Below are 70,273 nucleotides of genomic sequence, written 5' to 3'. Positions count from 1 at the left end.
GTATGTGTGCTCAGGGAGATTTTGACCTTGGGAGACATAGTTAAGGAAGCTAGTGGGACAATCTGAAGTAGAAGTGGGACATGAGAAATTTTGTATAGCCTTTTACAGAAAAGGGCTCCGGGCAGCGATGGCATCCGATATTGTCAGCCATGGCCCAGCGAGAACTTTCCATTAGACCACAGATATTCGAAGCCCCTCCAAGATCTGCCTCCTATGTGGCTTGACGCACTTTTCCATTTTGCATCACGTGGCAGTACTTGGGCCAGGGAGGATGCTGCCTCCTTGAGTCTCCCTTCTGGGTTAATAGATAATATTCTAGTTCAGCGGTTCCTTTTAATGATGTTCACATGGTGTGATTTTCAGATTTCCTCCAATTCATTTGCGATTCTCTTGCTCCAAGTGAGGGTATCAGAAGAAGATGGCCTCTTTGGACTGCAACCTTTGACCCTCTGATGGGTAGGTACAAGGCTTCTCCGTGAAAATGCCATACTTGGCACTTGCAGCTTCCAGAGAGAACCCTGAACAACAATGACAGTGGCTTCTGTGAGATGGGTATCTTGGATGCTCAACATTACATCCCAACTGGAGTCAACTTCCATCTTAGAGAATCACAGAATGGGAAAGGGGAAAAGGGCTCGCCAAGAGAGCCCCGAACAGCTTGGGATCCAAGTCACGTGGTGAAAAAAGCCAAAGCACAAGGTACCAGGTAAGGTGAACTGTGCCTAGGCCTCCTCATCTGAGAGGTTCTGTGTCCCAAGGTGTGCACCATGCTCGAGAGTTGCAGACCCAGCCGCTGCTTGCCCAGGAGACAGATGGCAACCTGCAGAATATGGTTCATACTCCACAATAATATCTATCATGCCTCAGTTTTTCAATTTGCCCATTTCCCCTGAAGTCCTTTTCACCCCATCTCAGCTACATACAAAGAGGTCATGCCCCTGACCTTGCCATCACCCACCAACGATCCACTTCTGAAATTCCCTTAGCTGATCACAATTGGTTCCATTGCTCATCATCCTTTGCCTTGCAACCCCAACCCTGTGCTTCCTCCTCACCAGGACCTCCAATACCTGCAGCCCTCAGTTCTCTCCTAGGCTGTTGCCCCTGGACTAGTTGAATTCTCCTCCCTACCCCATCTTGACTCCTTGGTGAACCAGTTCAGGGATGTACTTTCCAACCCTTGCCCTGAGGTCTCTGCCCATTCCACAGTATCTTCACCAGTCTTGCTCTGCCAGAGCTTACTTCTTTTTTTTTCTTTTTCTTTTTAATTTTTATTTGGTCATTTCCAAACATTATTCATTGGAAACAAAGATCATTTTCTTTTCCTGCCCCCCTCTCCCACCACCTTTCCCTCTCCCATAGCCCACGCGCAATTCCACTGGGTATCACATGTGTTCTTGATTCAAACCCATTTCCCTGTTGTTGGTATTTGCATTAGAGTGTTCATTTAGAGTCTCTCCTCAGTCATGTCCCCTCCACCCATGTAGTCAAGCAGTTGCTTTTCATCAGTATTTTTACTCCCACAGTTTATCTTCTGCTTGTGGATAGTGTTTTTTAGATCCCTGCAGATTGTTCAGAGACATTGTGTTGTCCCTAATGGAGAAGTCCATTACCTTCAATTGTACCACAGTGTATTAGTCTCTGTGTACAATGTTCTCCTGGTTCTGCTCCTCTCACTCTGCATCACTTCCTGGAGGTTGTTCCAGTCTCCATGGAATTCCTCCACTTTATTATTCCTTTTAGCACAATAGTATTCCATCACCAACATATACCACAGTTTGTTCAGCCATTCCCCAACTGAAGGGCATCCCCTCATCTTCCAATTTTTGGCCACCACAAAGAGTGCAGCTATGAATATTCTTGTACAAGTCTTTTTCCTTATTATCTCTTTGGGGTACAAGCCCAGTAGTGCTATGGCTGGATCAAAGGGCAGACAGTCTTTTTTTTTATTTCTTTGGCTGAGAACTGCCCCTTGCCCATTTATCAATTGGAGAATGGCTTGATTTTTTGTACACTTGATTTAGCTCTTTATAAATTTGAGTAATTAAACCTTTGTCAGAGGTTTTTATGAAGATTTTTTCCCAATTGGTTGTTTCCCTTCTGATTTTAGTTACATTGGTTTTGTTTGTACAAAAACTTTTTAATTTGATGTAGTCAAAATTATTTATTTTACATTTTGTGCAGAGCTTACTTCTAATAGCCTTTGATCCTACTCATGTGCTGCTGAACAAAGCTGGAGAAAATCCTGAAACCATTCTGACGGGCTCCATGACAAATGTAGAATTCTTAACAATCTCAACTGGGCCCTTGCTGTGGCAAAGCCATCCTTTTATGGCTCCCTAATCCCTCACTAGCCCACTCAGCACTGTGGATTTTCCAGATCTTTTCCAAAACCTTGCCCCTCCCTCCACCTGGCCCACTCAGATAAAGTCCAGTGTGGACACCCCACTTCCTAGGCTTTAGGACTGCTTTCTTTCATGCCCTCTCACCTCTGGGATCAAAACCCAAATCCTCTGCCTGGCCTTCAAAGACCTGCTGTGTCTCCTCTCCTCCATTCTAGGCTTCTTAAAATGTACTGTGCAATGTGGTGACACTGGCCTCTTTGTCTTTCAAACAAGACACTCCATCTCCTGACTGGAGGCGTTTTCTCTGGCTGTCCCCATGTCTGCAATGCTTCTGGCTTCCTCCGAGACTCCCACTGGAAGTAAGAAAACCATTGACTTAACAAATCAGACAACAAGACAAAACAATAGATTAGATCAACTGTTGGTGAATCCAATCTTAGAAAAAAAGAAGAAAACCAAGTGAGCAACACCCAAAATGACAAGGGTGAATTTACCAGCAACGAAGAGGCAATTAATGGAAGCTATTTTGCCCACTTCTATGCCAATAAAGCAGACAATCCAAGTGAAATGGATAAATAGTTACAAAAATCTAAATTGTCCAAATTAACAAGAGGAAATAGAATCCTTAAATAGTCCTGTCTCGGCAAAAGAAATTGGACAAGCCATCAAGGAACTCCCCCAGGAAAAAAAATCCCCTGTCAATAAAAGTTAAGGTTTGGGGCAGAACTGGGGAGACCTACGAGAGAAAGAGGGAGATGGAAGAGAAGACAGACCATGGGAGAAGCATGAGGAGAAGAGAGTGCAGGAGGTGAGGGGAAATGAGAAAGGAACTGGCAGGCTAGGCTCTATGCAGTCAGGTTACTTAGGAATGATTGTCTACCCTTCCTAATAAAAATTTATAAAATATATACCTCTGGGTAGCAAGAAATATTATTATAATTTTTAACTATAACAGTAGCGAATTCAACCAGTTAAAGAACAATTCATTCCAATACTATGTAAAATTATCTAGAAAAATTGACAAAGAAGACATAGTTCTACCAGATTCCTTCTAGGACTTAATGCGCTGCACATACTTAAACCAGGAAGAGGGAAAACAAAGAAAGCTAGGGACTAATTTCCCCAATGAATATTGTTGCAGAGATTTTTAATGAAATGCCAGGAAAGAGTTTACACCGATGTATCACACGGATCCTACACTATGACCAGGCGGGCTTCAACTATCGGCATGAGTGACCATGTCAACAACAAGCCCAACAAATATTGTCAACACAATTGGCAAAAGGTTGATACTATCAAAGTAATTTGAATAAATGCAGAAAACGCTTTTGAAAAACTCTAACACCTATCTCTAAGAATAACACTGGAAAGCACAAGAATAAATGGAGCTTTCCTTATAGCCATCAGCAAGCATGATCTGCAATGGGGAGAGGCTAGAAGCCTTCCCAATAAGATGAAAAGTGAAGCAAGGATGCTCATCTCTACTATTCTCCAATGTCGTGTGAAAAATGCTAGCTATAGCAATAAGAGAAGAAGACAAAGAAATAGAAGGAATTGGAATAGGCAAAGAGGAAAGCAAACTATCACACTCTTTGCAGATGCTGTGATAGTCTACTTAGAGAATCAACTAAAAAACTAGTTGAAAGAATGAGCAAAGTTAGAGTATATAAAATAAGCTGGCATAAACTGTCAGCATTTCTAGATAGTTTTTCTATCTATATTTCTTTCTCTGTCTATAACAAAGTCCAATATTAAGAGCTAGAGAAATTCCATTTAAAATAACTGTGGACAATATAAAATTCTTGGGAGTCTAACTGCCAAGACAAACCCCAGAACCATATAAACACATGTGCTTCCGGTACAGTGTCCATGTCTCGCAACCGTACAGGAGCGAGCTGAGGACCACTGCGTTATACACTTTGAGCTTCGTCGCAGTGCTTACACCACTGTGTTGGAGGACTTTGGAGCGCAGCCGCCCGAGTACCTGGCTGGCTTTTTGGATCCTGGCATTAATCTCGTGGTCTAGGGACCCGTCGTTGGCGATGGTGCTGCCCAGGTACTTGAAAGTGTTGATGTTAGAAAGCTGCATGCCGTCGATTGTAATGCACGGCTGGTTCATTGGCCTCCCTGGTGCAGGTTGGAACAGCACCTCTGTTTTGCTGAGGCTGATAGTCAGGCCAAACAATTTTGTTGTGGTGGAGAACCTGTCCACAATGGTTTGGAGATGATTTTCTTGGTGGGCCATGAGAGCGCAGTCATCTGCAAAGAGAGCTTCCAGGATGAGTCTCTCTGTTGTCTTTGTTTTTGCAGTCAGGTGGCGACGGTCGAATAGTGAGCCATCCAGTCGGTATTTGATGTAGGCTGAACCAATGTATTAAAAAAGACAATTCTACCCAAATTAATTTCCTGGCCATGCCAATCAGACTACCAAAAAATATTTTATTAAGCTAGAAAAAAAACAATAAAATGCACCTGGAAGAAAAAGAGCTCCATACTATCAAAGGAATGAATATAAAAAGTGTAAAGAAGGTAGCCAGCAATAGCAGAGCTCAAATTGTATTGTAAAGTGGTAATCATCAAAACAGTTTGGTACTGGCTAAGAAATAGGATGGTAGATCAACAGAATTGATGAGGTTCACAATATAGAGCAGTAAATAACCATAGTAATCTCTTATTTGATGCTTTGGGGGAAAGAACTCACTATTTGACAAAAATCAAATATTGAGAGATGGTAAAAAAAAAAAGCATGGGTAGGACAAGCTAACATAATAAAAATGACCATCCTACCCAAATTAATTTACTTATTTAGTGCCATGACCATTGAACTACCAAAAAACTTTTTTACTGAATTAGGAAAAACCATAACGTTCATTTGGAAGAAGAAAAGATCAACGATATCCAGGGAAATCATGAAAAAAATGCAAAGGAAGGAGGACTTGCAGTCCCAGATCTCAAACTATACTATAAAGCAGTGGTTATCAAAACAATTTGGTACTGGCTAAGAGACAGAAAGGAGGATCAGTGGAATAGACTTGGGGTAAATGACCTCAGCAAGACATTCTATGAAAAAAGCCCAAAGAGCTCAGCTTTTGGGACCAAAATCCATGATTTGATTAAAAAAAAAACTGCTGGGAAAATTGGAAGACAGTGTGGGAGAGATTAGGTTTGGATCAACACCTCACACCCTACACCAGGATAAACTCAGAATGGGTGAATGACTTGAACGTAAAGAAGGAATCTATAAGTAAATTATGTGAACACAGAATAGTATACATGTCAGACCTTTGGGAAGGGAAAGACTTTAAAACCAAGCAAGACTTAGAAAGAGTCACAAAATGTAAAATAAATTATTTTGACTACATCAAATTAAAAAGGTTTTGTACAGACAAAACCAATGTAACTAAAATCAGAAGGGTAGCAACAAATTGGGAAACAATCTTCATAAAAACCTCTGACAAAGGTTTAATGACTCAAATTTATAAAGAACTAAATCAAGTGTACAAAAAATCAAGCCATTCTCCAATTGATAAATGGGCAAGGGACATGGATTGGCAGTTCTCAGCCAAAGAAATCAAAACTATCAATAATAAGCACATGAAAAAGTGCTCTACATCTCTTATAATCAGAGAGATGCAAATCAAAACAACTCTGAGGTATCACCTCACACCTAGCAGATTGGCTAACATGACAGTTATGGAAAGTAATGAATGGCGGAGGGGATGTGGCAAAGTAGGGACATTAATTCATTGCTGGTGGAGTTGTGAACTGATCCAGCCATTCTGGAGGGCAATTTGGAACTATGCCCAAAGGGTGCTAGAAGACTGTCTGCCCTTTGATCCAGCCATAGCACTGCTGGGTTTGTACCCTGAAGAGATCATAAGGAAAAAGACTTGTACAAGAATATTCATAGCTGCGCTCTTTGTGGTGGCAAAAAACTGGAAAATGAGGGGATGCCCTTCGATTGGGGAATGTCTGAACAAACTGTGGTATATGTTGGTGATGGAATACTATTGTGCTCAAAGGAATAATAAAGTGGAGGAATTCCATGGAGACTGGAACAACCTCCAGGAATTGATACAGAGTGAGAGGAGCAGAACCAGGAGAACATTGTACACAGAGACCAATACACTGTGGTACAATCCAATGTAATGGACTTCTCCATTATTGCAGTGCAGTGTTCATGAACAACAATTAAATCAAAAATAAGTGGTTGCCATGGGAAAAATTCCCAAATATGAAATACCCAAGTCAACTGGGTTTTATGGAGATTTTAATTAATATAAATCAAGGAATTAAGGAAAGGGAAAGAGACAGAGTAAGAGGAAAGTGTAGGAAAAGGCTAGGGCCTAGGCCATGGCCTTTTCTCTTTAAGAGAGAAACTAAGTCAGTCTTTAATCACTCACCACAAGATCTTTCCAAGCAAAACTCTAGTGTTCAGAGACCCAGCAGCCTCCTCTGACTCCTGACCTCCAATTCAGCTACCAAAGCTGAACTAATTACCAGAGCCCTCCAGCTCCCCCTTTTAAAGAAAATTTTCTCTTGTCTCACCTCCCCTAAATTTTTATGTCTACCAATCACAGTAGACGCTTTTCCTAGGACAGCCCATTCTTAGTTTTTAGTTCTCACCTTCTCTGGGTAGATTATATCTTCTGAGTACTTCTCACCTCTTTGTTAAGCTTGCCCCTTACAAGTTGCCTGACCTTTTAGCGATTAGATTAATTTGACCTTCATAGGTACTTAGCACCCTTTTGTATTAGATCTAAAAATAGACCCAGCTTAAGGGCTTTTGCCTCACTATAAGTATGGGTTAAGTGCTTTTTCATTGTTCAGTAAGGCTTTACAACTTAATCTTCCCCTAAAGTGTGCCTAAGTATGGGTGGAGTAATGTTAGAGTTCCCAATACATTCCTGATCAAGTACCTCCATTGTTTAAAGGGGGAATAACCTTAACCATAACCTTAAGATAATGTTCCAAGGTAGAGTCTGAGAAATTTTAAGATTCACAGCAAAGAACAAGTTATAGAAATGTAGTTATGTGACTCTGATCTCAGGAGCAGAATAGTGACACAGTTCTAGCCTTTCGCCCAATACAGTAGGCCTGCACTGAGCTGACCAGGATAGGAATCTTAGAACAAAGGGGAGCTAGAAGTTCAGAACCTGTAGAGCCTCCCAGCTGGCTGACAGCAATTGGGTCCTACAGCTGTCCACTGAGATTCTCAACCAGGGACAAGTGAACAGACCTCATCTAGGATCTCACCACTTTGGGAGTATCAAAAGCCAGAGCTGTGAAAGCAGTGGGAGAATGTGAGGACAGAAGTCCAAGCCAGACATCCCCCAACCCCTGCAGAAGTTAGCTGAGCCCAGCACTAATATCCAGTAACAAGTCAAGAAGTAAGTTAGAACAATGAGCAATAGAAACAATTGAACCTGATCCTAAAGAGCCACTGTGCTGACAAAGAAGCTCAAGATGCAAACACAGGTGTTACTCTCTTGAATAACACCTTCAAGCAAAACTTCCAAGAAAAACTTAGAGTGGACATGAGTCCACCAAGAATTCCTAGAAGAGCTAAAAAAGGAATTTGTAGAAAGAGGTAGACTATGATTTAGAAAAAGAAAACTAAGTGAGGGATAAAGTTTAAAAGGAGGGAAAATGCTCTCTTTTGCTGCTGAACTTTGTTGGACATAGAAATGCTGATGACTTCTGTGGGTTTATTTTGTAGCCTGCAGCTTTGCTACAGTTGTTCATTGCTTTGATCAGTTTGTAAAGCAGAAGTGATCATTTTGTTTCCTCTTTGCCAATGCTTATTCCTCTAATTTCTTCTCCTCATGATTGCTATATCTAGAGTGTATCTAGTATAATAGTAAATAGGAATGAGGACATGGACTCTACTCCCACCCCTCCCCCCCTCCCCTCTTATAGGAAAGGCTTCTAGCTGGTCCCCATTATGGGTAACGCTAGTTTTTTTTTTTTTAATTTTATAGTATTTTATTTGATCATTTCCATGCATTTTTCATTAAAGACAAAGATCATTTTCTTTTCCTCCCTCCCACCCCCCGTGGCCGACACATGATTCCACTAGTATCATATGTGTTCTTGACTCGAACCCATTGCCATGTTGTTAGTATTTGCATCAGAGTGTTCGCTCAGAGTCTCTCCTCTGTCATGTCCCCTCAGCCATTGTAGTCAGGCAGTTGCTTTTCCTCGGTGTTTCTACTCCCTCAGTTTGTCCTCTGCTTATGGATAGTGTTTTTTAGGTAGATGTACTACATGTTTTAGGGAACGCTCCTCTCATCATTCCTATTTTTTTTAGGGTTTGGGGGTTTTTCAACAGAAATAGGTACTGGATTTTGTCAAATCTGTTTGATTTTCGAAATCTGTTGAAATAATCAGGGCTACCTGGGTGGTTTAGCAGATTGTGAGTCAGCCCTAGAGAAGGGAGGTCCTAGGTTCAAATATGGCTTCATACACTTCCCAGCTGTGTGACCCTGGGCAAGTCACTTTACCCCCAATGCCTAGCCCTTACTGCTCTTCTGCCTTGGAGCCAATGCACAGTACTGGTTCCAAACTAGAAAGACAGACCAAAAAAATCATATAATTCTTGTTGGATTTGTTATTAATATAGTCAATTATGCTGATAGTTTTCCTGATATCAAACAAGCCTTGCGTTCCTGGTATAAATCCAGCCTAGTCATAATGCATCGTCTTTGTGATATTGTTGTGTCGGAGTCTCCTTGTTAGTATTTTAATATTTTTGTATCGATGTTCATTAGGAAAATCGTTCCACACATTCGTTTTGGCTCTCCCTGGTTTAGATCTCTAGATCATATTTCTAACAAAGAATCAATCCTGCAATAGGCTTCTTTTCCCACCTTTTTGTTCTGCTTGTGAACTGTTCTCTAAGCATGGTAGAATTCACTTGCAAAAGCAGCTGGTCCTGGCTTTGGGTTTTTTCCTCTGGAAGTTCATTTCTGGTTCATTCCATTTCTGTGACAGGCTTATTGAAATATTGCTTATCTCGGTAATTTAGATTTTTGTAACATCCCGCCATCTAATATAGACTTAATATTAATAAATTTGGGTGCAATGCCTTTCATAATGGCTTCATTCTTTGTGAATTGCCTTATAAAATTTTGGACTCTGATAATCTCATTTTCATCTTTATTTTTAAAAAAATCTAATTTGGGGGCAGCTGGGTAGCTCAGTGGATTGATAGCCAGACCTAGAGATAGGAGGTCCTAGGTTCAAATCTGGCCTCAGACACGTCCCAGCTGGGTGACCCTGGGCAAGTCACTTGACCCCCATTGCCTAGCCCTTACCACTCTTCTGCCTTGCAACCAACACACAGTATTGATTCCAAGATGGAAGGTGAGGGTTTTTATTTAAAAAACAACAACAACAAATTAGCTGAATGTAACCTGGTAGTGGTGGTTACAAAAAGGGATTCTTCCTTTGTGAGTTGGGACTCGAGAAAGAGTGAGGAGTCTGCAAATATGAGTGAAGAATGAGAGACAGAGACAAGTCAAAGTGATAGGGCAGGCGTGATCCCTATGACATTTTCCTAGATAGGAGAATGTGAGAAGCTTGCAGACACGTGGAAGTACAGATTCTGAGATAGAAAGCATGTGGCCCAGAGAGGCCTTAGTAAAGAGACAGTAGTGAAGCTTTAAGATCGCTGGAACAAGAGAGGGAATCACGCCTTTACCCCAGGCTTTCTTGGGGATAGCCAGGATCAATGACCACGTAACAAAACATAGATAATTCAGATTGGATGGCAAGGTAAAGGTGACACCTTTTGGGTGTGTAGATTTCAACCCATGCTTTCCCAGAGGAATGCAACTCCAAGCCAAATGTTAATGAGTTTGTCTTAGGCAACGGCCATGTGGCTAAGTCAAGAGACCACCACAAATATCAGCGATATGACCTTGTGTCTGAATCATTTATATTTCATAGATGTGAATATGCTTGGAATGCTACACTGAAGGTGTCTACTTTATTTTTTTTTTACTCCTGTTGTTTTGAGGCGCTTTTAAAATTAAGTTTATTTTTATTTTTTGAAATTTTAATTTGGCCAATTTAGAACATTATTCCTTGGTTACCAGAATCATATTCTTTCCCTCCCTCCCCTCCCCTTGCCCTTCCCACAGCCAAAGTGCAATTCCACTGGGTATTACTTGTGTCCTTGATCAGAGCCTATTTCCATACTGTTGATGTTTGCACTAGGATGATCATTGGGAGTCTCCATTCCCAATCCTATCCCCTTGACCCATGTGATCAAGCACTTGTTTTTCTTCTGTGTTTCTGCTTCCACAGTTCTTCCTCTGGATGTGGATAGTGTTCTCTCTCATAGATCCCTCCGAGTTGTTCAGGAAAACTGCCTTAACACTATTGGAGAAATCCATTACATTTGATTGTGCCACAGTGTATCCATCTCTGTTTACAATGTTCTGGTTCTACTCCTTTCGCTCTGCATCAATTCCTGGAGGTTGTTCCAGTTCACATGGAATTCCTCCAGTTCATTATCCCTTTTAACACAATAGTAATAGTACCATCACTGTTGGTAAAGTTTTTAACCGATCCAGCCATTTTGGAGGGCAATTTGAAACTATACCCAAAGGCCTTCAAAACTGGGCACACTCTTTGGCCCAGCAATCCCACTACCAAGTCTGTATCCTGAAGAGATCAAAGAAAAAGGAAAAGGGCCTCTTTGTACAAAAGTATTTGTAGCACCCTTTTGTGGTGGCAAAGAATTGGAAATGGAGATGCCCATAAATTGAGGAATGGCTGAACAAGTTGTGGTCTGTGATCGTGAAGATTCCATAGTATTCCATTGTGATAAAGGAATGGTGAGCAGAATGGTTTCAGAAACCCCCCAGAAGACTTTTATGAACTAATGCTAAGTGAAGTGAGCAGAACCAGGAGAACACTGTAGACAGTAACAGCAACATTGTAATGATAATCAACTGTAAATGACTTCAGCAATATGATTCGAAACTATTCTGAAGGTCTTAGAATGAAAAATGCTCCCCACTTCTAGAGAAAGGCATGGGAGAGTCTGAATACAAATTGAAGCAACATTTTTTCACTCTTCTTTTGCAATATGGCTTATCAGTAAATGCTTTTCATGATTTCACTTGTATAACTGGTATCACATTTCTTGCCTTCATAATGGATGGAGGAGTGAGAGGGAAAGCATTCAAAACTCAAAAATTTTTTTGAAAGAATGTTAAAACAACAATACATGTATAACCCAGTAGAACTGCTCATCAGCTCCAGGAAGGGGACGGGAAAGAATATGAATTGCATAACCATGGAAAAATATTACAAATTAATTTTTTTTAAAAAGAATGTTAAAAATATGAGGGGGCAGCTAAGTGGCTCAGTGGATAGTCAGACCTGGAGACAGGCAGTCCTAGGTTCAAGCCTGGCCTTGGATTCTTCCAAGTTGTGTGACCTTGGGCAAGTCATTTAATCCCAGTCCTTAACACTCTTTTGCCTCGGAACTGATACTTTGCATTGATTCTAAGACAAGGTAAGGGTTTAAAAGCATATTTACAACATCTCTTCACGGTGGCAAAGTTGAAAAGTGAAGGAAGGGCTGCGCATCATTTGGGGAATAATTGAACAAGTTATGGTAGATGTATGCAATAGGATACCATTGTGCAGTAAGAAATGATGACGGGATAGTTTTAGAGAAGCCTAAGAAGGCTTTTCTGAACTGATGCAAAGTCAAGTGAGCAGAACCAGGAGAACTATTTATACAACAGCAACAAAATCGTAAAGACTAAATAACTGATCAACACAATGACCCAATGTCATTCCAAAAGGCATCTGATGAAGCATGCTGTCCATCTGCAGATAGAAGCAATGGTCTCAGTGCAGACTGAAGCAGATTTTCCTTCCTTCTTTTTTCTGGACATACATAGCTAAGATGAGTTGTTTTGAAATTCCCTATTTGTACAAGAGATTTTGTTTTTCTTGCCTTCTTGATGGATGGGCCAAAAAACTCAATAACCTTGAAAAAAAAACTTAAAAAAAAAAAAGACATTCTATCTCCCGAGTCCAGGAATCTTCCTTGGCTTTTCCTCATGAGCCCCTCCTGGGTTCCTTTGAGTCCCACCTAAAATTCCTCCATCTCCAGGAAGTAGTTTGCCATCCCATCTAATTCTAGCAGTTTATACTGTCTAAAACTCATCCATCCATAGTTGCTTACATATGTGAGGTCTCCTCTGGTAAATTAGACTACAAACTCCTTGGGGTTAGGGCTGCCCTTTGCTTGTTCTCGCATCCTCACACCCTGGCACACAGTAGGTGCTTAAAGTTGATTACTGCCATGTCCTGCTGGGCCTGTTGGCACTCCTTTGCTGCCTGCCTCTGTCTTATTACAGATAGCACTGAGCTCACAAAGGTTTCTGGGATATCAATGGTCTTACTGGCGGGACACAATCTGAGTGAGGTGATTCCATCTGGAAGCCCACATAGAGGTGTTCCTAGACTGCCCTCACCAGGCAATCTGAACATTTGTGACATCCATCAGGTCTTTGATGCTGGCCACCACCAGACTCAGCAGGCTTTAGGGCTTGGAAAGTCTTAGGAGGTTTCTTCAGCCTGAACTGGGTCATTACAAGTGGTCTGGCCTCAACAGGCACGTCTCCCGCAAAAAGGAGGGGGCTCAGGCAGTAGCAATAAAACAGATTTTCACCATGATAGCACTTTATTATTAAAAAAAAAAAGTGATCCAGGGTAGATCCCACCCTTGAAAGGTCTGTAAGAGACCACGGAAATGAAAAGGGAGGGTTAGCCAAGGCAGGGCTCCCACCCTGCACACACATTTCTAGACAAGACCTGAAGAAGTAACAGATGAAGGTGGCCAAATGGCTCCGCACACTTCCTGAAGCCAAATTCCCTGGCATCCTCCAGCAGCTTTCCAAAGCACCTATTGTGTGAGGAGCCCCACCAAGTGGTCTGTCTGGATCCACGGGGCCCTTCCTTCCAAATCCTGGCAGAGTTTCTTCATACCTGGTGTCAGGGTGCCCACATCCTCCAGGGTGAATCCTAAGGCCCAAAGCTGTACACATAGCTTCCCAGAGGGCATGGATGAAAGGGACAAAATGCCCCAAAAGCAGAGGGCCAAAAGCCACTTCTTTTCCAGGCATTTTAAGAAAATAATTACAAAATTAAAAAAGAAACAGCTCATGCGGAAGGGGAAGAGACAAAAGACAGTGAGACTGGGGGGACAACCAGACACTTATTTACAGGGCAGACCAACCAGTCGCTTGGCTTTGTACAGAAAACGTCTCCACTTCGGGGCAGTGGACAGAATGAATGAGGGAATAAGGCACGGCCTCTAGCAGATGGCAGACAGGCCTTCCTCCCAGCCCAGGCGTCCAGGCCTCTTTCCCCTCGGGCACTCAGAGCTCTCCCAGCTGGGGGCATGAGGGTGCAGGTTATGTCTGACCAAGCAACTGGGAGCCTCCCCAAGGCAGGTGAAAGGCACTGCCCCTGGGAGGGAGGGAGGGAAAGGCAGCGGCACTGGCCCTGGGCCCGCACCCAGCCCAGTGTCTGCCGAGTCGGGGCAGGGCTCTCTGGAGGGGTGGGGTGGGGAGGAGGTGGCACCAGGTAAACCCTTGTTATTGCTTTGCTTCGTACAGAGGGGGGATGGCTGCCTGGCACTGGGAGGGCCCTTAGAGTTCATCTACCTCAATGCTTTTGCTCTTGAGAGGAAACTGAGGGCCAAAATGCAAGGGCTTCCCTCCCACTCCCCTTCTGGGGCCCCTTCCCTGCACCCCAGCTGGCAGGGGAGGCTTCCATTTACCCAACTAGTCAGAAGGTGGCCCCATGCCCACCAGACAGGTACACACACAAGGAGAGGGGCCAAGAGGCTGGGCAGAAAGTGGCCTTGGCCCAGGCTGCCCACCCATCTCCATCCCCACTGGGTGGGCGCTGTATTAGCCACCCTCGGGCAGGAAGAATATTTACAGGGAAGGGTCAAAATTAAATAAATAGGCCAAGTCAGGGCTGGGGGAAGGGGAGGGGCTATAAATATGGTGGGTGGGTGATAACACCTGGGATTAGCACACACAAAGGTCAGGGAGGGAGGCGGCAGAATTGGGGGTCCATCTCTGGGGGTATTGCTGCTGTTGGCTGGGGGGCCTACCAAATAGCGTTGGCCTCCCACCCCCCCCAAAAAAGAAAGGCACTAAGTAAAGACCCTCCCCTTCACGAGGCCAGGGTTCCACTCTGCCCCCTTCCCCATTTGGGGTATGTGTGTGGGGCAGGCGCAGTTCTACCCAGATGTGCCCAGCCTGTCTCCCTCTTCTAACTCTTGAGGGTGAAGGGAGGCCTGTCTGTTTGCAGTCTCCCCTGACTCGGGGTAGCACGGAGAAAGGGCCCCCTTGGGAGGAGGCAGAAGAGAGAAGGGGGGTGGGCTGTGGGGAAGAGGCAGAAGAGGGAAGGGGGGGTGGGCTGTGGGGAGGAGGCAGAGAGAAGGGGCTGGGCTGCTGGGTCCCCCTTCCCCACCCCTCAGCTATTGCTGGACACCAGACTGATGACCTGTTCCAACTTGCCCCGCAGCTTCTGCTTTCGGCAACCGACGTCTCGGTCCAGGGCAGTGAGGATCTGCGGGCCAGATGGGGCAGGTGAGGGAAAGGCCTGGCAGCAGCCCTTTCTCCTCTTTCTCTCCCTCTCCCTCACTGGCTGCCTTCTTCGGTGTACCCATTGCTGTCACTACTTCCCTCCTGTGATGCCCCTAGACGTGCTCTGCTGGCCCATGCTCTCCCCCTCAGCAAGCTGGTGCCTTTTAAAAAAACAACCTGGTATCATTGGCTCCAAGGCAGAAGAGAGGACAGGGCTAGGCGATGGGGATCAAGTGACTTTTGGCTCTAGCCAGTGCCCCACCTAGCTACTGACCTCTTGCATTTGCCTAAATCTCCTATTGGTGCTTAATGCATGCCTTCCAAATGGAGCAGACTTGGCCCTGACCACCAGAGCTCTAGCCAGGAGACCCTAGCCCCTTCCTCGGTCTTCATTCTTGCCTTTCTACTGGAAATTCCTCAACGAACAGCCCTGCAGTCTCCCAACTCCCCACTTGTGTGAAGGCCACCACTGTCCCTGGTGCCCATCAAGCTCAAGGGCACCTGGGACCAGAGACTGGGTGGGGGCTAGGGCAAGGAGCACAGTCTGTGCTCAGGGAGGAGAGAGTAAGGCTACCCATGGGCAAGGGTGCCCACCCTCTCGGGCCTGATGGAGTTCCCCTAGTCCCTCAGGAAGAGACCTTCCGGATGGTCATGTCTTCTTGTCCTGAGCCAGGGCACTGAGCTCTCCTGGCCACATGGTGCCTTTCCCTCCCCAGTGACAGTACCTAAAGGCAACCTTTCATTACAACCTTCTGCTGCTCTCCAATGTACACCCTTCACGCCAACTGTGGGCCAAGTTGCTCCAGCCTCTGTACCTTTCTTTCTCAGGCGCTCCCTCTACCGGTCCCATCCCTTCAAGGCCCAGCTTGTTAACAGCCAAATTAGTCAACCACAGGGCCCTTTGCCACAGGCCTCAGCACTCCCTGGGCCACAACCAGCCTAGGCTGGGGAGATGTGGGGCAGGATGGGGGAAGGAGTTGGGCTGGGCAGTAAACAGAGGCCCACCTCTTCCCGGTACTTGTTGATGTAGAAGTAGAGCTCGCTGAGGGCACTGAGGGTGTTGAAGTCATTGGCATGGAGGCGAGACTGTTCCACGAGGTAGGCGTCCATGTCTTGGTCACTGATTGATGCCATCTTTGAGATGTCTCGATAGTACCTTTTGGGGCAGAGGTCATGGAGGAAGGGAGGGAAGGGGGAATCCTTCTAAACTTCCAGGTTAGGGCAGGGAGGGTCTATCTCTCCATCCTTGGAACCACCTTCTCCCCCATACCACTCTTGTCTTCCCTCTGAGAGTCCTCTGGCCCTTCCCACCAGGCCAATGTTGGCCTCCATATACCTATGCTCGCGATTGATTCCAACCCCATGTGGCCTTCAAGGCCCAGCACAGGCCAGAAGCCTCTCTACGGTGTCTGGGCCAGAGTGGGCCATTTTTGGGTAGTGTCAGGCACACATCTGATCTCAGATTCCCCAAACAAGGACAGCATCTCATTCCCCTGCCCAATCGTTCCACAGGCTAGGAGTGCACACAGTAGGTGCTCAAAACAAGGAGAACAAATTCCCTACCCATCCCCTTCTTCCCAGTAGGAGGCAGGAGACTTTTCCTGCTCCTCTTCCATCCCGAACTAAAACCACTTTCTTCCCTGGGCAGCCACTGCCCATTCTGCATGCTGCCACTAATGGAGAAAAGGTGAGAGCAGCTGCTGAGCCCTTCCCTGACCGTCTCTGGTGCCCCACTTGTCCTCTCAGACAGGCCTGCTGGACCCGGTGCCCACCTCTCCACCCAGGTCTTGTAGTTGGGGATATCCTTGGCATAGAGGAGCTTGTTGGAGGGCGAATCCTTGCCCAGCCGGTGCTCAGAGGTGGAGCACGAATCCATGAAGGTCTGGGCCACCACCGACAGGCAGGCATCTGTGATACTGTTCTTGTGAATGTCGAACACAAACTGTGGATTCTTGAGCACATTCACCCAGAAGCGGAGAGGGAGGCTGGCAGGGAGTTCCCAAGGCCTCCAGTGAGGACAGAGCCAACCTGCGTGGCCCTTCCCCCAGCATCACCTCTGGCCCTCAACGCAGGCCAATTTCCCCAACTGGCTCAGCCAACTCACCTTGTCATGCTGGGTCCCTCAACTAAAGCTTTCCTGCAGACGCCAGGCCAAAGAAGGGAGGCCCATCCCTCTTGGCTCTTGGGGGGAAGGAGGGCAGGGGAACCCAAAGAAACACTTTTCCTGAGCTCTGCTGGCTTCAGGATTGGAATGACTATGCAGCTGACTGCAAAATATGCCTTAAAGAACCTCCCCCCTCAGCTCTAGCCCCCCCACCCAATACTACACTATTTCCTGCTTCTAAGCTTTTGCTTGTGCAACTCCCCCTCTCACTCCATCTCCGAAAAACCTTCTGGGAAAGTCCCAGAATGCTACTAAGAAGCACCAAGTCCAGGGATGAATGAATCGGAGTGGAGCTCATCTGAGGGGCCCAGCATGTGAACACAAGAGAGGAAGATGTGGTCTCTGGAAGGCATCTCCGCTGGGCTCTAGCCCCACACTTTATGCCAAGCCCCCGAGACATTTGGAGAATGCCCCTCACTGGGCACAGTGGAGCACACCTGGGAGGGGCGGGATGGGACGGAGCTGGCACAAGCCCCCTGGAGGGGGCTCTGCCCACTCCTGGACTGACAGGGTCATCTGTGCATTTCGAGAGGGCATCCCCTCCCCCAACCAGCCCCAGGACAGGCAGGTACCAATTGCTTTTCCAGGTGTGTCGCACATCAGGGTCTGCAATCTGCTGCCGGTCTGCCTGCTCATCCAGGAAGTCAAACATGTATTTAATGGCAAGTGGCAGGGCTGAGCCCCGGTGGGCAGTGCTGAACACCGTCTCAAAGAGGTCATCTACGAACTTCTGCAGGGTTCCCTGGGGAGAACAGCACAGGTATGTCCCTACGAGGGCAAGACAGCTGGAGGGGACTTGGAGGAAACTGAGGCCCAGGCAGGGCAAGGGGCTTGTGTGGGGGCACACAGTGAGTGAATCACAGTAACAGAATAGGTTAGGAAAAGAGCACGCAGCAATTGATGTCCATAGTAATGTAGCGTTCAATACACCCCAAAATCCAAGCCACCAGAGGAAGAACTCACCATCAGGCAAAAACTTCTGGGAAAAGTGGCAGAAACTAGGCAAAGACAAACATCTCACACCACACCCCAAGGTCATATTACTGAGAAGGGATCCCAAAGCACCAACATTGCCGAGTGATGTGTGTGAAAGCCCCACAGACCTCCAGAACCGATCCCCAATTTTTGCCACAATTCACAACTGAGTCACAGAGAGCTAGAGCTGGAAAGTAGGCGATCATTTGGGATCAGGACTCTGGATTAAATAAATCAGTGCTAAAACCAAATGAACTTCCAGTGTCACTTATAATGGTGACTTTCTATCCCAAATCCCCTGTGAGAGACATAAATGTGCCATTTCAGAAGCCCATCAACTCCTGAGGAGAGGATGACCCCAGTCCTTGAAAGGCTATTTGGGGGCAACACCTCTGCTAGACTGACTGGGAAGATGGCTTCCTTCGATCTTATGTCTGGGGACAGACTGGATCAGTCTGCCCAAGCTGGGGAAAGTGAAGCCACCAGTGAGTACAGCTGGCAGGAGAAAGTGCAAGGATCTGAAGCTGATAAGACCATGGCAACACAGAGAGACAAGGGAGGGAGGTCCCCCCCTCCCCCCAAACACTGGGGACAGACCTTGGTTGCCAGCAGTCGAGTCAGGTAGATCTCAGACACCATTTTGCTGCCCCGGTCGCCCTCCCTGTGGTCAGCGTGGTCATGGTTTTTGACCAAGTGCCACAGCTTTGTACCCGTTTCCTGGTCAGGTGTGATCATGGGTGCTCGCGAGCGGAGACTATCTGGACTGCTGGAGGTGCGAAGCAGGCTTTCTGTAGGGCCGAGAGGGAGAAAGGGAGGGCACAGAAACTGGAGGGGGTGCCACAGGGACTCAGTGCCACCTCTTCTTGGAGAGATGTGTTTGGGCTGCTGGAGACATCTTTGGGTTTGATAGCACCTTCCCCTCCAAAGCCAGGGTGTCCCCAGAACTCCATCTGTTTTTAGTTATTAAAGTTCTTAGGACACCCCATGTCCCCTCTTCCTCTCAAGGAAAAAAAATAAGGCCAGCCTGAAAGGACATGTGGCCATAGTCCCCTCCAGTGGCCAAGCCTTTACCTTAGGAGGGGACAGAAACAGGGCCAGAGTTTTTTTGTCTGTGAGGACCAGCTGCAGGCCCAAATGGAGCTGGCCTTCCCTAAGAAGAGATCCCAGGCCCAGAGGATCTTGGTCTCCTCTGGGCTCTCTGCCCTCCTTGGGGGATAGCTTCCTCTCTCCTCTCCCCTTTGCCCCATCCTCCCTCCCTCCCTCCCTCCCTCCCTCCCTCTCTCCCTCTCTCTCTCTCCCATTCTTTCTGTCTCTCTCCCTCCTTTCTCCTTAACCACTCTTTCTTTCTTCTCATCCCTCCCCTGTGTCTCCCTCCTGCTTCTCCCTCCTTCCCTGTCTTATCTCCCCCCTTCTCCCTCCCCATCCTGTCTCCCTCCTGTCTCTCACCCCATCTTTTTCTCCCTCTCTCTCTCCTTCCCTCCTGTCTCCGTCCTTCTCTCCCCACATCTCTCCTCCTTCCCCTCTGCCTCTCTTTCTCCCTCCTGCCCTATCCTTTCGGTTTCTTCCTACCCATCTTTCTCTCCTGTCTTTTCTACCGTCCCCCTCTTTCTCTGTCTTTCCTCTCGTCCTGCCTCTCTCTGTCTCTTCCTCCTCTCCTTCTTCCTTCCTCCCTATCCTGTCTGTCTCTGTCTCTCTGCCCTTTCTGTGTCTGTCTTCTCTCCCCCTCCCTCTCATCTTTCCCCTTTGTGTGGCTGCAGTCTCAGGGGGCAGCTGGCTGGGCAGTGCTAGGCACCCCTGCTCACCATAGCGGCTGAGAGAACGGGTGAAGGTGAACGAGTTAGCAATGTTGTAGGCAGATACTTGCTTGGGCACCAGGGCAACTGAGGAGCCATCTGTCACCTAGGGAAGGGAAGGGAAGGGAAGGAAAGGGAACAGATAAGGATGACAGATCAGCTACCTACACGAGAGGAAACTGAGGTACAGGGAAGGGACTTGGCCAAGGTCACATGCAGGTAGGAGAGAGGAGGATCTCTGACCCTTGAAATCTTTCGCTGGGGAGGGGATGGAGGTTGGGCAGGGAGAGGCCTTCTCTACATTGGAGGGAGACAGGACAGAGGAAATAAGGAAGTAAAGGGAATGGGGGTGGAGCAAAGGATGTGCTAAGGTTCAGGTGAGCAAGAGGTCAATCAGTACCTGGTAATGCGCCAAGGAGTTGAGTCTCTTCCAGTCACACTCGATCTTAGTGGTGACATCCTCATCCTGCAGGATGATGCGGGTCACTCGACCCTGACGCCATTCTAGGGGGCGAGGAACAGAGCTGAATGGGGACTGGGGCCATGACTGAGCCCCTCCCAAGCTCAAGGAAGGAAGTTCGGGGTCCCAAAGAAGCCCAAGGGCCCACACACACATTGGACAGAACAGATGGAGGCCCAAAAAGGGGAACAACTGGCCTAGGACCAACCCATGGCAATGGCAATGATGATGATACTGACAACAACTAACACAGATGTGGCGCTTCTTATATGCCAGGTGCTGTACTAAGCTAAGAACTTTTCAAAGATCGTCTAGGCAGATGCCCTTATGATCCCCATTTTGGAGAGGAGGAAACTGAGGCAGGCCAAGGCTAAACCACTTGCCCAGGATCACCCAGCTAGTAAGCATGTGAGGGCAAACTTGAATTCATATCTTTCGTGGTGCTGCCTGGCTGCCAAGAGGATTTATTGGTTGTTAGTCCAGGATTCTGTGGGCTCGCCAGCAGCTACCTAAGTCCATGTCATCCGCCTTGGGGCGCTGGGAGTAGGGAATGCCCTTGTACACGGTGTCCAGCAGCTTGTCCTTGGCCTGGGTGATGGTGTCACAGTTGAGGACTTTCACAGGGACCTCAACGCTGCCCTCGCTCTCAGGACACACACAGTGCAGGGTCTGGGGAGGCAGGAGGCAGGATGGGGCTCGGTCTCTTTCCTCCTTTGCCTCCCCTCTGCCCAAAAGGCCTTTCCCAGCACACTTGGGGGCTGGCCCTCACCAGCATCTTGTAGTCGATCTGCTGGCGGATGAGCTTGTCTTCACTTAGGGAATAGCGGGCCTCCCCTGTGATGGCGTCGATGGGCCCCTTCTCCATCTGCTGCTTAATGGCGCAGAAGAGCATGAAGAGAGGTTCCCCCGCACACTCCTGGTCCAGAGGAGGGAGGTCTAGTGAGTGCCACGGGACAGAGCATGAGGCCCAATTCCCTAGAAACCCCCTGGGCCAGAGGCCCGCTAGGCGGGGCCAACTAAAGAAGGCCCAGCCTGCTGCTGCTGGGACCCTGCTGGGCTCACCTTCAAGAAACGATGTAGCAGGAATGTGAACCAATTAGTCAGCATCTTCTCTGCTACTGATTCTGTCCTAGGAGGAGCCATGAGGCAAGGAAAAAGAAGAGCGCTCAGGCCCTTCCCCGCACCTGAGGGCTCCAGGCAGGCCCACCAAAGCCATGGGAGACAAGCTGGAGCCCCCAGACAGCTGGAGACATAGTGGGGGAGAAGGCCGGCAGGCCGGGGTGCAAGGTATCGAGCCTGGGGGCCTACCTGCGCAGCAGCAGCTTAGGGTGGTTCTTGCTCTCCAGGTTCTTTTCGATGAGGTCGGCGAGCAGTTGCTTGAGCAGACCAGTGGCATAATCCATCCGGCCCTGCAGTGCCACCATGGTGAGGGATGCCACGTTGCCTCGGTCACGCATAGAAAAGCTCCTCTGGGCCTCCAGGGTGTGGATGAAGGTCAGCACAAAGGCCCGGCTATGCAGCAGCTGCCCGAACAGGTGTAGTGCCTTCTCCATGTTGGGAGGGGTCTGAGGGACAGAATTGGAGGGGTAGTGGGCCAGCGGGTAGCCAAAAGGGCACTGGACTCTGGCTGGGGTGGGAGGGGCAGGCCTTGGGGACTCACATCCAGTTCCTTGAGCACGGGGTGCTCCTCAATGCCGGGGAACAACACTCGCATGGCGTAGGTCTTATAATCGAGGAAGGGAATCTTGACCCCATCCATGTTGTTGGTCAGCTCGTTGATATCTGTCTGCAGCTCAGCAAAGGCTATGGAGAGGATACGGGAATGGTGCTGCCCACCAAAGGGCCACGAAGGCTCCCCGGGGCTGGGGGGGGCACACAGCAGGGCCCTCCCTGGCCCTCCCTTCCCACACCCAGCGGTCCAGGGTCCACACCTTCCTTGCACTCCAGGGCCACCCGAGACTCCAGGTTGTCCATCTGGAGCTGCAGCCGCTTGAGGGTACGGTCAGCATCTCGGGTCTTGCGCTTATAGGCGATGAGGACGGCCCCGATGGCAAGAAGCAGCAGCCCGCCGCCTGCTCCGAGGCCAGCCATGGCGGGCAGGGTCAGCGCCCGATCTGCATAGATGTGTAGCGTCCCCGGCCAGAACTCCAGGCCCCCTACCAGGATCTGCCCGAGAAAGGCGAGGGACATGGGGCCTAGCGGATGCCCCCCTGCCCCCCCACCCCTGGGTCTCTCCCCAGCCCAGGACAGCCCCTGCCCCGTGTCCACACCATGACGGGCTGCTTGCCAGTTTGGCTTGGTGAGTCACACAGAAGCTGAGTGTCAGAGACAGTGAGAGTGCATGGCTGGCCCCCAATCAGCACGGTGTAGTTGAGCCGGGAGCTGCCTGATGCTACTGGGATGAGGTTCTTCCCCTGTGGACAGAGGGCCAGAATCGTACCTGGGGGCCCAGGTGGCAGGCACCCTTAAGCCCCTCCCTGGGCCTGCCATTCCCCCGACACCTTGAGAATGATATGGGAGCCCGGCTTGATGTCCAAGGTGCCTGTGGGTCCAAGGGGCTCGAAGCTGGGGTTTGGGTAGTAGGTGAAGGCCGAGCGGTCCAGGGTCCGGGCAGCCTGCACGTGATCTAGCAGGAAGCCAAACTCATCTGGATGCTCCCCTTCAGAGGGCGGGTGGGACTGCCCATAGAAGATGCCGGGGGCCTTGCAGAGCATGACAGTGTCGTTAAGCACCTGGCAGGTCTGGAGGGGATATAGGGAAGGAGAGAGTGAGTGGGGAAAGGGCTGGGAAAGGGTGGGGGGAATGGAGGGAGGTGCACTCAACTCACATTGACTGTCTCGATGCCACGGTACTTGGCTCGAACTCGGGGCTCCTGGACTGTTAGCAGGTGGGTCCCAGTTACAGTGATCGTGGTACTGCCACTGTAGAAGGTCGGATAAAGGAAATGAGGGAGCTGGGGCCTCTCACAGTACGGGACCCTTGCTAGTGCCATGGTGACTTTGGGGAAAGACACTCACTTAAAGATGCTCCAAGCTGGTTCCAGGAGGGTGATGGTGGGATCCTGAGTGTAGGTGTAGAGCACAGCCGGGCTGGAGATGTTGGCATGGTCAATGCGGACCGTGATGGTGGCCTGGCTGGGACCCAGGACTGAGCTGGGGGAGATGCACAATATCTCCCTGGCGCTTCTCCTAGGGAGGGGGAGAGGGAGTGGCTCAGGGCCCCAGGTGCCAAGCAATCCCTCTTCCCTACTCCTCTCTTCCCAGGCTCCTCACACAGTACTCTCACTCACGTGCCCATGCTCTGGCCACACAGGTCAGCTGGCTCTTATGGGGCCAGGCGGCTCCTGTGCCTGTGCCTTTGCCCAGGCTGGCCCTCAGGCTGCCAATACATTCTTTCCTCAGTCCCAGCCATTTCACAGGAAGTCCTCCCCAACCCCTCCTCCTGGCCCCAGATCCTCTTTTACATGCTCAGCAGGCTGTGGGTGGTTTCGCCCATAGAAGACCAGAAACTCCTCTAGGGCAGTATCTCTCATTGTTGGCCTAGGGCCATGCACAGACTGATACTACCCACGAATGCCCACCTCACAAACTGGCATTCTCTGTTCCTCACAGCCACAGCCACAGTGCTCCCTGCATCCAGGTGGCTGCCGGAGATGGTGAGCTGGGTACCTCCAGAGGCTGGCCCTTGGCTGGGGCTCACATGGTCAAAAGCTGGCATCTACAGGGGAAGGACAGGTGCTTAAGTGGGAAAAGCACCCCCCTTCCCCCCCGCCTAGCTAAGGCCACCCCAGAAATCACTGAGCAAGACCTTTGGGAAAGAGAGGAAGGGAGGAGAATGGGGGAAGGAAAGAAAAGGGGAAAAGAGGGATGGGAGGAAGGAGAAAGGGGGAACAAAGAATAGAAGGAAGAGGGGAGAAAGAGGGAAGGAAAGATGGAGGGAGGGAGGAGAAAGGAAGGATGGAAGGAGGGGGCAAAGAGCGAAGGAAGGAAGGGCTCATTAGGTACCTGCACTGTGCCAGGCCCTCTGCTAAGCATTTCACAAAGATTACATCATATGACCATCCCAAGTCCTATCATAGTCCTCACTTGGAAGATAGGGAAACTGAGGCAGACAGTGGTGAAGTGATTTGGTCAGGATTACAAAACTATTAAGTGTCTGAGGCTCGATTTGAACTCAGGCCTTCTTGACACCTAACTGCCTTAAAGGGGGACGGCAGGGGGGCTGAGAAAGAAGGACTGGGAAGGCTTTGGTCTGGGGAGGGCTGCTGGCACGGGTCCTGGGAAAATCTGAGTCAAGGGGCTTGAGGCATACCACAAAAGTGTACAGCTGCTCCGACTGGGTCCGGTAGTCAGTGGAGCAGTCACCCACACACAGCTCCACAGGCCCTGGCAGTGGGCTAGGCACCAGAGACTCCTCCATCTCACACACTATCCTGGTGAACAAGAAAGGGGAGTGACAGAGTGGGTGCAAGCACTGAGGTCTCTGCTGCCCCTCTGCCAGAACCTGGGCACATGGAGGAGAAGCGGTGCCAGCTGCACCGCCCACCTTGGCTGCCAGGGACGGATGCAGGGGCCAGCCACTCCTGAAAGGGGATGAGGGCAGATGTGAGGAGGAGCCCAGAACCTGGGCACGCGTGCATACAGATGAGGAGGGGTGCCTGCAATCCACTCACCGCTCAGCACTGACATAGGCAGCAGGAATGGAATTGCAGCGAACACCTGCTACCCGTACGCCAACTTCATGGTACGTCAGGCCTAGGTTCTCCCCCAAGACCGTCACCTGTGTGCCCCCTTCTTTGGGGCCCTTCACAGGGTAGATCTGTGAGAGATGGGGGCAGAGAAGGCTTGGTGTGAGGGGCCCCTCCCATCAGGCTCCCCCACACCAAGAGAGGAGGAGGAGGGCCCAGGAAGTGGGCTGACCTTGGTGATGCGTGGGTGGCTGCAGCGTGGGTTCCTCTTGCTGGGGTGCATCCAGTTGCCCTTGGGTGCGGGACAATGGGCTCGCAATTGGCACTTCTTCTCAGAAATGCACCAGCCACATTCGAAGTGGGGGTCGGCCTTCAGACACAACCCACAGCTCTCCCTCTGGGCCCAGCACTTGTACAAAAGGGCTGCAGGCAATGGGCCAAAGGGAGCGTCAGTGACTTGAGATGGACAGCCCAGGTGCCCCTGGGTGGGTTCAAGGGATGAGCTCAGGGACCTCTTGTGACTAGATAATCCCTCAGGCTCCCTCGGGGTGCAGGGAAGAAAGCAGAGCCACACTCACCTTTGAAGTTATCTGGCTTGTCGATGTAGAAGTCACCATCCCAGACCACGGAAAAATCTAGGGCCACAGCTCCCTGTGCATCTCCCTCATAGGAGTACTGAGAGGAGTCACCGTGGAGATGGGGTCAGCTTTACCATAGGGATGGGGCCCAGAGAAGGGAGAGCTGGACCACCCTCTCAGTTCTTCCTCTTCCCATCTCACTCCCCACCCTCCGCTAATCCAGGGGGCCAAGGGGGAGGGTGGGCCTCTAGAGGCTTCCCCACCTGGAGAGAAGACCCTCAGGGTTTCCATGGCAACAGCAGGCAAGGCTGTGGCCTGTTACCAAGCAACCCACCACCATCTTGCATCTCTGGTGGCTCTTTGGGGCTGAGGTGGGCAGGGACACTCTGGTGTCTGCCTTCCTTGGCTTTAGGCTAGGGAGATGGATACAAATGGGGATCCATCAGGCCCACCACGTGGCTCCCCCTCTCCTCACCGAGGTGTTCTGGCACTGTACGCTGCTACTATTGAAGCGTATGGCGGGCACCCGCTGCTGCCTGCCCTGGATTCGGAAGACACACTCGTAGTTCTTCTGCCCGGACTGGGGCTGGGGCAGATTCTTGGCCCGAAGCGTGAGAGGCTGAACCACACCCACAGGGATCAAGATCTCCCCACTGGGCAGAATCTCAGGGCAGCCCTGTGGAGAAGCAGACCCAGCACTCGCCTGGCCCCACCCACCCTTCCTCCTTCCTGGACAGCCAGACTACCAGGTAACACTGGAAGGGGGCAGGGGGCTGAGGCCCTGAGCCATATGGCTGCCCCCACCTCCACCCCGAGGCCGCAGGGCCAGGGGCCAAAGCAATGAAGGAAGCTGAGGTCTCTGGGGCCTTGTTGCAGGAGCTCAGCTGCTTTCCGTCCTGGCCTTCCATCGATCCCTTCCCAGAGAGACAAAAGACCGAGTGTGGCTCGGCCAGCCCAGGGCCCCCTGCTCCCTCTGGACACCGGCCAGATCTAGGACCTCCCCCGGCTGCTTCCTCTGGTGCTCGAGTACACACACACACGCGCACACACACACACACACACACACACACACACACACGGGGCCTGGCTAGGAGGAGCACTGAGGAGGGCCCAGGGACCCAGGGGGCAAGGCCAAGGGTGCCCCCCGCCCCAGGGCGTGAAGTGACCTCCCAAAGCTGGCCTTGGGGTGCCCGGAGAAGTGTGGGGCACACGCTCCATCCTCTGAGAGCGCTTGCTGGAGAAGAGGCACCCAGAGGCCTCGGAGGTACAGCCAGGCGGGAGCTCCCTATGTGACCACAGAGGAGGCAGAGAGGGGGGAGGGAAGGGAGGTGGCCAGCATCACAGCTCTCACCTCAGTAGTATTGACCCGTCCCTCCTGGAAGGAGCACTCTTGGGCGTTGTCTGTGCAAATGTGGCGGTACTTACACCAGTGGCAGGGGTAGGGGCTGCTGACACAGGACAAACACCTGGCCGGGAGAGATGAGAAGCTTCAGAAATGACAACCACGCCATCTGGCGCTGGCAAGGACCTGAGTAGTGGAAGCTGAGGCCCGAGGCCCGCTGAGGCAGACTCCCAACTAGCCCTTTGGGGCTCTTTACCATCAGGGGGTGGCACAGTGGCCAGAGGCAGGGCTAGCCGGTGAAGGAATTGCTCAAGCCACTCCCCTGAGGCCCAGATGCTCCCCTAAATCAGGGGGAAGGAGGAGACTCCAAGCTGGGCTGTGGCCCAAAGGGGCACCTGGGGAGGAGAGAAGGCTCAGGGCCTACCACAGCCCCAGAGAAGACCCTCCTGAGGCATCCCTGACAAATGCTGCTTTCAGTCTTTGCGTAAATCAGGCAATCACACTGCAAGGTAGCAAGCACCTACCATGTGCTAGCATTTCTTGGGCCTGTTCCATTCTCACAGAAGCCCTCAGAAGTAGGGGAGGCTATTCTCTCTATTTTATACATGAGGAAACTAAGGCCAAGAAGGGCCAAGCGAGTTGGTCGAGAGCCACTCAACTAAGAAGTGTCTGAGGCTGGATTTGAACTTGGGTCTTCTTGATTCTAGGCCCAATTTAAAGCTCCCCAAAGAGGCAGACAGCCTACTCTTCTTTGGGAGACCTCTCTGTTGGGCTTTTTCTGCCATTGAGCCTAAATCAGTCAGAGATCATCTAATCCCAAACCTTCATCTTATAAATGGGGAAACGGAGGCCCAAGGGAGGGGGAGGGGCTCCCAAAGCTCCCAGCTCCTAAGTGGAGGAAGAGCCAAGAAGTCCCCAGGGCTACTGGCTCTGCCTCTGGAGCCCAGCAGAAGAAGACTACAAGAGGCCTTTATGGGCCAGGAGGTGGCCAGGGGCAGCAGCACTGGGTGCTTCCTCTTCTGTGGTCACCCCAAAACAGCTGACACCTCTTTCTGTGGCTGTGGGTCAGCAGGGACTTTCCTCTGCTACCTTCCCCCTCCCCACCAACTCAATCTGGGACCTTGCCTCAACTTCCCCATTTATAAAATGAAGCCATCTCTCCTCCCCTATGTGAGGCCTAGGTGACAAAGAATGAGCTGGGTCAAGTTCAGGCCATGTGCTCCCCCTCCCCTGGGCCTCAGTTTCTTTTTCAGTGGAATCAGTGGATTAGACCCAATGGCCTCTGAGTCTTCTTCTAGCTCTGGGTCCTATGAGCGTTCGGCCTTGGGCCAGTCTCTTTCCCTCTCTGGACTTCCTCACCTATGAAATGGGACAGGATGGGGGGGGGGGGCAGTTATTGGAGAAAGCAGATTAAAATGTAACTGGCAAGTATTGAACCAAGTAAAGAAAAATACAACAGGACACAGACAATCAAGTCTGTGGTTTTCTAAGTCTTCGTGCAGGGGGCAGGCAGGGCTGGGCCGAGCTCGCTGGCTCCCAGGTGACCGGGCTTTCCCCTGTCCTCTAGGAGCCAGGGCTACCCCGTGAGGCAGAAGGGGCAGAGGCCCACTCACGACTGGAAGGTGCTGCAGTTGTAGAACACAAAATCAGCCTGGGCAAACTGGAAGCCGGTCTCTCGGGAGCGCAGGTAAAGCTGGACAGTGGCTGTGGCACCTGTGGGCAGAGTGGGAGGCAGCCAGTGAGCTGGGCAATGTGCCCACAACGGTGCAGCCACAGCACCTGCTCGTGACCACTTACCTCGCCCACCAGTGATGGCAGGGATGTCCCGCAGGGAGGGAGAGAGGCAGCGCAATTCCCCTGGGGACAGCAGGGAGGCCTCGCTCTCAGCCATGGCCTCAAAGGAGCAGCTCACGCCCCCATTCAGGTCAGGCACGTTCTCCACCAACACAGTCACCTGGGAGAAGACACAAAGATGCGGGGGCTGGGCTCAGAGGGGCCCAAGGGCCCTGCCTGCCCCCAGGCCCTCCTCCCATGGTCCTCCCCCTCACCTGCACCTCCGGCACCGTGACCGACACATTGCTGGGCTGGACGGAGACGCGGACGCATTCGCTGAGCACTTCGGTGAAGCGGTGTGGCTCCCAAGCCCGAGGGCACTCCCTCTCCCGGCAGCATCTGACCATGTGTGTGTGCAGGGGGAAGGGGGAGACACGGCCTTAGACACCTGGCCTGGGCCCGTGCCAAGCCAGCCCCCTCGGAGGACCCTTAGCAAGGGGCCCAGCCGGAGGAGGGGGGCAGTGCCAGGCAACAGCTTGTCCCCTAGGGGCCTGAGCTGCAGACAGACGTCATCAGGGGATGGAGTTTCCGCTCCCTGGATGCCGACCTGGGGACACGGGGTGATGCAGGCCTGTGCTAGGGCCTGGGGAACATGGAGCAGAGGCCCTGCCCTTCGGGGGGGCATGCTGGTCTGCTTTGAAGCAGCTCTTTCGGGGGAAGGGAGGCGAGAAGTCAACTCTGCTGTGTCCAGATGGTCCCAAAGTCCATGCTACCCTCCACCCCACATAAATGTGCACACACGTGTGCAAGCCGCCTCAGCTCATCAGTGCAGGCGTGCCTAAACCCGGGGGCAGCGGAGAGGGGTGAAGATGATGAGATGTGAGCCAGAATGTGCTTGAGCAGGGGGGGCAGGGAGAAGCAAGGGGCCTCTGGGAGGCAGGGACCCTGCTGGCCTTTCTCTCCCCCCCAAACTGCTGCTGCCGCCACAAATAATAAATGTGTCCCAAGAGCACAGCTAGACTGGAAGGCAGGGCCTTCGAGGCTTTTCCCCCTCAACTAAAGGCCAACACTGGTGCTGGGCCCACGGCATCATGGCTGTGGCACGACTTCCACGACTTGGCCCAGGTCAAAGCTGCTGGGCCGACCCTGGGCATTTACTAGGGGCAGGCTGCGGAGATAGACCTCAGTTTCCTCAATTGCTAACCAGGGACAATAGACAACAGCACCTACCTCCCAGGGTTGTTGTGGGGCTCACAATGAGCTGATATCTGTAAGCTGCTCAGCACAGGATGTGTCTGTGTGGTGGGGTGGGGAGGCACACAGTGGGCTCTCGCTGCCCCCTCCCCAACACCACATGCAGCAGAGTGGCTGGGGGGAGGGAGACCTCTCATTTCAAGCTTGACAACTTGGGGAGTCATCACTTGGACCCAGGCCCAGGTCTGAGAGCAGTGGCCTTCCTTCCTACCTAGGTGTGGACGGGTGGGAGAATCCCTGCTGCCCCCAGCCCCATGGTAGCAGCTCGCCCTTCCCCTAAGCTCTTCCTGGGCTGCTCGGTGGGGAGGCTGAGGAAGGCTGCCCACTGGGTTCTGCTGGCGGCGGGAGGGAATAAAATGTTGTCTCTGTTCCAAGAGGAAACGTGCCCAGAATTGGATGTGGAAAGGACAACTGGAAAAACTTAGGAAGGATCAGGAGGCCTGGGAGTGCCCGTCACAAGCCTTCTAAAGAAATGCACGTGCTGCCAGCACACTCCCACAAGCAGGGCCAGAGTGCTGCCCGCCCCAGCAAGGCTCAAGGGAGTGAGCAAAGGCCCTGGCTCCCAGCTGAGGGCAGTTCTTGGCTCTCCCTTGCCCGCAGAGGAAAGCCCCTAGGCATGGGGGACAACCCCTCTGGGAGTGGCACCCTCCCGAAATCCCTCCCCCCACCAGCCCCTGGCCATGTCTGCCCTGCTTCCAGGGCAGTAACCCAAGCAGCCTCCTTGGAAGAGGATGGGCCACTCACTTAATCTCAGAGGGAGGCAGACAGCAAAACCAACCCTGCCTGCCAGTGCTGGACGCTTCAGGGCCAGGGGAGAGAGGACCTCCGGCCCTGCCTGGCTTCCTCTGTTCTTGCTGCCTTGCCCTCACCACCCAGCCTGGGGGAATGTAGCCAGAGGCCAGAAAGAGGGAGAGAGAACACAGTGGGAAAGGTACGAGAAGGCTGAAGCCCGGACCAGGGCCACGAGGCCTACAGAGAGGTCTCTCCTCCCTGAACCACACTGTGCCCTGAGCCTCAGTCTGGCTCACCAGGAAGTACACGTCCCCTTCCCACGAGGCCCCAGCAGCCTTTTCCAACAATGGGGCACTCCCCTGAACCCTCCCCCCAACCCTGGGCAGCTTACTTGTTGTGGAGTACACACCAGCCACAGTGGGGATCCCCAGAGCCCAGGCATGCCCCACAGTGAAGATACTGCCCACATGTCTCCACAGGGACCTGGCTCACCTGGGAATGGGAGGAGAAGGGGGTCAGAGGCAGGCTGGGCTCAAGGGCACCAAGCCTCCTCCCTCTGCCCTCTCCCCTGGGGCAGGCACCTGCTTGTCACTCAGGAGGTAGATGTACTGATGGTCGGGGCTGAACAGCAGATCTCGGAGGATGGGTCTCCCCTTGGCCACAGGCACTGTCTCATACAGATGGGCATCCTGGATGCCATCCACGCGAACCTAGACCGAGGAAGAAAGACGGGGCTGCATGGAGGGGAATGGCAGGGGCGGGGTCGGCCCAGAACTGGCCTCCGGCTTCTTCCTTCTCTCGGCCTTGAGAACACTCTCCCCTCCCCTCCCAATGACACTCTGGGGGGTGGGGGGGGGGAGGAAGGCTGGAGAGAAGCCTCTGCGTGTGAGCTAAGTAGGGCACGAAGGCAGGCAGGCACATGCTAGGCCTGGGTCGCTGCCTGAGCACCCTCACTAAGGAAGGCCTCAAGACACTGGCTGTCTCCAGCTCCCCCAAGAGTGCCAGTGGGAATATCTGTCCCCCTGGACAACTAAAGTGGAAGGAAGTACCCCTGGCTTGGTCCCCTGAGCTTCTCCAAGACATCCCAGAATCCTCGGGAGGAGGAGAAAGAAGGAATGTGACAGAAGGTGCTAAGGTTGGCTAAGAACCCAGCTCCAGGAGGGCTAGGAAAGGGGGTCTCCAGATGTGGCCCACTGGTAACAGCTGGATCTCTCTGTCTAGGGCTTCTGGGGACTCCCTGCTCCTCCCCCGAAAGAATGGCCACCGGCTAGCCCTAGAGATGGGAGGTCCGGGGTTCAAATGTGGCCTCAGATACTTCCCAGCTGGGTGACCCTGGGCAAGTCCCTTCACCCCCATGGCCATGCCCTTACCACTCTTCTGCCTTGGAGCCAAAATGCGGTATTGATTCCAAGGTGGAAGGTGAGGGTTTAAAAAAAAAGAAGAAGAAGAATGGCTGCCCACTGCAAGGTTGGAGGGCTGGAAGGACCCAGAGGTGCCCACTTTGGAAAGGGAGGGTGAACAGGGATTTCCACATCTAAAGGGAAACTGGGGGCATAGGGGAAGGAAGAGCCAAGTCAGCCAGATACCCAAAAGGGATTGGGAGGCATGGGGAGAAGGGATACTTGAGCCCTTTGAGCCAAGCCACAGATCCTATGGGAGCAGACTGCCACGTCATGGCAAGGCCACCCTTCTCCCCCCAGCCCAAGCTCTTTGGAGATGAAGAAGCAGAGGCCACAGGGAAAGAAAGGGTCACCTGAGGGTCCCAGGCCCCAGAGAGCCACGCTGCCAGCATCAGGTATGCTGAGGACAACTTCCACATAGAACAAGCCTCACTGCTCCCTCCCATTTCCCAAGAGAAACAGACACCACGGCGTTGTGCCATCTCCTCTTTGCCTCTCCTGAAACGCTGCCCCAGCTGCTCTCCCACCTGAGCTTCCCAGAAGCCTCAGGAGCTGGCAGGCTCTCCAGGGGAGGGAAGTGAAGGGGGCCCCCAGAGTCCCAGACAGTACTAGGTCAGTTCTGAGACTGCCAGGAGAGCAGAAGGGGGACCATGATAAAGACAGAACGGTGGCATGGAAAAGATAGAGACCTCCCCACAGTCTCTACTCGATCCAGGCCTGCACCAAATCTCCCCTGGGTCTCTCCTATTCGTGATGCCTCTGGCCAACTCTTCCTTTCTCCCAGAGACCTTCTATCTGGCTGGCCTATGACTCATGGCTACTGCCACCAGGACCCTACCTCACTCCAGATACTTCACTGGCTCCTCATGGCCCATGAGATAAAAACTCGACTGTTGATTCAGTCAGGTATCACAGGCCTTCCACCACTAGGTCCCTCCACCCCAGCCCAGACTGCCCACTCATCTTCTCCAACACAGACAGGGCTTATTCTCCCATCATCACTTCTGTCATCTGTTCCCACTGGAAGTACCCTCACTCAGGCTAAACCAATCCTTCCCTGCCTTCAGGGCTCACTTGTTCCCAGGAACCTGGTCCTCATCTCAGTTCGCCCTTCTCTGGCTGGCCTCCCTGGGGACCTCCTCAGCCTTCCTTTTACTTGGCCGTGCTCTTACCACCTTGCCAAAAGGCTACTTTGGAAACTACTCCTTTGCCACAAAAATGGCGATTCTTCAAGATGGTGTCCAGTGTGGTTCCCTCTGTGTCACTGATCCTAAGCCAGGAAGCCGCTTCCTAGGGAGCTGATAACCCCTATCCCTACGTACCTTCTTAAGGTTGCCATTGCGGGTGCCAATGAAGACGACTGAATGCTGGTGGTAGGTATAGGCAGCCACACTGGCCATACCATCTGAGCGGTCCTCGAGCAGGGGCAGCCCTTCGATCACCTGCAGCCCACCCAAGGGCTGGTTGAGGACCAGGCCACAGAAATTGCCATTTATCTGCATGGGCTGGGGATGGAGAGAAGAGAGGAACTTTTCCATCTTGGGTCCTTGGAGGGAAGCAACTGAGCCCTCCCATCTCTGAGGCTGCCTCCACTCCCTACCATTCAAGAATGTGCCAACCAGATGACCACCCCCTGGCCCACAGTTCCTCCAAGAGGTTCCCAGCTGGAATGGGGAAGGGAGAGATGAGTGGGGAGGGAGAGGGGAGATTTGGGTGGGCCTTGTGCTCACTGTATTGATACAAGGCAGTTCCTTATTCAGCAGCCAGGGCAGAGACAGCTTGCCCTCTCCCCGGTAGCAAGACTGGATACGGCGCCGAATGTGGGCATTGATGTCCCTGAGCGTAAAGAGGCAAAGGAGCGTCTGGCGTGGTGGGCTGGCACGGTTCTTCTGGCCCTGGGAGAAGATGGTGAAGAGCACATCCTCATCCTCCGACACCCCCAGGGCCTGAGCCAGCTGGGGGCCGGGCTTGGCCAGGTGGGCGCTCTGTACCAGGCGGAACTCCACGCCGTCTCGGGAACAGCCAATGGGGAACTCCACATAGGAGTAGAACTCCGAGTCACCAGCACACATGCGCACGATCTTGGACGTGAAAAATTTCTCGCCCGCCGTGTCGAGGAGCGTCTGCTGTGTATCCAGCTGCAGTGTCAAGAAGTAGACGAAGGATGTGCTCCCGAAGCCGTACACGTAGTATATGTCAAAAGCCGGGTACAGGGACAGGGTGTCTGAGGGGATCTTGATCTGTGAGGAGACAAACTCATCCTGGTACACCTGTGGAAAGGAAGGCAAAGAAGGGAAAGAAGAGGAGGGGGCACAGGTGAGTCAACTTGCTTTGGGGGCCCAGGAGAGTCAAAACCCTCCACTACTTCTACCTGGAATGGCTCTAGGAATTGCTCCTCCAGGCAAGTTCAAGCTTTCTGCAATCACTTCCCCCAGGGCTCCTTTTGCTTCCTTGCCAGCACTTCCCACAGTCATTTTCATAAACCAAGAGCTAGAAGGGCCCTCAGAGCCCATTGAGTCCCAACCTTCTCATTTTCAGAAAAGGAAACTGAGGCCCACGGGGGTATAGTACTTGCCCAAGGCCACAGCTAGGATCCAGGCCTGAGAGCCAGAAGGGCCATCTAAGTCAACCCCTTCAAAGAAACAGAGGCCTAGGGACTTGCCCAGTGTCACGGAGGTAATTAATGGCAGGACTGGGCCAAGATGCCTAGGTTCACACAACATTTTGGAGAAGTTCTAGAATGAACGGAGAGCACCAAGAACTGGCCCAGCAATGCTGCTGGGAGTGTGTTGCATGCCAACCAAGCACATGCATGTACATGGACATGGGTATGTGGACCCAGGGATTGATTCTTGGGCTTGATGTCTCGTGAGACAGGGCCAGGCTTTTGGCTGTGTTAACCGCCCTTTCTCAGTTCAGGGTGTTCTCATCCACCTGGCTAAGGATGCCATCCTGTGTCCCTTCCCTCAATGTTGGTTCAGTCTGTGAGCAAGGCTTATGAAGGCTGGTGAGGCTTAAATGCTTAAGCTCCAGGTGATGGGCCAAGTGCCGGGGACAGAGACACCAGATGGAGAGGAATCCCTGGCCTCAGGTGGGAACGGACACTCCCAGAGGTCAGGAACTAGTTTCGTTCTCATCAAAGTCCCAGACATGGATGTTGGCTAGCATGGGTCAAAGGACAAAGCTTGGGGCCTTCTGCCAGGCATCTCTCTCCCTAGGAGATCTCCACGGGCAGATCCCAAGTGTGTAAAACTTTTGCCCAGGGCCTTGCCAAAACCAAGGAGAGAGTAGAGTTGTTAGCACCTTCCCCTGGTCTACCAGTCCAGTAACCCTGCACAAAAAAAGGAAACAAGCTGAGCTGAGGCTGACTTTCTGTGACCTGTGGACCAAGTGTCCATGTGTGGCTTTTCTCAGCAAAGACACTAGTGTGGCTTGCCATTTCCTTCTCCAGTTCTATGCAAGCAGAGCTCAAGTCACTTGCCCAGGGTGTACAGCTTATTAAGTGTCTGAGGCAGATTTGAACTTTGGTCCTTCTGAAGCTAGGCCTTGAGCTCCAGCCACTGAGCTACCCAGCAGCCCCAAAGAGGGGTGTGTTACTAGATCCTATACAGGATTCTTGGCCACGTACAGACTGGACTGTCAGTCTCTGACTGTAAACATGAGGCATGTGCTCATGCACCTCTGCCAAGCTTCCAGAACTCCCATGGGGAGTTGGGGATAAAGCCAGGGAAAGAGTCACTGCTCTTCAACCTCTTCAGCTAGTTCTTTGGTCCCAGCAAACCCAAGTCACTTCTAGCTGCCTGGCCCCAGGAACACGCCAGCCAGAGCCAGAGCCAGAGATGGCTTGGCCTGTGGTTCAAGAAGCTAGGAGGTGGGATGGCTGGAGAAGCTTGCCACTCTTTGCCTGAGGACCTGGGGGCCCCTGTCCTGTCGACAGAAAAGCTGCTGGCAAACACCTACCCATCCATCCCCTCAAAGATCCCCCTATTTTCAGCTACTCTGTGACTTCTGAAGGACACCCCCCTCGGCCCATCCCTGACCGGCCAGGGCTGGCTCTCTTCAGTGCCCTCCCCCCTTGAGGCCAGCAGTGTCCTGCCCACTCCCCGAGGCCACCCACCAGGCTGAACATGTCGGCACTGTCCTCGTCTCGGATGAGCTTACGGGAGCTGAGAGTGGGGAAGTACTCAGACTTGCCGTCGATGGCCGTGCCAATGAAGAGTTTGCTAAGCTCTGCCCCCTGTTCCACAATGACCCCGGCCATGGTGTCTGGTTCCTGGGCCCCCGAAAGATAGTGTTCCTTGCGATGATGAGGCTCCCCCAGTTTAAAAAGATCATCAAGGCGAAGGAACTGGCAGATGCCCTGCCAGATGCTGCCACAGGCCACCAGGCGCCGACTGGCATAGTCAATGAGTAGCAGTTTGTTGATGTTGTCGGTGGGTACCAAGTGATGAGTGCAGACCCGCATACTTGGAGGGGGATAGCATCGGGCATTGTCTTCGATGGGGCCCGTAATGTGGGCACGGAGCTCTGTGAGGTTCGGGGACAACTTGAACACCCGGTTCACAGCTCCCACGAACACTTCCCCCGTTCCCCGGTGCACAGCCAGGTGGGTCAAGGTTGTGTCAGCAGCAGAGAAGGTATGGAGGGGCCCCACAGCTGGTAACACCCTGTGGGGAAAGGGCAGGAGCAGCAGCAGCAATGGGGACAGGAAGGGGAGTGATGCCTTCATCCGCAGCACCATGGGCCCCCCCAAGGCCATGGTTGGTCCTGGGTGAGCAGCTGGGAACAGGAGACAAGGCAGGGCTGGGTCCTAGGGCAAGCCTAGGGAGAAAAGAGAAAAGGTCGGGGGTTGTTATACTCTCAGTAAGACAGCGTGTGGCCCTCTGTCTGACCGTCCAACTAGGCACAGTAGGGAACACACTAGAAAGGCCTAGCCTCGACCCACCCCATGGCCAGGAGCAAGAGTCATACACCCTCCAGCCCTCAGCCTAGCAGGTGCAGGGGAGCAAGGGTCTGCCCTGAATTGAATGCCCCTGTCCCGCTCCCACCACATGCCAGACCCTAGAGGGAGAGAGAGGGGAAGGGAGGGAGGGAGGGAGAGAACAAAGGGGATGATGCTCCGGAAGGAAGGTGGCCTGGTCACTGAGTAGGGATGAGGGGGATGGAGGAGGAGAAGGGCCAGAATGATATCAATGGTTTTTTCTGAGATTAGCCATCATTCACGAGCTCCGGGCCTTGCTGGGGTGGTGGCAGCGGTGGCGGCTGCGGCTGCAAGGAAGAGGCAAGCAGGCATGCCAGCCAGGCAGCCGCTGGAGCTGTAAATCACCCTCAGCTTCCCAGGGAATAGGCTGGTGAGATAGCTCATTACCGTGCCAGGCCCCGGGGGAGGAGGGAGGGAGGGGAGGAGGACCACACCCAAGGGGCCCCCAACTCTGTCCCTCCCTGGTTTTTGCCCAGAGCCCGCAAGTGCCTTCTGCGGAGCCCCACCAAGTCACAGGTGGGATAAGCCATGCTGGCCGCCCCTGCCCCACAGCTGTCTCCCCCTTCCTGGAGTTAGGAAGCCCAGAGGCCCAGGGTGGCTGCTGTGCTGCCCTTTCTTCGAAAGCTGCTTCTGGCACTAAGGCTGGCCAGCTCCTGGAGACACTCCCACTAGTGCCCCCTCGGGCTGGGCCTGACAGAATAGTGCTCCGAAGCCCCACTCGTGCCCCCACTCCCTCCCTCCCAGCTCCTGAAGCACTGGCACACAGACAGACACAAAGAGGAGCACAGTGTGTGTGTCTGGGGGGGGGGGGGCTGGGAGTGCTTCCCTTTGGCCACATGGCCACCCACGCATACACAGGCACCAGGTCACCAAGATCCACAAAGCAGCCAGGCGGGCACCTGGGCACTAGGCCAGTGGGAAGGGGTGACTCCACTTGAGGATCCAGGCAGGCAGGCACCCCTGCCCACCCCAGGCCACACCCACTGCCTTGCTGCTGGTTCTGCCCCTGCTTTCCCCCTGGGGTAGGAGTGGGCCCAGCCCGAGCTTGTGCCAGGCCATTCTGGGGAAGAGGAGAACTCCATCTGTTTACTCTTCCCTGGCTCGATAGAGGGGGAGCTCCAGGTCAGAAATGGGGCCCATGGGCCCAGGCTGAGTGAGAGGTGTAGAGGCTGGGGGGCCCACAGCCAGGCGCCGCAGGGAGCATGCTCACCTCAACCCGGGGCTCTCCCTCCCCACACAAAGAGCCCGGGCCCCAGGCTCCCCAGCCTCTCGGTACCCAGGCCCAAGTACTCCGGGCCTACTGGCGGGTTCCTGGCCATCCCCCGGCCCCGGGAGTCTCCCTCAAGTACGAGGCGGCAGAAAGTGGCGGATTCTGGGGGCTGGGGGGGAAGGGGGAGTCCGCAGCCCCGAGCCCAACAGTCTTCAAAGAAAGGGGGGAAGGGGGGAGGGGGAGAGAGACAGACAGAGAGAGAGACAGAGGGACAGAGAGAGCGCGAGGTGGGGGGGGGGGTGCAAGGCACGCTGGGGCCCCGCCCAGAAGGGGCAGACAGGTGACTGGGAATGGAGCGATGAATGGGGCCGGGGAGGCGAGGCCCCCCGGCCGCGGGGGGAGGGGAAGAGGAGGGCTCACTTACCTGGAGCTGGATGCACGGATGAACGGGTAGCACCCCACAAGATTACATGGGGCCCCTCCAAAAGCCGGTGGCCACGACGGTCGGCGGAAGGGGGCCCGCCAGCGCGAGCCAGACCCCGGATGGGGGACACCCTGGCTGGCGGCGGGGGCGGGGCCAGGGGGCGGGGAGTGCACACCCGCGCTTCGGGGTCCCGCGGCGGCGGCGCCCCGGCCCGGGCTACCTGTAGTCACTCAGCCTCTCAGGGGCTGCAGGCGGGCCAGGGTAGGCCAGGGCAGCCCCTCTAAGGCCAGTCCGCGGCTGCCAGGCCGCCGCCGCCGCCGCCGCCCACACACTGCGCCCACCGAGCCGGCCCGGGCCTTTTAAACCCGGACTGTACCATCTGTCCGGGGACGGGGGGAGCTCACGAAGCAGCCCTGCGAGAAGGCGGGGCAGAGGTGTCGCAACCCTCCTCGCGAGCTCGGCCACGAACACTGTGACTCTAGACCCCATCGGTCGCCCCCGGGGAGGGGCGGCCCTAGTAGCCCTAGGCGAGGAAGTCGAAGGCTCTCGGCCTGACTCCCCTCTGGGCTTCCGGTGGTAGCGCTTCCTCTGGAGAAGTCTCTCTCTCTCTCTCTCTCTCTCTCTCTCTCTCTTTCTTCCCCGCCCCCCAGTCCTACCTCGGTGTAGCCGGCTTCCTTCCCTCAATGGAGCCCAAGGCTGCGCGCCCCATGCCCGACCCAATCCGCCCGGGAGCGCATGGGCTCCACCTGTTGGGGCGCCCCCTCCGGAGCGCTTGCTTCGTTGTTTCGTTGTCCCTCCCCCGCACCTCAGGTCCTATTTGTTTGGGGATTTCTTTTCTGGACGCCGGATAGCCTCCGGGCCAGAGTGCCCGACGCCCGCCGAGAAGGGCCAAGCCAGTCCCTGCCCTCGGGGAGCGCCCAGTCTACCTGGGAAGACAGCCTGGATGCCTGGGAACTCCTCTGGGGAGGGAGGGCGGGCGGGCACTGAGGAGTGGGGCCACGGTCCTAGCTGGCCGAACGAGGGGGAAGGGAACTCCAGGCAGGCCGGTCCCTTGTGCCCGCGGCGCGGTGCACCGGCTGTTCCCCATTCCAAGGAATGGCGATTTTCAGCACACGGCGCCAAAGACCCAAACTGGTTCCCCTCCCCCTTCCCGAGCCAGTCCGTGTCTCCGGTGGGGAGAGCGCTGCAGAGGTATGGGAAGGAAGCGTTCGGTTCCAGAGGCTTTCTTTCTTGTCCATCCTGGAGGTGCGATCATGGTCACTGCGCTCCTGGCAGCCCCACGGAGTGGGAAGAGGCGGCCTCTCTCCAGGCACCCCTCCCACCTCTCTGCCTACTCCTTTATCCCTGCGCTGGATGTCCGTGCACCGCGCTAAGCCCTGGCATGGACCAAGCACTTCGAGGCTGACCCGGACCCATCACCACCCCCTCTGTTGCCTTGCAAGGCCTGCCACTTTCACCCTGGCAGCATCCCTCCAATATGGCGACAGACAGTGCCACCACTTGGAGCAGGCCCTGGTCACCTCCCCGGGTGATCCCAGCAACAGCTGCCAGCTCTGGAAGATGCACCCCTATTCCATGGACCCCAGGGACTTCTCGTCCCCCCCCCAAGATCAAAGAGAGAAGCCTCAGCCTGGCTCTGGGAAAGCCCTCCCAACCTGCCCAGTCTTCTTACTTACATGCTCCCCCCCCCCCCAGGGCTCTCCAGTCCCCAATGACCAGCTCTGGGCATCCTCACTGGCATGCTTTGGGTTCTTTAGGAGGTGGGCACAAAGCCACCCACTAGCCCTCAGGTGGCCTGAGGCTGTCAGCTCACCCTTAGATCCATGGAGGGGGAAGGGGCGGGAGGGCAGGACTTCCTCTCCTCTATTAGGAGAGGCAGAGGGGGTTCCCAGGGAGCTGAACATCAACAGATGGGGAGAGGAGCCAGGCCCTGGGTCCGTGCCCCCCCAACTATTATCCCATATAAGGGAGCTCAGCTCTAGATGGAGCTCACTCAATTAGCAGCCACCCAGTACCAGGTCTGGTCTCCATGGTGACGGAGATGAACTAAGGGAGCCCTGAGGAGCCGCCTGTCCTGTGTGTAGAGCCCACTCCAATATGGGGCAGAACCTGGAGTGGGATTCCTGGGGATTGCCCGGAGCAAGGGAGGACTAGGGAGGCTCCCCTCTGCCAGGAATATCGGTGTTGTCTTGGAAGCTGGGGGGCGGGGCACCACTGGGCCGGACAGCACATCTGGACCCTCGAGGAGCAGAGGAGCGGAACAGCATCCTAGGAGCCCCTTCCCAAAGACCCATCCCCCAGATCCTCTCCCAAACAGACTAACCCCCTGCCCAAACAAAGCCGCATCACTCCCTCTCGACCACAAAGTGTGGGGTGCCACAGGCAGACCTCTGGGAAGGTCCTTCTTCCCTGCTCTGGGCCTCAGTCTCCAGGTCTGAAAATGGATGGAGCTGTGGAGCTGGCCTGAAGGATCCCCAAAGACCCTTTCACTTGGGACCACCGTTCCAATTCGGGGCTCAGGCTTGCCTGTACTTGCCCTTTGTGGCCTGCTCCCTCCCCCACCCCACCCCCAGCCTAACCACAGCTCTCAGTAGGGGAGGTGTGTCTGCAGGTGAAGGAGAGCCAAAGGGGACGCTGGAAGCTAAACTTCCTTCTACCCCAATTCTCTTGGAGTTGGAAGCCAGAGTTTAGTGAGGAAGGGGATGTTGCTCATCCTCTTCCAGCCCTGGGGCCACCCTCTGGGCTCTCAGGGTTAGGAGCACCCTCCTCCTCCCTCTCTGACCACTCCCTCCCAGTCTCCCTTGCTGCATCCCCCTGGGGATCCCACCCTCTATCGGGGATGGCCCACAGTCCTCTTCTCCTGGAGCCCTCCGTGAATGGAGCATCTCCCTGTGGAGCCCTGACCTCTCTCTCTGCCCACCCTACAGTCTCCTGTCTCCACTTGCTTCTGACTGGATGTCCATTAGACGTGAAGAACTACCTCAGTGTGTTGGCAATAGAACCCATTATCTCCCCGAACCCATGGGCCCCCGATGTACTAGGGCAACCCCTATCCTCTGGCACCCGTGGGAGCCATTTCATAAGCTCCAGTGACTTGGCACTTGGCTCCAGTTCTTTGGGACCCTGGAGCCATGTCCTTACTACTGTCTGTGGGCTCTCTGGCTCCAGCCCCTTTTACAGATGAGGAAACTGAGGCAAAAGGGGGCAGTGACTTGCCTAGTCACACAGTCAGGAAGTATCTGAGGCCAGAGGACCCAGTGCCCTATCCACTGCCTATCACAGAACCTTCAAAGCCCTTTCTATAGAACAGCCTTCCCAGTCTTCCCCTCAGTGACCAAGAGCAGCCATTTTCACTGGCCCCCTCCCTAAGATCCCGTGTTCTGCAGCCCCTCTGCAACTTGTCCTGTCTAGAGCCTGGTTCTCCGAGTTCTAGGTCCCTGGGAGTTGGGGATGGGGGGTGCGGGGAGCAGGGGCCGCCTTTTGTTCTTCAGAGCTGCGTCCCCTCCGGAGGCCAGTCCAGACTGGGCCTTAGAACCTCGGGAAGGAGGAGTGCCGCGGACCCGGGGAGTTTCGCGCTCCAGCCCCCGCCTGGCCGCTCGAGCTCGCGGGAGGAGTCAGCTGGCTGGCACCTCGCTCGGCGCATTCCGGAGCCTTTGGGGAGGAGGGGCGGGGGCGGGGCCCCAACTGCCCTAAACTGCTGAAACCCCACACCTCCGGGAGGACTTTATGCGTTCCAGATGTGGCCCAGGCATGTGCTGAGTGCGCCGAGGGGCGGGGCTTGGCTGGGCCATGGGGGATGGGGGAGGCCCGAGGAGCGCCTGGCCCCCTTCCAGGCTGCTGTTCCTAAGGGACATTCGGCTCCTCCTTGAAAACCACGACCTCCTCTGGGACCTATTGTAGAGTTGGGGAAACTGAGGCAAACGAGTGCAGCCACTTGTCCCGGGCCACACACTCAGTCCGCTCCTGAGGCACAGGTCTTCCTGCCTCCTCCAGGGCACCTTGAATTCTGGCCCAGCATCTGGCCTTCCTGGAGGGAGAGGCTACCTGTCTAGCACCTGCCTGGCTTGGCTCATGCTGGGGCTGGCAGCCAGGGGGGGGGGGGGCAGCAAGAAGTCTTCCACAGTGGCCCAGGGTACCGGGTTGGGGGGGTGACAAGAGCCCCCACCTCCAAAGGCATCTGCCAGGGTCAAATGAGGTCACTTCTGGAAAGTGCCAGGGACACCCACAAGATCCACGGAGAGAGAGCCAGAGGAGGGCCAAGACCAGAGTGGGAAAGGGCGCTGGGCGCTGCCTCTTTTGGCTGGGGCGTGGGCCAGCTGAGCTGGAAATAACCCTGAGGGAAGCAATCGGAGCCTCCAATTTGGGGGCGGCTTGTGGTGGAACTCTGAGCCCCAGCCAGGGTCCTGCCCCGCCTTCCCCCGTGGCAGGGGGCTGGGCATGGGCATCCCAGAATGAGAAAGGCCACGTGGAGCTCCTCGATGGCTCAGGGCCTCCAGTCTGGCCTCTCCACCTTTGAGCGGCCCTCTGTAGCCCCAGACACAAATGAGGATGTCCCCACTCCCATTTGACAGATGAAAAAACCAAGGGTGCTCAGAGACACAGTTGCCAGCCACTAGAGATCCCAGGTGTCCTAAGAGGACTTCCATCAGTCTAGGCCACATCTCAACCACTCTCCCTCTTGTCTTCCCCCTCCTCTGGGAAGCCTTCCTTGGTTTTCCCTTCCCACATCCAATGGGGGTTTTGCTTAATTGCCCGGCCTTCAGCCTTGGCATACTCTGGGATGTTGCAGCTCTCTGGGTACCTGGCCTGCCCTTGCCACTTGGGACTCCCCGAGATGGTGATCCCCTTAAGGGCAGGGACCAGGCCGCTCCATTTTTCAGCCCCGGCCGCCAAGCACAAGCTTGCCCAGTACTACTGTTCGCTGAGTGGAAGCAGCTCCCAATCACGCCTCTGCCAACAGCCCTAGAAGCTTCAAGGAGCCAAGTGCTGTGACATGATGTTGGCTACTCAACGAAGACTCCAGGAGAAATGCTGGGGCAGTGCGGGGGTCTGCAGCCAATGTCGCTCGGGCCTGTCCCTCCTGAGGGCCTGGGGAAGCTTATGGTACAGCTGGGTTGCCAGAAGGAGCTCATTGGCATTGGAAGGACCGTTGGTACTTGGGGGGGGGGGTTGGTCAGCAGACGACCAGGCCTTCCTTGTAGCCTCCAAGGAGGCCAAAATGCGAGGGCTATGGGTCCATTCTTTCCAGCCCGTGCTAATTGGGGCCAGACAGTGAGCTCCAAGAAAACAGGGCCTCTCCACCAGCCAGCAGTGGAACCATGGGCTTACAGCCAAGTCCACAAATCTTGGCGGTGTCCTTCCCAGGGGTGTCCACGTAGAGGATGAGGCTGCCAGAGCCAGCTTGGTGTGTGGGAGGTTCTGGAGGACACTGTGGGAGATGGGAGGTATTAGGCTGCCTCCCACACCAAAGGTCTACAGAGCCATCGTGCTGACTTCATTGTTGTATGTCCACGAAACACTGGCAGGGCCACGGCAGGAAAGGGAATCGCTTCCACTGGAATTGTCTCTGGAAGATTCTACAGATGGCCTGGCAAGATAAGGTACCTGGTGGGCAGCAGAACTGCCAAGTATGGAAAGTACCCTACAGCTGGCCGAGGGGCACCAATGCCAAATGATCCAAAAGAGAACTCTCACCAGGCATGTGCTCACATGGTAGTCAGAAGAAGCGATACAAGGACCCTCTCAAGGTCTCTCTGCAGAACTTTGGTATCGATGGTGAGACACAGGAAACTGTCCAGCATGGCGCACCCACTGTGCTCCCTGAGCAAAGTGGACTAGTAGAAACACCTGGGGTCTCTCGTTCCGGTTCTGTCTGTGGGAACCCTTGAGCACGTCCTCTACTTTTTTGTCCATCAAATGGAATAAAGGGCATCTCTAAATGCTCTTCTCCTTAGTGGGAATGTGAGCTGCACAATCCAGAGCCATTAGAGGCCACTCGAAATGCTCTAAGGGACTGCTTGTGCCCAATCTCTGGTGGAGTCCTTCAAAGTCCCAGTGGTCTGATCAGCCCCTGCCAAACACATCGATCTCATGATGTCATTGGTTTCCTTGGAAAATGGAGGACCACCTTAGCCAAGTGGCTTCTTTGCACCTCAAGGAGATGGGCATTACCTGAGAGAAGCCGTGAGCCCATGCACCTCCTGGGTACCATAAGCTCAGGATCCCCGAGTCATTCACATGGCTGACTCCCTTCCACTGTTTGCTTATCTCATAGCACCCCAAGAGGGCCTGGGGAGGGGCAGGGAGATCTCCAAGTGTCTCCCACAGGAGATGGAAGTCTGGAGTGGGACCTCCCACGTTTCCCAGTCCAAGCAAAAGTAAGATGGTCCCCCTGCCATTGGGGCGGTGCCTCCCATGGGCACCTTGCCTGTTCTAGGCTCCAAGATACAGGCAGTGGAGGTCTCTGCCTTTCGAAGTCAGCTAGAACAAAGACCTCCAAAGGAAGACCAAGAGGTCAGGGAGTGGTAACCTTGGTTATAAGGGCTGACAGCAGATTTCCTCTTGCTTTCAGCCTCAACTTCCCTGTATGGAAAGGCCAGATCAGTCATCCCAGGGCAGATAAGGATGGAAAGAGAGCAGCTTACAGATCCTGGACACCTTTGAACATGTCCATCCTTTAGGGACAGGCAGGCTCATTCCCCAGGAGGATCCAAGCTCAGGCCACTGGGGCCCTCCTCCAGAGGCAGCTCGTTCCTCTCTGGTCCAATCTCTGTCTGTTCTTCCTTTTCAGCCGGTTCCCCCCATTTCCCCCCCCCATTCCCCTCAGAATGATTTGGGTTGTTTCCAAAACTCAAACACAACTTTGGAGAGCCGTGATTGAGCCCAAAGAGGCAATCCCAAAGGCCATAACGGAATTGTCAGAAGGCCGCTCCCAAAGCAGGGCCTCTCCAGGTGTTAACGACAATGCTATTGGTCCAGGGCATTTCAACATTCCGAAAGATTCCATCTCATTTGGCCCCCAAAGCAACCCTAAGGTGGGTGCTATTGCGATTCCCATCATACAGATGAGGAAACTGAGGCTCAGGAAAGTTCAGTGACTTGCCCAGGGTCCCACAGCTAATAAATAAGTGTCTGAAGCCTGATGGATCTCCTCAGCTCCCAGAGCTTCACGGATTATGCCCATCTTCAAATTCCAGAGAGCTCCAGCCCTCAGGCTTGTTCTCCACCCGGATCCTCCAGCAGCTCCCAATGAACACTCTGGAAACATCCCCAACAGAACTCATTCTCTTTCCCCAAACATGTCCCCTTTCTCTGCCCTATCCCACCTCATGTGGGCCCAGACTGAGGGTCATGGGAGTGGAGAGAAGAGCATGGCCATGGCGGATGCGTAAGGGGGGAATGAGAGAGAAGGAAGGAACACCCCGGGCTCAAAGTTTCCTAGTCGCTGATTGGTAGCGAGAGCCAAGGTGGCTTTAGTGGTGCTACCTTATTTCTGAGGGCAGCTATAGAGCACTGGGCCTGGAGTTGGGAAGACTTCTCTTCCTGGGTTCACATCCAGCTTCAGACACTTACTAGCCATATGACCCTGGGCAAGTCACATCACCCTGTTTGCCTCCGTTTCCCCATCTGTCAAGTGAGCTGGAGAAGGCACTGGCAAACCACTCCAGGGGCTGCTGAGAAAACCCGACAGGTCTGATGTGGCTGAGAAATGAGCGCACCAATCCTAGGATAGGCTCCGCATTCCTCTTGGGGATGTTTAGGACTGTCTACAATTCAGCTGTAGCTTGCTGTGACTCTTATTCACATGCAGTTCACCTGTCCCAAACTGGCCTCCCCTATCGGGAATGTCCTTTAGGATCATAGGCTTCGATGGGGAAGGGACCTCCATGGGCTAATAATCCTTTCATTTTCAAATGAGGAAAGGTGAACTAGCTCAGAGCCAGCAGAGCTGGTAGGCTGGGACCCCCACCAGCTTTCTGCTCCCTTCAGAACTCAGCCCAAAGGCTGATGGGAAGCTTTTTCTGAACATCCCAGTGTCCAGAGTCTTTTCATTTTCCTTCCCATGCTCTGCCAGGTCCACTGTCTCCTCTGGTCACCTGTAGGACCCTCAAGGCAGGGGCCTGGGGCCTCTTGCCTTTGGAGTGCCAGTGCCAGGGGCCCAGAAGGCCTTGGTCGCTTGTTCTGTGGCATCCGCCACTCTGCCAAGATTGGGCAAGATCCCCTCCTACTGGAGCTCTGAAGACAGGTTGCTTGCCCAGGCCCCTTCCCCAGCCCAAGAAGTAGTTGAGATTCAGCCTGCTGTTCTAGGGGAGAGGCCTCCGAGTGAGTGGTCAAAGGACATTTTAGTGGGGGTGGGGGTGGGCTTGGGGCTGCTGGGAGACTCACAGAGGGCTCCATTCAAGGCTCCAGACTTTTTTCTACTCCTTGGGCCTGGAGCTGCACATGGAAGTCCCAGTGGGGAGCACAGGCCCTCCTTTGCCCTTTGCTCCAGGCTGGGCCTCAGTGGGCTGAGATGGCAGCTTCCTACCCCCAGGGTCTTCTGGCTCCCATGGCCCTGGGGCTCCTGCCTAGAGGGGAGGGCAGGGCAGAAATGGCAACAGCTGTCACTTCAGTGATATCAAAGCGAAATTTGAATGAGCCCATTCCACAGGAGGGAAAAGAGCCATCTCTAAATAATCCCTCCTCAGCATATGGCACAGGCAGGCAGCCGGAGAGTAATCTTGGGAAGCTGCCCAGGAGGCTGTGCGGGCTGCTGAGGCAGAGGCCCAAGGTTGAATGGGTACAACCACATTCCTCTCCCCTCTTGCCCTAACCCTCCCAGCCCTGGATCTCCTCCAAGCCTCTCCCCAGCTAGCCAAAGTTGGGACAGAGATGGCAAAGGGGCCACGGAGGCAGGGCCAGGTGCCACAGGATGGCCTGTTCTTCTTCCCCCAAATGAGAGAGGAGACACCAGATCTCAGAGGGTTGGAGAGCCTTAGCCCTAGCTCAGGACTCATTGGCCAATAAGTCCTCCCCTCCCCCAGTTGAAGTCTAGACCCAGCCTGCCTTGTGGTCCTCTGGGGACTCAGCAGCTTAGCTGCCATCTGGACCTTCCTTCAGGAGAAAGATGGACAGCAGGAAGTGGGCTGCCCCCAGGCCTGGCTGCTCTCCGGAGAAGGCCCTTTGAACCGCCACCGTGGCCAAGGCGACCTAGTCAGGCAGGAGAGGCCTGCTATAGCCAGTGAGGGGCTCTCTGAAAGCCCATTGTTGGGGGGGGACCCTCCAGGGTGGCAGCCACAGGCACCCTCTCCTCTCAGCTCTGCCGAAAGAGCCTCAGAGGGTGGCCATCGCTGCTGGGGAACAGAGGAGCCTTTTCCCAGCTGAGGAGGAAGGGGATGGATGAGGAGGAGCCATTCTCCAGAAAGCAGGGCCCTTCCAAAAGAACAGCCAGAGCATTGTGGGGCTGGCACTGGGGGCGGGTCAGACAGACAGACAGACAGACAGACAGAAGCAGAGAGGGAGAGAGACAGAGAGAGACACAGGGACAGACAGGGAGGGACACAGAGAGGGAAGGAGAGACAGAGAGGCAGATGTGTAGACAGAGAGAGAAAGGAAGAGAAAGAGAGAGAGCTGTGAGGGTAAGAAGACAGGAGAGAGCCAGTCAGCCAGCCAAAGAGCCAGAGCAGGAAGGGCTGGGGAGCCGCTGGGCTCTATTTCCAAGGAGGTGACTCGGAGCAGGGCCCATCTGTAGTCCTGGTCCTGGGCATGGAAGGAGAGGAGGGGCAGGGGCAGTGCCCAAGGGCTCCCCATCAGGCCGGCCAGCAGAGGCACACAAGCAGGCTTTGGGTGTCTGAGGAGCAGCCCCCAGGCAGGGTCCACCCTGGGTTTGAGTGTGGTCTTGGGGAGGAGGCAGGTAGCTGCTGTCTCCAGTGCCATCTAGAGCCCATTCTCCTCTTCCACCTCTCCATCTTCACTCCTTCCTGACCCCCCCCCCCTTCCAGCCCTTCTTGGTCCTGTGCAATCTCTGTGCCTTTGCCTTTTGCCAGGCCGTCCCTGACTCCATCCTCCTGGCTCCTTATCTCAACCCCTCAGGGAACCAGGCCAGCCCTGCACTATCCTTTAGAGTCCCTCGACTCCTTGTCCCATTGCCAACCCCCAACCTTGGGTCGTTCTCCCCTTCTGCCACCTTAACTCTCACACAACTTTCTTAAACCCTCAGCTTTGGTTCTAATGTCAATACTGTGTGTTTGTTCCAAGGCGGTAAGGGCTAGGCACACAGCCGGGAGGTACCCGAGGCCAGCTTGGAACCCAGGACCTCCCTTCTCCTAGTAGAACTGGCTCTCTATCCACCGAGCCACCTTAATTATTACTGATGCAATACTGCAAGCACTGAGGCCACTAGCTCTTCTAACCTTCTTCATCCCTTCTCAATCCCTTTTCACCCTCATGGCTCCCTCTCAGCTGAGAACCTGGCCTTACTTCCCAGAAAAGCCATTAGGTGCAGTGAGCTCCCTCTTCTCTCCCCGTTTCCCCCCACTCAGACATCTTCCCCCAGCGTCTCCTCCTTCACCTGTCTCACCAAAGCAAACATGCACAAGAGATCCCATTCCACCCTCTCCTCCAGCGATTCGACATAGCACCTACCTTCCATCCTCACGACAGCCCTGGGGAGTAGATGCTACTATTATCCCTATTTTACATTTGAAGAAACTGAGGCTAGATTTGAACCTGGCTCTTCCTGCCTCCAGGCTCAGTGCTCTATCCACCATACCACCAGTTACCCTGCCTCTCATCCCTAATCTTCCATCTTTCACCCTCTACTGGCGGCTTCCTTGCCACCTGCAACCTCATGTCTCCTCTATCCCTCGAAACCCCTCCCTTGATCTTACCTTCTCTGCTCTCATCTCCGAGGTTTTCTACATCTGCAACCTCCATTTCCTCCGTTCTCACCCTCTTCTAAATGCTCTGTGATCCTCATCATTCAAGCAGGTACACAAAGTGCTGGACCTGGAATCAAGAACTGAGTTCAGACATTTACTACCCTGACTGCTCTGTCCCTTTCCTTAGCTGTAAGATGGGATAATAGCCTCTACCTCTGGGAGTTGTTTGGAGGAGAAACACTTGAATTGTCACCCACCATTGCTTTCTCCCAAGTTACAAGTAGTCCAACTGCCAAATATCCTGGCCCTTTTTTAGCCCTCATCCTTCTTGGATCACCATTCTTATACTCTGTGTCTTGTGTGGCATCTCCCGCTAGAATGTGGCCCTTGGAGAGCAAGGACTGGATTTTTGCCCTTCTTGGCATCCCCTGGGCAGAGGGCAGTGTTTACAACATAAGAACTGTTGACTGCTGAGTGATTACCAGAAGAACACTTGGCTGGAGATACCCAGTGGTCTCGTTCCATGCAGCCATTTCCCTCACTCTTGGCGTACACGTGTGTGTGTGTGTGTGTGTGTGTGTAAACAGTAGGAAGGTCCCATGATCTCAATAGCAGTACTTTTGGTAGCAAAGCACTGGGAAAGCAGGTATCCATGGATGAGTGACTGAACACAGATTGGAAATAGTATTGTGCAGTAAGAAATGACAAATATGAAGAACTTAGAGAAACATGAGAAGACTTGTATTAACTGATGCAGTCATACCACACCAGGACGATGATTTACCACAAACATAATAACATCAAAGACCACTACAAAGATGCAAAAGCCAACCATTTTGGAACTCAGGAAGGAAGAATGCTACTGGAGTGGCTGAAAATGTCCTTTCTCTGACCCAGGGATCTCAATGCAAGGCATACATCCCAAGGGAGTCAATGGCAGGCAGAAAGGTCCCATTTCATCCAAATCTCCACAAAAGCACTTTCTGCAATAACAAAAACCTGGAAAGAGAAAAGGTGCTCACTGATTGCACCCAGTGTGGCGACTGAATGGAATGCAATGTTAATGGACCATCAGAAAGGACAAGGCTGAATTCAGAGAATCACAAGAAAATTTGCTCACGGGAGAGGAGGCACAGATGAGTCAACCCAACTGAAAAACTGATTGACAACACAGAAATGGAGAGAGAAAAATGAAACCGGAGAGCCAAATATGTCTCCTAGAATGACCTAGCTGGGCTGGCTCCCAGGCAAGAGCTAAGAAATGCTCCTCAAGGAGCTAGGAGTGGGGAGCACTGCATGTAGTCAGATAGCTGTTGGGTTGGCTGCTTGTACTGAACTCATGGGGGAGGGGGGTACCTTTCTCTATATTCCCAGCACTTAACCTGGCACATAGTAGGGGTCTAATAAATGTTTGATTGCCTGAATGAATCTGTTCCAAGGAAGAAATCAGTGGTGAGACCCTTGGGTGGGGGCAGAGGATGGAGCTCTGTTCAGAAATGGCTGCTCCAAATGTGTGCACTTTTTGAAATAAGAAAAGGCCCTTGTGTCCTGTCTTCCCGCAACCTAGCTCAGTCCAGAGGCTCCAGCTCTCACACAAAAGTTTATTCTAAAACAAGAAACATGCCTAGAGTGGTAGAACCAGGGAGCAGAAATCCCAGGTCCAGTTCTGCAAATAGCACCGCCCCCTCTCCCACCTAGTCTATGCTGGTCTCAGACCCTGAGAACCCAGACACACCTAGAAAACAAGTGGGCAGGGGGAAGCCCCAGCAATGGAGAGGAGGGAAGGAAGATTGTATGTTGGGCCTCATGAAGGAGAAAGAATGGCTGGGGCGGGAGGGCAAGAGAAGTGCCAAAGGCCAGGTCCTCCCTTTTCCAGGTGCTCAGTGGATCTTTTGTGGGGTGTGGTGAGTGAAGCAGGCAGATGTGAGCAACAGAGAGAGGGATCGAGGCAAGTTAAAGAAGAGGGAGTGGGAAGAGAGAATAGAGCTCATGAATACAGTTTGGACCCCCAAATGGCTCCTCATTTTCTCCTGGGGCAGCACAAGATAAATGCAGGCCCTGGGGTTGGGGCAAGGCGTGGGTCTCTACCCAAAGACTGGCCGAGCCACCAAAAGGGCTGGAAATGGTCAAGGTTGGGCTTGAAAAGGTTCTGTGCCCAGTAGCTGCCACCTGTGCCTCCCTAACACTTCCCCAATACCCCAATTGCCCTTTAGGGTTGCAACATGGGTGGAGTGGCCCTCGGGCATTGCTTGGCAATTCCCACTTTGTCCTCAGGTCCCTCACCATGGACTTGTCCCATTTTTTTCTCTGGGTCAGAGGGCTCCCAGCATCTGGCAGGGAAAATATGCTTTTTCTTCTCATACCAACTCCTCAGTGCCACCTTTCCTGCATGTGACTGAGGGAAGATAGTGTCACTGAGGAGATCTCACACTGACTCACCAACTCCTCACCCCCAGCTTTCAAGGAGACTCCTCCCTCCCAAGTCCCAGCTCCCTGCTAGCATCCAAGGTCCTGCGCTGGCACTGCCCAGACACCTCATCCTTCTCCATGGTGGCATCACTGAGCAGCTGAATGTTGTACTGGACATCAAAAGTGAAGAGTGGCCCTGGTGGGGAATCAACAACCAGCAGTCATGCTCTGTCTGTGCCCAGAAGGCAGAAGCCTCCAAGTAGCTTGGAAGAATGTTCCCTTTGGCCAGCACTGGGGACAGAAGCCAGGACTTATCAGGCAAAAGTGTGCCCCCTCCTCTGCAGCATGGGGGCTCACAGCTCAGTGGGCTCCTCGAGTGGATCTGGTTCAAAGGAGAGGGATCCACTCTTCCCTCTGGCTTCAGTGACGGTGAAGTCCTAGAAGCTGTGATGCTGAGAGCAAAGTCACTGACATACTGGCAGAGGTGGGGACCGGCAGAGAACAAGGGTTCCTCATCATGCCCACTGTGGGTTCACACACACAGTAACCCTAGCCAGCATTCCCTACCTACCATCCCTTGGCATGTCCTTGAGGATGCGAGATCCTCGCACTAACAAAGGGGCATTCAACTAGCCCTTGAGACTCCTTGAGGGCAGGGATTGTCTTTGGATTCTTTGGAATCCCCAGCCTGGAACTCAATAGGGGGCTTAATCAATGTTTAGGTCTGGATTGATTGCCATAACTAGCCATGTGACCTCAGGCAAAGCACAATCTTTCTGTTCTGTAAAATGGAAAGAATTCCTACCCTGATAGTGAAGATCTAATGATAGATAGATAGATAGATAGATAGATAGATAGATAGATAGATAGATAGATAGATAGATTTAACCCCTGCCCTTCCATCTTGGAATCAATACTAAATATTGGTTCCAAGGCAGAAGAACGGTAAGGCTGGCAATGGGGGCTGAGTGACTTGCCCTGGCTCACCCATCTGGGAAGTGTCTGAGGCTGGATTTGAAGCCAGGACCTCCCGGCTCCAGGCCTGACTCTCTACCAACTGAGCCACTCAGGTGGGTCCAGGGATATTTTGTTGACTATGTAGGAAGCTCATGAAAGGGCTGGTCAAGTTTTTGAGGTGCTAGTTTCATTATTTTAACCTCCATCTAGGCCAGAGTGCATGAGTCCATTATCCAAGAAGCCATGTGATAGGCTTCAAAGCAACCAGCTGTGTCCTCCCCTGCTCTAGATCAGCCATCAGCCAGGCTCCCCTGCCACTCTCTTCCACCCCAGCATGGCCATCTTCCATCTCTTGAGGAGGATAGCTCAGAGCAAGCAGCAGACACTTACGTGAGGTCTGATCAGATCCTCTTCAATGTGCAGGAGCTGTTCCCACCTGCTGGCCCAGGATAGGGGAAGGGAAGGAAGTCCAACATGAGTCAGACCCTTCCCCAGTCTCCTGTCTCCCCAGGGCAGGGGTCAGGAAGGTAGAGGCAGTGTTACCGAAGCCCCCAGGTGATCCTCCTCCAGTGTTCTAGCCTACCGGGCCACTGGTCCAGAAGGCCCCTGGTAAAACGAACATGTTCCCTAGGAGAGGAAGGCTCACTGGGCTCCAGGCATCTCCCATGCATCACCTTAGCCTCCCTCAGCTGCAGGCCCCAAGACACGAGAGGCACCTTCTCCTGGCCCAGGACCCAACAGACCTGCCTCAGTTCACTGAAATCTCCACAGCATCTCCAGGGCCTTCTGCTGCATCGTGTTCCCCTTCTTCATCTACCGGAGGCAGCACAGAAGCCCCAAGATCGAAACAATCAGGGAGGCAGAAGACTCTGAGCGGTAAGTCTCCTATGGGCTGGAGATGTCTGCTGAGGCTCTCAGTAGCCCAGAGGAATGCCCAAAGTCAGATCTTGTCTCAGGGAGTGAGTGAGTGAAGGAGCAAGCCAGGATTTCCCTTCCTGCTCTTTCTTTTAGCAAGCAGCCCCCACCCCACCCCACACCAACCATCTCCCCACTGGGAGGCCACTCACAGCCACTTTGGATCTTTCCTAGCCTTCCCCCTGCTCCACCGTCCCATACCTGGAGGTTTCTCATCTCCCCAATGAGGCACCTTCCTCCCCCCATGGGCTCTCTGAAGGAACAGGGACCAGCTAGCCATCTCCACCACGCCACACCCCGCTCCCCAGCTCCTTACCCCCTCCCATGCTGTTGGAGCTTGGTCCACAGAGGCAGGCATCTCTATAATCACGTCTGTTGGGACAGCAAGAGTTCCACCTCACTTGATGTTCTCTGGCTTGGCCTCCTACTCATGCCAACGTTCCTCTCCCCTGATCTCCTCCTGTGGGAGAAGATGGTGAAAGGGGATCAATGCTGGATTGTCAGAGGTGTTCGCCATAGACTTTGCTTTGGCTTGTTCTGTGATGTGAAGGCAGGAGTGATTTTCAAAAGAAGAAGAGGGGCCAGCTAGGTGGCTCAGTGGATTGATTGAGAGCCAGGTCCTGGGTTCCAGTGTGGTCTCAGACACTTCTAGCCTGTGACCCTGGGCAAGGCACTTAAGTCCATGGCCTAGCTCTTACTGTTCTTCTGCCTTGGAATCAATATGAATAGTATTGATTCTTAGATGGAAGGTAAGGGGAGAGAAGGAGGAGGAGGAGTCTGAGCTATCCCCATTCTTTTCTGCCTAGCTACATTTTAGCAGTCCTTGTTCAAATCTCATTTAAACTGGGAAGTCGGCCCTGCACTATCCAGCCTGAAGCCCAAGGAAGCCATCTGTTAAGCAATGAATCACACACTGCTTTATCTTAAACTGTAGTTCCAGCTTTGGGGCCTCGAGTTCATTTCTCTGAGGGTCAGGCCTTGGTTTCTTCAGCAATGTCTTTGATTCCACTGCCTCTTTCCTTTGGCCCCTCTCGAGAGGACTGGGTCCATTCCCCGTGTGCCGGCCTCCCATCTCCTCTGTTCTCTCTCCAGATCATGGAGGCCTTCCTCTTCCTCTCCCTCATCCAGGGGGAAGGACAGCCTAGAGATCTCGTGCTTCCCCCTTGTGCTCCTTTTCTCAAAGTTCCTCTAGCTTTCTAGAGGGCAGCCTGCTAGGCTTCAGCCAGTAGCCTTGGTGTTGGTGTTACTCCTCCCCTCTGACCCTGTAGAACCTTCTCTTGCATGGTTCCACCTGTGCTGTCAGCAGTGTCCTAAGCAGGAACACGGATAATCAGCACTATCCAAGGGAGTAGAGGCAGGGAATCTTTGGAGAGCTCATTCTCTGTATCAAAATGGGGCCAACAGGATAGAAGAGCTGGAGGTGACCCTGGGCAAGTCACTTGACCCCCATTGCCTGGCCCTTACCACTCTTCTGCCTTGGAACCAATACCCAGGGTTGACTCCAAGACAGAAGGGAAGGGTTTAAAAAAAAAAGAAGAAGAACTGGAGGAGAAAATATGCTGAGGAGGGAAGAAGAAAGAATGGTGGACACCTAGCCTATAAATGCAAAAAAAGAAATAGCCCAAGGGGAGTTTCCCAAGGCCTAAAGTAGCCAACCAAAGCTTTCCAACCTTGTCCCAAAGGGAGGAAGATTGCGCCTTTGAGAGAGCTCACCATCCCTCTGAATTCTGGGTAACTCCAATGCTGGCTGGTCCTGTGATCAGGAAGAGCCCCCATCCCAGAAAAAGAACCATTTGTCCCTGGTGGGCAGCTGAGGGTTGGCTTTCTTCCTCTCTCTCTCTCTCTCTCTCTCTCTCTCTCTCTCTCTCTCTCTCTCTCTCTCTCTCTCTCTCTCTCTCTCTCTCTCTCCCCCCTCTCTCTCTCTCTCTCTCTCTCTCTCTCTCTCTCTCCCCCCTCTCTCTCTCTCTCTCTCTCTCTCTCTCTCTCCCTACCCATGGCCCAGGTGGGGAAGGTCAGGACACCTACAGCAGAAATTCCTTTTCAGTCAGCTCTTTTTCCCACTCTTTCACCACAACCTTCTGCTTGACCTTCCTGTCATTCAGGGTTAGGAGACCTGGCTGACGAGGGAAAGAGGTAAGGCCAGGGCTGGCTCAGGGAGGCCAAGTTAGACAGAGCCACCTGACAAAAGGGAGCATAAGCTCTAGAAGTTGCATTGTGGTCGTGGTGGTGTACCTGGGATAGATTCTCTTCTCATTCCTGCCTCTTAGGCTCCTCAGCTTCCTTCCAGGCTTGGCATGGCTCTGTCTCCACTGGGAAGCCTTTGCTGATTCCCTCCACCCCTGGGACTCCCATCAGTTGTTAGTAGGTTCGTGGTCCTTGTCATCGTCCTCCTTTCCCTCCTTGTGAGGAGCGAAGAGTTTCTCATCAATGTTTGCCTTCATGGGGCTCTCCTGCAGGGTCGAGGAAGGCAGAGACACTTAGGGAACCGGGCATTGAGACTCAATAAAGTTCTCCTTTCACTCTGCCACTGATTTGCCTGGGAATGTTGGCTACATGCAAAATGAGGCCATTGGAGAAGATGGTTTCTTTTCTGCCCCCACCCCACCTATGACTCTGGCCTCCTCTGGCCTGATTCTTGCCAGAAGATCCACTGAAGAGCATCCCCTTTCCTCCTGCAAGTCACTATGAAGGCTGCTAAGATGTGCCAAGGAGACTCTGCCTAACTGCAACATCTGGCCTGCCTCAGCACTGCCCCAGAGTGCCAGCTGCTCCTTCCCCAAGCCTTCTCTGTCCCTGCTGCCAAGATGGGGGCACAGACCAAGGGCCTGCCCCTTGCCCAGCTGCCAAACAGCTGCCAAATCCATCTTCACATAGACAGCACCTCCAGAATTCAGGCCCCTACGTCACATGTTGCTATGTAATATGTCGTCTTCCTTGATAGAATGGAATCTCCTGCAGAGCATGAACTGTCCAGTTGGGGCTTTGCATCCCCAGCACAGAGCACAGTGCCTGACACACAGTAGGTATGCTTGTCATTGGGGGCAACTGGGTGGCTCAGTGCATTGAGAGCCGGGCCCAGAGTTGAGAGGTTCAAATCTGGCCTCGGACACCTCCTAGCTGTGTGACCCTGGTCAAGTCACCTAGCCGCCATTGCCCAATCCTTCCTAACACATAATATTGATTCTAAGACAAAAGGTAAGGGTTTAATTTAAAAAAATGCTCATCTTTGACTGATCACTTCTCACCTGGATCACTGAAGTCTGCTTTTAACTATTTTTCCTGCCTTCAGCCTCCACACAGCTGCCAAATGACTGTGCCTAAACCTCCGATCTGATCTGGTGCTCAAAAACCTTCAGTGGCTCCTAGTAGCTCTAGGCTAAAATAGAAGCTCCTCAGTCTTTGGCTTAAATCCTTCGGAAATGTATTTCCCATCATTCCCCCACCCCCACTGCTACTGACCTAGTCTCCATTCCAGACAAAACTGAACAGTTGTTCCTAGAACTCCCTGTCCTAACTCTGGGCCTCTGATGTACCTGGGATAGATTCTCTTCTCATTCCTGCCTCTTAGGCTCCTCAGCTTCCTTCCAGGCTTGGCATGGCTCTGTCTCCACTGGGAAGCCTTTGCTGATTCCCTCCACCCCTGGGACTCCCATCAGTTGTTAGTAGGTTCTCCTTCTGCAAGTTATCTTGCATTTACTTATCTGCATATGTTCCAGAGAGTATGCTGACAGAGTGCTGGGCCTGAAATAAAGACAATTTGGGTTCAAATCCTGATTTTTCTATTGACTATGTGAGCATGGACTAGTTAAGCAACCTAAGCCTCAGGTTTTTCATTTGTGAGATCACAATAATAATGCCCCAAGTCCCTGTGCCTCAGTAGGGTAACTGTCAGCTTAAATGAGCCCATCCTGTAAAGAGCTTTGTAAACTTAACTTGATACACATCCATTAGTATATTAAGGTAGGGGGCCTTTGTGCCCAGCCATGGGGGAACGGATCTCTTCGGTCCTGTATTCCATGCACATTCTCTACTAGATGATGGGCTCTGATCCCTGTTGTGGGAAGGAGTGACTACACTGGCAAAACTTGACTCTAGGGGCTCCTTTTTCTTGTCAGTCTTGCTGGCAGCACCGAGAAACAGAGTTTAATACAATTTCCAGGACTAGCAACACTTAGTAGAAATATACTCTAGAAATGGCTCCTTGAGGATTAATAGCTAAGTCATTCACAAATGTGCATCACATATGTCTTGGATCGTTATCATGGTCAGAGCAGCCAAGTTCTTCCCAGCTGATCATCCTTACTATGTTGCTCTTACTGTGCACAATGTTCTCCTGGTTCTGCTCACTTTACTTTGAATCAGTTTACATAGGTCTTCCCGGCTCTTTCTGAAATCATCCTTCATATCATTTCTTATAGCCCAGCAGCATTCCACTACAATAATATCCCTTATTTTATAAGATTATTCACTTACAAAAATGAATAAAATGGAAATATGTTTTGTGTGATATACAGGTATAACCCAGATTGAATAGCTTGCCAGCTGAGAAGGGGGAGAGAAGGGAGGGAGACAATACAGGTCATATAACTTTAGAAAACTTGTGTGGAAATTTGTTATTACATGTAATTGGTAATAAATACATTTTTAAAATTCTGAAAAGGAAAAAACACCACAATAATATACCATAACTTGTTCAGCCACTCCCCAGCTGATGGACATCCCCTCAGTTTCCAATTCTTTGCTACCTCAAAAAGAACTGCTAGAAATATTTTTGACCAAATATGTCCTTTCCCCCATTTAAAAAAATCTTTTGGGGGTAGAGCTAAGATGATGGCAGAGTAGCAGGAACTTTCTGAATCTCCTTCTAATGAATCATTACAAAGTGTATTAAAAGGACAGAAATCAAAATCAGATGAGTAAAGGGGCTCTTTCACTGGACACAGTCTTAAAAGTAGTCAGTGTTTGGCAATTTCCACTCTATAAGGGGGCAAAACCACACTTATCAAAGGGCAAGAGTGAGAGTGAGGGCCAAGCAATCTCTAAATTCTCAGGGGCTGACTGAGGGCACCACAGACTTACTCTTAAAACAGTACAAGGCCTTGAGAGACTTGGGACCCGAGGTTGAAGAGCATGGAGCCTGGGCAGCAAAGTACAGAGATTGGGCAGAAACAGCAGAGGCAGAAGGGACTAGAAAAATAGCCTCAGGGCAAAACACTTTAAAGCACTCTAAACAAAGACCTGCCTGCCGTCCTCACTCAGGATTTGAACTGGGAAGGGAAAATACTACCAAGGCAAAGTCCTGTGAGACAGAAGCTAACAGGGCAAATTCCTCCAACATGCAGGAACCCCAATCCACTAGTAGAAAAGGAATAAGCACCAGCAAAATAACCAAACCAAACCAAAACAAAAACCAGCTTCTGACCCTGGATAATTGCTATAGAGAAAAAGAGCAAAATACAGAAGCAACAGCAGAGAGTGACAAATAAACAAACACATGCAAACTATCCACACAAAAAATGGAAATTGGTCACAAGCTCTTGAGGAACTCAAAAAGGACTTCAAGATGAGGAACTCAAAAAGGACTTCAAGAACCAAGTAAGAAAGATAGAAGAAAAATGGAAAGAAAAGTGGGAAAAAGAAATGAAAGTAATACAAAAAGAAAATAACAGCTTAAAAGGCAAAAATGCCCACATGGAAAAAGAGGCCCAGGAAAAATCAAAAGATCATAGCTGAAAATCAGCCTTTAAAGACTAGAATTGGACAAGTAGAAGCTAATGATTTCATAAGACAAAAAGAATTAATAAAGCAAAATCAAAAGAATTACAAAATAGAAGGAAACATGAACTAGCTCATTGAAAAGACAACTGCCCTGGAAACCAGATTCAGGAGAGACAATTTGAGAATTATTGGTCTACCTAAAAGCCTAGGAAAAAACAAAAGCCTTGACGTCATATTACAAGAAATTATCTAAGAAAACTGCCCTGATATTCTTGAACAGGAGGGTAAAATAGACATTGAAAGAATCCATAGATCACCCTCTACACTAAATCCTCAAAAGACAACCACTAGGAATATAATAGCCAAATTCAAGAGCTTCCAAGCTAAGGAGAAAATATTGTAAGCAGCCAGAAAGAGACAACTCAGATATCAAGGAGCCCCAATCAGGATTACACAGAATCTGGCAGCCTCCACACTAAAGGACCTCATGGCTTGGAATATGATATTCAGGAAGGCAAGAGAATTGGGTCCTCAACCAAGAATCACTTACCCATCAAAACTGACTATATACTTTCAGTGGAAAGTATGGGAATTCAACAAAACAAAAGATTTCCAAGCATTCCTAAAGAAAAGACTAAATGGAAAATCTGATGTCCAAATACAAAATTAAAGAGAATCATAAAAAGGTAAACAAGAAAGAGGGAAAAAATTTTAAGGTTTTCAGTTAGTTTAAATTGATTATGCTCCTATATGGAAAAATGATATCTGTAACTCTTAAAATTGCTTTCATTATCATAGTAGATAGAAGAATTATTCCTAGGCAGAGGTTGTGATACTAAGTTGTTCAAGATGATATGTAAAAAACAAGGGAGGGAGAGGATGGTACCAAGAAAAACTCAAAGGAAGAAGAAAATAGGATAAATTATACCATCTAAAGAGGTGCATGGGGTGGGGGGAGAATACTATTATAATAAGGGGATGAAGAGAATAGTAATAGGTAATACATAAACCTTACTCTCAGTGGAATCAGTTCTGAGAGGGAAGAATAGCCAGACCTACTGAGGCATAGAATTCTATCTTACCCTACAGGGAAGATGAGAGGAAATAACGAAGAGGGGAGTGAGGTGGGGAGTATTAAAAGGGAGGGAAAGGTTGGGGGGAAACAATTAATAGACCTTAAAGAAAAATAAGAGGGGAATAAGAAGGAAGAAGGGCAGGAAGGAAAGTAAAATAAGGGTGGGGAGAAGGGGGACTGATTAAAAGCAAAACACTGGTGTAGAAGGAAATAGTGAAAGAAGAAAGGGCAGGACTAAAAGAGGAAATCAAAATGATGGGGAATACACAGGTGATAATCATAACTCTGAATGTGAATGGGATGAACTCACTCATAAAATGGAAGCAGATAGCAGAGTGGATTAAAAAACCAAAATCCTACCATATGTTGTCTACAAGAAACACACATGAGGCAACTAGACAGCATACAGGATAAAGGTTAAAGGATGGAGCAAAATTTACTGGGCATCAACTGAGAAAAAGAAGGCAGGAGTTCCAATCATGATATCTTACAAAGCCAAAGTAAAAATAGATCTGATTAAAAGAGATAAGGAAGATAATAATGTCCTGATAAAAGGCAGTATAGACAATGAAGAAATATCAGCACTCAAAATGTATGCACCAAATGGTATAGCATCTATATTTTTTAGAGAAGAAACTATTGGAGCCTAAGGAGAAAATAATAGTAAAACTATACTAGTGGGAGACCTCAATCTTCCTCTGTCAGATCTAGATAAATCAGACCAAAAAAAATAAGAAAGAAGTAAGAGATGTGAATGAAATATTTGAAAAATTAGAGTTAAGAGATATATGGAAAAAAGTAAATAGGGATAAAAAGGATAAAAAGCTTCTTTTCAGCAGCACATGATACATTCACAAAGATTGACCATGTGTTAGGTCATAAAAACATGGCAAACAAATGTAAAAAAAACAGAAATAATAAATGCAACCTTTTCAGATCATAATGCAATAAAAATAATAATTAGTAAGGGTACATGGAGAGGTAAATAAAAAATTAATCAGAAATTAAATAATATGATTCTCCAAAATTGATTGGTTAAAGAACAAATCATAGAAACAATAATTTCATTGAAGAGAATGACGAGGAGACATCATATCAAAATTTATGTGATGCAGCCAAAGAAATATGCAGGGGGAAATTTATATCCCTGAGGGTATATATTAACAAATCAGAGAGGGAAGAGGTCAATGAATTGGGCATGCAAATTAAAAAATTAGAAAGAGAACAAATTAAAAATTCACAGATAAAAACTAAATTAGAAATCCTAAAAATTAAAGGAGAAATTAATAAAATTGAAAGTGAAAGAATTATTGATTTAATAAATAAGATTAGAAGCTGATACTTTGAAAAAATAAATAAAATAGACAAAGTACTAGTCAATATAATTTTAAAAAGGAAAGAAAAAAAAACAAATTAATAGTATCAATGATGAAAAGGGAGACCTACCTTTTAATGAAGAGGAAATTAAGGCAATCATTAAAAACTATTTTGTCCAATTATAGGGCAATAAATATTGCAATCGAGGTAATATGGATGAATATTTACAAAAATATAAATTGCCTACATTAACAGAAGAAGAAATAGAATGCTTAAATAATCCCATATTGTAGCAGTCCAGCCCATAGGTATTGTGGAGAGACAAGGATTGTGAGTGAGCACATGGCCATTCTGCCCATGGCAATGATCTCTATTCCCTGCTTGGCTGAAGTTAGGGTGTGAAACCTTGCTTCCCTTTGTCTCACTCACCTGAGGATAATAACCCCACCTTCACCTTGCAATAATTTGCAATTATCCAATGGCAATACACTATGTATTGAGGCATCATGTAACTTATCAATATGTATTGAGTTCATTTGCATATCAAAGGGAATAAACCTAAGGAACACAGCCAGCTCCGCCCACTTCAAGGACATTGACAGGTTTGCCCAACAGACTAACTTCTCCCCTTTCTCTCTCCTCTTTTTCTTTCCTGAGGCCTGGCCCTTCAGTCAGGTCTCTCTCTCTGTCTCTCTCTTTTCCTATGCTAATACCTAGCACTGTCTAATTCTTTCAGTCTCTAATCTCTCTCCCTACTGAGCTAGTATTATCCTCTGACCAGTGCAGTGTTGAATTGGGATCACTGGATGAGAATAGCCTTAAAAGTAACGTCCAGTGGTCAGAGCATGGCTGTGGCTCCCGAATATTAATAATAATTGGTTACTGACTCATTATTCATATCTCAAAGGTCGGCTCTTTCACGCCCTTCACGGGATTCAAAAACTTCTATCCTGTTTCTATTTTCCTACCATAAAGCTTCTCACTGGCCAGGAGGCTTTATATATCAGAAAAAGAAGTTGAACAAGCCATCAAAGAACTTCCTAAGGAAAAATCCCCAGGGCCAGATGGATTAACAAGTGAATTCTATCAAACATTTATTTATTTTGAAAATTTTATTTAGTCAATTTATAACATTATTCCTTGGTTACAATAATCATATTCTTCCCCTCCCTCCCTTCCCCCACCCCTTCCCGAAGCCAATGCACAATTCCACTGGGTTTTACATGTGTCCTTGTCTATCAAACACTTAAAGAACAACTAATCCTAATATTGAACAAACTATTTGACATAAAAAGCAAAGAAGGAGTTCTACCAAATTGCTTTTATGACACAAATATGGCACTTATTCCAAAGCCAGACAGGTCAAAAACAGAGAAAGAAAACTATAGATCAATCTCCTTAATGAACATAGATGCAAAAATCTTAAATAGAATACTAGCAAAAAGACTCTAGCAAGTGATCATGAGGGTTATTCACTATGACCAGGTAGGATTTACACCAGGAATGCAAAGATGGTTCAATATTAGGAAAACCATCCACATAAATGACCATATCAACAAACAAACCAACAAAAATCACATGATTATCTCAATAGATGCAGAAAAAGCCTTTGACAAAATACAACACTCATTCCTATTGAAAACACTAGAAGGGCCTTTCCTAAAAATAATAAACAGTAAATATCTAAAAACATCAGCAAACATCATCTGCAATGGGGATAAACTAGAAGCCTTCCCAATAAGATCAGAAACAAGGATGTCCATTATCACCTCTATTATTTAACATTGTACTAGAAACACTAGCAGTAGCAATTAGAGAAGAAAAAGAAATTGAAGGTATTAAAGTAAGCAATGAGGAAACTAAACAATCACCTAGAGAATCCAAGAAAATAAACTAAAAACATATTAGAAACAACCAATAACTTTAGCAAAGCTGCAGAGTACAAAATAAACCCACATAAATCATCAGCATTTCTATATATTTCCAACAAAATCCAACAGCAATAGTTAGAAAGAAAAACTCCATTTAAAATCACTCTAGACAAGACAAAATACCTGGGAATCTACTTGCCAAGACAAATTCAGGAATTATATGAACATAACTACAAAACACTCTTCACACAAATAAAACTAGATCTAAACAATTGGAAAATCATCAATTGTTCCTGGGTAGGATGAGCTAATATAATAAAAATGACAATCCTACCTAAATTAATTTGCTTATTCAGTGCCATACCTATCAAACTACTAAAACACTTTTTTATAGAATTGGAAAAAATTATTACAAAGTTCATCTGGAAGAATAAAAGATCAAGAATATCAAGGTGGGGCAGCTGGGTAGCTCAGTGGATTGAGAGTCAGACCTAGAGATGGGAGGTACTGGGTTCAAATCTGACCTCAGAAACTTCCCAGCTGTGTGACCCTAGGCAAGTCACTTCACCCCCATTGCCTAGCCCTTACCACTCTTCTGCCTTAGAACCAATAAACAGTATTGATTCCAAGACAGAAGGCAAGGGTTTAAAAAATATCAAGGGAAATGATGAAAAAAAATGTGAAGGATGAAGGCCTAGCTTCACCAGATCTCAAACTATAACATAAAGCAATGATCATCAAAACTATATGGTACTGGGGGCAGTTGGGTGTCTCAGTGGATTGAGAGGCAGGCCTAGAGACAGGAGGTCCTGGGTTAAAATCTGACCTCAGACTCTTCCTAGCTGTGTGACTCTGGGCAAATCACTTGACCCCCATTGCCTAGCCCTTACTGTTCTTCTATCTTGGTACCAACATATATCACAGATTCTAAGACAAGGGGAGGGTTTAAGAAAAATTATGTGGTACTGGCTTAGAGATACATGGATGGATCAATGGAATAAACTTGGGGTAAATGACAGTAGCAAGATAGTGTTCGATAAACCCAAAGATTCCAGCTTTTGGGACAAGAACCCACTATATTATAAAAACTGCTGGGAGAATTGGAAAAGAGTTTGGGAGAAATTAGGCTTAGATCAACTTCTTATACCTTTTACCAAGATTAACTCAGAGTAGGTAAATGACTTAAATATAAAAAGGGAAATCACAAACAAATTAGATGAACATAGAATAGTACATCTGTCAGATCTATGGGAAAGGAAGGAATTTAAGACCAAGCAGGAGACAGAGGACATTACAAAATGTAAGATTTTGTTTTGGTAATGCTAAATTAAAAATTTCTATAACAAAACCAATGCAACCAAAATTAAAAGGGAAGCAACAAACTGGGGGAAATTTTTTTATGACAAAAACCTCTGACAAAGGTCTTATTTCTCAAATTTATAAGGAACTAAATCAATTGTACAAGAAAGCAAGTCATTCTTCAATTGATAAATGGGCACGGTACATGGATAGGCAATTTTTGGATAAAGAAATGAAACTATTAATAAGCACATGAAAAAGTGTTCTAAATCTCTTATAATCAGAGAGATGCACATCAAAACAACTCTGAGGTACCACCTCATACCCAGCAGATTGGCTAACAGAACAGCAAAGGAAAGTAATGAATGCTGGAGGGGGTGTGGCAAAGTGGGGACATTAATGCACTGCTGGTGGAGCTGTGAATTGGTCCAACCATTCTGGAGGGCAATTTGGAACTATGCCCAAAGGGTGATAAAAGACTGTCTGCCCTTTGATCCAGCCATAGCACTGCTGGGTTTGTACCCCAAAGAGCTCATAAGGAAAAAGACTTGTACAAGAATATTCATAGCTGCGCTCTTTGTGGTGGCAAAAAATTGGAAAATGAAGGGATGCCCTTCAATTGGGGAATGACTGAACACATTGTGGTATCTGATGGGGATGGAATACTATTATTGTACTGTAAGGATTGATGACCTGGAAGATTTCTGTGGGATCTGGGAGCACCTCAATGAACTGATGCAGAGTGAGATGAACAGAACCAGAAGAACATTGTACCCAGTGTTAACCTGGAAAAAATGCAGGACTATTAAAATAGTCAGAAAAACCACGTCTTCAATCAGGAAAGAGATGTGTCCACTATTCAGCCACCACCAGTATCTCTGAGAGGATAACCGCGCTAGCTTATAAGAGGGACAGAACTTGATGGTCTTTTACACCGTCTGGAGAACTTGGTATGGCAAGCATGCACAGACAAGCTCAGCATTTGACTCTGTCCACTGTTCCTACCCAAAGTCTCTAAGGTGTGCCTGGTATGGAGGTTCTCAAGGAACAGGTGTAAACGTGGGGTGTCCAGATTTCAACAAAGGAAAGTAAAATACTGTGTAACAGCCCAGTGTGATGGCCTTTGCACTAGCAGCAATGCAACAGGCCAGGATGATCCTGAAGGCCTTATGGGGAAGAACGCTAACCACGCTGAGAGAAAGAACTGTGGGGGCAGAAATGCAAACGCAAAACACAGGACATCACGTATTGCCACATGTACATATGGGGTGTGAATTGGAGTCCAGGCTTTAGAAAAATTGCTCTATAGCAGAAATGAATGATATGGAAATGCGTATCTCACATACTAGGGTCACCTTCCTGTACCCCTGGACTGCCAGCTTTACATCACGTGACTGGGTGTCAAGTGAACGCTCCAAGCATGTCACAGGTGAAGAGTCCTAGGGACACAACCCAGGGTAAAAAAAACAGGATAAAAGTACAACGCTCACCATTCCCTTAGACCACCACATGGTAAGATTAGAATAAGATTAGAAAGGCTTAAATCTCCCTCTATCTCTGTTCTCTGTTTCATGTAAATATTAATAAACTCTATGGAAACTAAGAATCAGGAGTTTTTAATTTAACTTTAACAGTATCAACTGACAACATTTGTACAACCCAGTGGAATTGCTTGTCAGTTCTGGGAATGGGGAGGGAAAGAAAATGAATCATGTAAACCTGGAAAAATATTCTAAAACATAAATTAAAAATAAAAAAAATAAGTACTGCAAAAAAAAAAATCTCTTTGGGATACAGACCTAGTAAAAGTATTGCTGGGTCTAAGGGTATATACACATCTTTAAGACCTTTGGGCATAGTGCCAAACTGCCGGCCAGAATGGTTGGATCCATTCACAACTCCACCAGCAATGCATTAGTGTCCTGACTTTGCCACATCCCCTCCTGCATTCATTATTTCCCTTTTCCTTCAAATTGGCCAATCTGAAAGGCATGAGGCAGTACCTCAGGGTTCTTTTAATGTGCATTTCTCTCATCAGGAGTGATTTAGAGCCTTTTTTCATGTGATTATATAGAACCTTGATTTCTCCATCTGAAAAGATGCTTATTTACATCATTTATCAACTGGGGAATGATTTGTTTTCATATACATTTGACTCAGTTCTTTAAATAGTTGAGAAATAATGCCTTTATCCAAGATGCTTGACCGGCTGGTCTTTTGGTGGTGGCAAAGAATTGGAAATGGAGGGGATGCCCATCAATTGGGGAATGGTGTAGACTTAACCTGAACTGATACAAAGTGAAGTGAGCAGAACATTGTACACAGTAAGAGCAACATTGTAAGGATGATTAACTGGGAAGGACTTAGCTACTCTGATCAACACAGTGATACAAAACAATTCCAAAGAGCCAGAGAGACAGCTGATGAACTCTGAATGCACACTGAGGTAGAACTTTTTTACTTTATTTTTCTCGACTTTTCCCCCTGGCAAACATAGTTAATATGGAAATATATTTTGAAGAGTTTATCATATATAAACAATATCAGAGTGCTTGTTTTCTCAAGGGGAGGGGGAAGGGCTGGGGGAGGGAGAGAATTTAGAACTAAAAATAAAATAAAATTCAAGGCAGCTCAGTGGCTCAGTGAATAGACAGCCAGGCTGGAAGCACCAGGTCCTGGATTCAAATGTGGCCTCAGACACATCTTAGCCATGTGATCCTGGGCAAGTCACTTAACCTCCATTGCCTAGTTCCTAGTGCCACTTTTCTGTCTTGGAATTGATACTTACTTAGTATTGATTCTAAGGCAGAAGATCAGGGTTTTTAAAAAAGAATGACAAAAATAAAAATAATAAGACTATAATGATAAGAATAAAAAAATTAAGGGAAAAAATTCTGGATCTAGAGAAAGATCTCTCCAGAGGGGCATATATTTTTTCCAAGAAATCTCTTTTTAAAAATATTTTATTTTCCCCAAATACATGTAGAAACAGTTTTTTTTAACAATCATTTAAAAACATTTTTGAGTTCCAAATTCCTTGCTTCCTTCCCTCTTCTCCACCCCCCCTTGTTGAGAAGGCAAGCAATTTGATATAGGTTATACATGTACAATCATGTAAAACATATCTCCACATTAGTCATGTGTGAAAGAAAACAGATCCAAAAAAAGAAGAAAAAACGCAAATTTAAGAAAAATACGGTTTAAAAAAACCACTTCAATTTGCATTCAGATTTCATCAGTCATTTTCTGGAGGATGATAACATTTTTTTATAAGTTCTTTGGAATTACTTTGGATCATTGTGTTGCTGAGAATAGCTAAGCCATTCACAATTAGTCGTTGTGTGATATTGCTGTTACTGTGTATAATGCTCTCCTTGTTCTGCTTATTTCACTTTGCATCTGTACACATAAGTCTTCTCAGGTTTTTCTGAAACCATCTTCCTTGTCATTTATCATAGCACAATGGTATTCCATTACAATCATATACTACAACTTGTTCAGCCATTCCCCAATTGATGGGTGTCTCCTCAATTTCCAAATCTTTTGTGCCACAAACAGCACAGCTGGAAATGTTTTTGTGCATTTAGGTCCCTTTTTCTTTCTTTCTTTCTTTCTTTTTTTGTTGTTATCTCTTTGGCACACAGACCTGGTAATGGTATTGCTGGGTCAAAGGGTATGAAGTTTTATAGCCTTTATAGTTATGTCATTTTCCTTTTCTGTCATAACAGTCAATCTAATATGTGTGAGGTGGTACCTTAGAGCTGTTTTAATTTGCATTCCTCTAATTGATAGCGATTTAGAACACTTTGTCACATGATTATAGATGGCTCTGATGTCTGTCTAAAAACTGTCTGCTCATAACCTGTGACTATTAATCAATTGGGGAATGATTGTACTTCTACAAACTCCTCATATTTCTCTATATATTTAAGAAATGCAGCCTTTGTCAGAGACATTTTATGTAAAATCCATATTCCCCCTCTCCCCAGTTTTCTGCTTTCCTTCTAAACTGGGCTGCACTGATTTTGTTTGTGCAAACCCTTTTTAATTTAATGTAATCAGACTGATCCATTTTATATCCTGTAATGCTCTCTTTCTCTTGTTAGGTCATAAATTCTTCCCTTGTCCATAGATCTGACACATAAACTATTCCACACTCCCCTAATTTGCTCATATCACCTTTTATATCTAAAGCATTTTGACGTTTCCTTGGTATATGGCAAGAGACGTTGGTCTATACTTAGCTTTTACCAAATTGCTTTCCAGTTTTCCCAACAGGTTTTGACAAATAGTGAGTTCTTGTCCAAAAAGTTTGGTTCTTTGCATTTATTGAACACTAGATTACTATGATCACTTACTCCTGTGAATTGCGTACCTAATCTATCCCACTGATCCATCACTCTATTTCTTAGCCATTACCAGACAATTTTGATGATTACTACTTTGTAATACATTTTGAGGTTTCACTGTGGAGTCACCTTCCTTCACATTTTTTTGTTATTGGTTCCTTTGATATTCTTGACATTTTGTTCTTCCAGATGAATGTTCTGATTTTTTTCTAGCTCAAGAAAATAAGTTTTAAAGAGTTTGGCATGGCACTGGATAAGTCAAATAATTTAGGTCGACTTGTCACTTTTATTATATTGGCTCAGAACTCCCCGGGGGCAACTAATATTTTTCCAGTTGTTTAGATGTGACTTTACTTGTGTGAAAAGTGTTTCATAATTGTGTTCATATAACTCCTGGGTTTGTCTAGGCAGGTAGATTTCTAAGTATTTATATTGTCTATTTTTAACAGAATTTCTTTTTCTATCTCTTGCTGTTGGACATTGTAGGTAATATCTAGAAGTGTTGATGACTTATCTATGTGGGATAATTTTAGACCTCTGAGAGAAGAGTATATTTTAGCCAGTTTTTAATATCTCACATAAACACAGAGACAGCCTTACCCCAGGTATTAACATCCAAGCAGGGTTGAGGCCCTATTAGCCTTGTAATTTTGGATATAATACTGGAACTGATAACACATGCCCTGATGAGGACAAGACCAGGGTATGGGTTGTACAGTAGGCAAGTTAATGTCCTAGTACATACAGATAATTT

The 70,273-nt window shown here is 50.4% G+C and overlaps 1 protein-coding gene and 1 long non-coding RNA gene across 3 annotated transcripts; both read right to left on the bottom strand.

Annotated features, from left to right (window-relative positions):
• Window positions 1-13,037: 13,037 nt before the first annotated feature.
• On the bottom strand, window positions 13,038-49,639 carry PLXNA3 (plexin A3). 2 transcript variants are annotated; one of them, XM_056809366.1, is made up of 33 exons: window positions 49,619-49,639; window positions 36,253-36,956; window positions 33,866-34,405; window positions 33,458-33,640; window positions 31,317-31,445; window positions 31,127-31,227; window positions 29,025-29,148; window positions 28,774-28,930; window positions 28,590-28,689; window positions 26,986-27,100; window positions 26,110-26,310; window positions 25,635-25,731; window positions 25,289-25,479; window positions 25,042-25,187; window positions 24,681-24,801; window positions 23,950-24,086; window positions 23,387-23,557; window positions 23,197-23,290; window positions 22,871-23,110; window positions 22,640-22,783; window positions 22,301-22,535; window positions 22,030-22,172; window positions 21,678-21,934; window positions 21,432-21,498; window positions 21,139-21,285; window positions 20,879-21,038; window positions 20,310-20,413; window positions 19,919-20,015; window positions 18,714-18,904; window positions 17,714-17,883; window positions 16,750-16,962; window positions 15,983-16,133; window positions 13,038-14,960 (listed from the first exon to the last, which is right to left on the bottom strand). In XM_056809366.1, exons 2-33 carry the CDS (start codon window positions 36,892-36,894, stop codon window positions 14,865-14,867), a joined length of 5,664 nt encoding a protein of 1,887 aa, XP_056665344.1. In that variant the 5' UTR covers window positions 36,895-36,956; window positions 49,619-49,639; the 3' UTR covers window positions 13,038-14,864. The 2 variants fall into 2 exon arrangements, with proteins under 2 accessions (XP_056665344.1, XP_001374350.1); XM_001374313.3 differs by lacking the exon at window positions 49,619-49,639 and adding an exon at window positions 38,751-39,086.
• Window positions 49,640-54,098: 4,459 nt separating this feature from the next.
• On the bottom strand, window positions 54,099-57,716 carry LOC103096332 (uncharacterized). The gene is made up of 3 exons (XR_474505.2): window positions 57,424-57,716; window positions 56,123-56,340; window positions 54,099-54,350 (listed from the first exon to the last, which is right to left on the bottom strand). It is a non-coding gene; the product is annotated as an uncharacterized LOC103096332 (long non-coding RNA).
• Between the last annotated feature and the right edge of the window lie 12,557 nt (window positions 57,717-70,273).

Source organism: Monodelphis domestica, chromosome X (genome assembly GCF_027887165.1).
Source record: "Monodelphis domestica isolate mMonDom1 chromosome X, mMonDom1.pri, whole genome shotgun sequence".
NCBI classification, from domain to species: Eukaryota; Metazoa; Chordata; class Mammalia; order Didelphimorphia; family Didelphidae; genus Monodelphis; species Monodelphis domestica.
This window is presented reverse-complemented; position numbering and strand designations above follow the sequence as displayed.

Coding starts and splice junctions, on each gene's coding strand:
- PLXNA3 (XM_056809366.1), bottom strand. CDS start 36,894: ATGGCCTTGGGGGGGCCCATGGTGCTGCGGATGAAGGCATCACTCCCC. Junction 28,690..28,773: donor TGCCATCACTGGTGGGCGAG/GTAAGTGGTCAC, acceptor CTCTGCCCACAG/GTGCCACAGCCACTGTCCAG. Junction 21,935..22,029: donor CCGTGCTCAAGGAACTGGAT/GTGAGTCCCCAA, acceptor TCTGTCCCTCAG/ACCCCTCCCAACATGGAGAA.